This window comes from Arvicola amphibius, unplaced genomic scaffold, assembly GCF_903992535.2.
Source record: "Arvicola amphibius unplaced genomic scaffold, mArvAmp1.2, whole genome shotgun sequence".
Classification (NCBI taxonomy): Eukaryota; Metazoa; Chordata; class Mammalia; order Rodentia; family Cricetidae; genus Arvicola; species Arvicola amphibius.
In genome coordinates, this window is record NW_024582312.1 from 454,096 (window position 1) to 507,103 (window position 53,008).

Sequence of the window (53,008 nt, forward strand, 5' to 3'; positions counted from 1 at the left end):
ATGCCGAGAGAAAGAAGACACCATGTAGCTGCCAGAAAGGAAAGATACAACCTGTCAGGTAGCACCTTGCTGGTAGGCCACAAACTCTATAATAAAATATAAAATAATGGAAATGGGTTAATTCTAGATGTAAGAGCTAGCTAGCAATACACCTAAGTGATTGGCCAAGCATTGATTTAAATAATATACTTTCTGTGTGATTATTTCTGGAGTTTGTGCAGAAGGGAAATGAACAAGCAGCATCTTAAAACATAGGACTTCCAAACAGTCTCAAAAAAGGAAGAAGAAATATCAGAAATGTTTTTGTATTGAATTTCTCATATAATCACTGCATGATTTCCTGCCAAATTGTAATAAATTATGTGATCCATAGTCACTGAAATTTTTAAAAAGCTCCTCAGGAAGAAATAAATTTTCCATTAAAGAAATTCTGGAGGCATCACAGTCCATGACTTCAAACTCTATTACAGAGCTATAGAACTGAAAACAGCTTGGTATTGGCATAAGAACAGAAAGGAAGACCAATGGAACTGAATTGAAGACCCAGATATTAATTCACACACCTTTGAATACCTGATTTTTGACAAAAATTATCAAATGGAAAAAAGCATATTTAACTATTGGTGCTAGCATAACTGGATATCAACATGTAGAAGAATGAAAATTGATCGATCTCTATGACGTGCACAAAGCTCAAGTCCAAATGGATCAAAGACCTCAAAATAAATCAAGCTACACTGAACCTCATAGAAGAGAAAGTGCAAAGTACACTTGAATGCATTGGCACAGGAAACCAATTCCTAAATATAACATCAGCAGCACAAAACTGAGAGAAACAGTTAATAAATGGGACCTCCTGAACTTAAAAGCTTCTGTAAAGCAAAAGACATAGTCAACAAGACAGAACAACAGCCTATAGAATGGGAAAAGATCTTCAACAACCCCACATCAGACACAGGGATGATCTTCAAAATATACAAAGAAATTTAAAAATTGGTCATCAAAAGAACTAATAATACAATAATAAATGGAGTACAGACCTAAATAAAGAACCCTCAACAGAGTAATCTAAAACATCTGAAAGATGCTTAAAGAAATGTTCAACTTCCTTAGTCATCTGAGAAATGCAAATCAAAACAACTCTGAGATTCCATCTCACACCTATAAGAATGGCCAAGATAAAACACACTGATGAAAACTTATGCAGGAGAGGTTGTGGGGTAAAGGAAACACTTCTTTTTCGATGGTGGGAATGCAAGCTGGTACAGCCCCTTTGGATGTCAGTGTGGAGATTTCTCAGAAAATTAGGAAACAGCCTACCTCAAGACCCAGTAATATATCCAAAGTGTGCTCAATCATGACACAAAAACATGTGCTCAACTATGTTCACAGAAGCATTGTTTGTTATAACCAGAATAGAGGAGCATAAGACTCAGATTATGTTCAGTATCCTTGTGTTCCCCTGTGTGTTTCAAAGGTGTGTGTTTGTATTGGAAGAAAATAAATATTTCTACAACCTTTGCAAACAAAACTTGCTACTTAAAATCAAAGTACAAAAAATTTTCTCTCTAAAACATCTCCAAAATATAAACCTCATTTTCACTGTTCTTGTTGATGTCCATCTAAAACCGGTGAAAAACACAAGCCAGCTTCAGAAATGTGGGGGAATGAGCACAACCCAGGGCTGCTGAGGACAGAATCCCTGCTCTTACATTCAATCTCAGCTTGCAATCCCACTACTTTTTACACACGGCCATCCTTAAAACTGAAGAAAGACTTTAGTTCTGGGTTGGCCTGGCTGGATGTCCATCCAGTTCTTTATTCCTAGAAATCTTATATTTGAGTTGCTAATTCTTTCTGAATGATCTTTAGGATGTGATTTTCCATGATGGTGACAGATATTTTCAATGGAGAGGCAGATGTTCAGAGCAGGTTCTGAGGGACTGCAACAGCTATGTATGCTGTCCCACATGGTTGGTAAAATTATGATAGTTTTGGGGCTATTAATTTCAGATGATACTTATCACACATGGTTTGTTCAAATTATTCTAATATTCAGAGAGTTTGACAAAAATATCCCAGAATTTATTATAAGTCTTGTTAACTGATTGGAGTAGTTGTTCATTTAAGTGGGGGTATGATAAGATTCCATTTACACTGTTGATTTTGTTTTAGTTACGTAAGTGAGGCACTGTGTTTCAGCGTCTATATTTGGGTTAAAATTACATTCCTCTAATAATATTGGAATGAAATCACAAATCAATGAACAATCAATTACAGTGAAGTACCAAGTATATCTAAACACACACTTTTCAATTCTCTTCAATGTCAGAGGTGGATAGTTTTCTGTAACATTTAAATACATTAATAATCAGTGTGAACATGAATATTTATTTGATATGATGTTTTAAATTCTACTAATAATTGATATATTTTCTCGCACAAAATATTTTGTCTTTGCAAGACAGTAAATACTGACAACAGAGTTATATACATTCCCTCCACTCACTTGTCACCAGTACATACCCTGCTGTGCATTACACAATTGGTAAAAGAGCAGTAGTGATATGTAGATCCACCAAACACAATATGTATTATTCTGTTGGCATCCCAGCAACTGGTTTGTGTGAACAGACTAGGATGTGTTCCAACATACAGAGAGGAGTGTGTAAACGATCAAAAGTAGAATTACAATTGTTACAGGAAAATGACTGTCATGTGAAACCTACTGAGTTCCAAAGAGCTACTATCATTAAAACCTATTCCTACAACCAGAAAGATAGCCTAGTTGGTAAAGGCTTCATCCACATTCAAAATGACATGAAATACTGCCTCGTACCCTGTCTTATATGACAAAGAAACAAATAAAGGTGTTTTCATAAAAACACAGTATTTCATGATCAGAGAGAGGAATGAACCTCCATCTTCTCTGTCCTTAAGCAGGTAGAAGAAAAGCCAGAGAAAACCAAGTGCTTTTCTCTGCCTGAAATTTTAAAGTTCCAGAGATCAGTTAGGGCTGAGCTCCCCCTGCTGGTCCAGAGGTCCTCTACAGGGAGTTTTGTTTATGGGCTAATGCTGAATTTCCCTCATTGTGCCTCTTGCACAATAATATGTGGCTGTGTCCTCAGTTGTCAGAGAGTTCAACTGCAAGAAGAACTGGTTCTTGGATGTGTCTCTAGTGATGGAGATGTGGCTCTTAAGTGATGGGTTGTAATAAGTACTACCAGCACTATTTATGTACCCAATATACTCCAACTTCTTCTCTGGGGACTGTCTGATCCAGCTCCAGAGGTAACCATTGGTAATGGAGTAACCGGTGACAAAGCAGGTGAGGGACAGTGATTGTGATGGCTTCACCAGGCCAAGTCCTGACTCCTGAAGCTGAATCTGGGACAGAATCCCTTCAGACAAAAAAAGTGAATTCTGTCAATCACATGTTGTCAGAACCCCACATGAACACATGTATGAAGTGGGAACACTCACCAGGAAGGGCTGTCACCAGGTAAAAAAGATCAAACCATTTCATCTTCTAGAATACACCTCCTTTTCTTTAGTAGTCAGCCTCCTGTGAGAGAGATGTGAGCTCTCACAGTACAGGAGGGGATTTAACATAGAGCTAGAAGACACATTTGCATGAGAGAAGTCAGGCTAGACTTTATAAATTGGAGGTGGAGACTACCCTACTTGTTTATTACAATGTGGTCAACAGTGTCTCTGACTTCCTACAGATAAAGTCTGGAATAAGAGATCATGGGTACTACACTTATCATGGTAAACACATCTTGGCATGAACCTGCATCACTTCCTAGCCCACCCTCCCCACCAAATTCTTCTGTTCCTGTATTTTAAGTTCACAACTCAGTGCCAAGTGTCCATTCTCACTACATTTCCTGAATTATTGATTTTTGATTAGTTTGCCCACACTGCTACTAATGGTATTTGATGTTCTCACTCATGAGATGGGATTCTGATGTGTAACAATCTTTGCATACTTTAAATATGCATTATTCTTACTGGTTACTAAAATTCTGAATGTTCTACATCTGGGTAGGAAAGATGGTTCAGAAGAGTAAGCCTAGGAGAATTCTGAGAAGATGAAGGGCAGAGTTACAGAAAGTCACCAGGAGATGCAGAGGAAGAAATACAGGATAAAGGAGAGGTAAAGACAAGAGCTATGTGGCAACATATAGAATCAGAGAAATGTGTTAATATAAATAAAAGCGATTAACAATCCAATGATATGGGCTGAACATTTTTTTTATTAATTCTCAGTTTATGTTATTTGTTTACAGAAAGACTGGGAAAAGAAAAATCTCCTACAGGTTTCAATCTTTCCTACAAAATTTGACCACTGACATATTGCTGTTGTATAGGGACCACACCTAATTTTTATTCCATCCAGATTGTGTAATGTAGAGTAATCACATTCTGAAAAAAGTAGCTGAGAGTTCTGCACACCATTTATTTGATGAAGACATCTTGTACAGTACTGATCGTCCAAGGTCTCTTACTCTCAGAATATTGTCTAGCCTTAGGTCTCTGTGTTTGTTCCCATCTGATGCAGTAGGAAGCTTCTCTGCTCATGGCTGAGCAAGCCACTGATCTTTGCATGTAGCAGAATGTTATAGAGAGTCATTTAAATGTAATGTTATTTTTTAAAAGAATGGTATTTATCTTACTGTAGTTTCCTAGATTATCAATTCTCAGGTTATTGGTCACTCAAGTAGTGTAGAGTATGGGTTCTATTTCTTAGAAAAGCCTTAATGCAAAGCAGAAATTGTTGGTTATTCCAACAAGTTTTGTTCCACCATCGACCTAGCATATAATGCAGGCTGGAAACCATTATAAATCAAAGGACCTCTAATTTATCTTTGTGTTTACATTTCTTCTTTAGAAACTTCTAATGGATTAGGTTTCTAAACTATTTCCTTAATTGGCTTTTACTTTTAGCTGTTTTCCCCCTTATTCCTTTGTTCTCTTTCATTTCTGTCCCACTTTGATCCTCTCTTCCAAACATCCCCCAAGGAATCCACTATTATCTATACTATTTACGTTTCCTAAAGGAGATATATTATCTTGATTCCAATCTCTTAAGGCTTAAAGTTCTTTCCTGTGAATTAGGCTTTCAATTCTGGCCCTGGATAACTCATTCTTTACTGGAGGATTAAGAATGAGAACAGGAAATTGATGGAGTCTGTATCACATAAATGAACATAACATTTCTGTTTAAATATTTGGTATTTTAATTGTATTTTTGTAACTATTCAGAGTTCTGCCACTGAGATCCCAAATAAATACAGAGAGACTCATTCTTATTTGAGAATGTTGGCCTTATTTTTGCTTCTTTCTCTTCATATTTTCTAACATAAATTATTCTGATTCTCTTTACATTTTGCCTCTAGGATTTTTACCTTTCTTTATTCTATATCTTTTTCTTTTCTTCCTTCTCCAGGGCTGATTGTGATTGGCCCATTTGTATCCTCCCCTCTTCCTTTTCTCATTCTTCACTCTCTTTCATAACTTTCTCCATCTACTTATTCTCTTTTTAACAGTGATATTGACTTCTCTTTCCTAATTAGAAATTGACCATTTAGATCTTTAGTAGACCAATCAGGTGATTTAGTCATGGAAAGTATCACAGCTTTACAAAGGTAAACAAATGCAACATAAAAAATACAGCACAGTTAACCCAGGCCCAAAAAGATGAACATAGGATGTACTCATTCATAATTGGTTTCTAGCTATAAATAAAGGACATCGAGCCTATAATTCATGATCCTAGAGAAGCTAAATAAGGTTAATCCAAAGAAAAACATATAGTTATCCTCCTGGATATGGGAAGTAGACAAGATTGCCGGACCAAAAATGGGAACTTGGGGGTGGGGGGTATGGGGGTATGGTGGGATGGAGAGAAAAGTGTGAAGTGGAGGATGAAGAGAGCTTGGGGGAATAGGATGGTTGGGATATAGGAAGGGTGCATATGGGAACAAGGAATTATATATCTTAATTAAGGGAGCCATTCTAGGGTTGGCAGAGACTTGACTCTAGAGGGGTTCCCAGGTGTCCAGGAAGATGCCCCCAGCTAGTTCCTTGGGCAGCTGAGGAGAGGGAACCAGAAATATCTAGATCCTATTGCCATACTCATGAATATCTTGCATATCACCATAGAACCTTCACCTGGCGTTGGATGGAGAAAATGACAGAGCCCCACACTGGAGCACCAGACTGAGCTCCCATGGTCCTGATGAGGAACAAAGGAGGGAGATCATGAGCAAGGAATTCAGGACTGTGAGGGGTGTGTTCACCCATTGAGACGGTGGGACAGAACTAATGGGAGACCACCAAGTCCAGTTGGAATGGGACTGATGGAACAGGCGACCAAACTGGACTCTCTGAATGTGGCTGATGGTTGAGGAGGACTGAGAAACCAAGGACAACGGCGATGGGCTTGGACTCTTCAGCATGGACGGGCTCACTGTGAGACTTACCCTTCATCTGTCAATGGATGAAGATAAGAGACACAGGCCCACATTGCAGCACAGGACTGAGCTCCCAAGGCCCAGATGAAGAGCAGAAAGAGGGAGAACATGAGCAAGAAAGTCAGGACCATGAGGGTTGCATCCACCCATGGAGACAGTGTGACTGATCTAATGGGAGCTCACCAAGGCCAGCTGGACTGGGACTGAATGAGCATGTGATCAAACCGGACTCTCTGAACATGGCTGACAATGGGGGCTGACTGAGAAGATAATAATAATGACACCGGATTTTGATTCTACTGCATGTACTGGCTTATTGGGAGCCTAGTCTGTTTGGATGCACAACTTCCTAGACCTGGATGGAGTGGGGAGTGTCTTGGACTTCCCACAGGGCATGGCACCCTGACTTCTCTTAGGACTGGAGAGGGAGGAGGAGGGGCAGTGGGGGGAGTGGGAGGGAAATGGGAGGATGTGAGGAAGTGGAAATTTTTAATAAATAAATAATCAAATAGTCACCCCCAAAATGCAGCACATCTTTGCAAAATTGAACAAATAATCCCAAAGCATAAATGAATGTAACACATCTCAAACTAATAGTCTATAAGAAGGGGTCATCAAGTACATCTTCAATTTGAAACAGTAAAACAACTGTTTTGTACGAAATATAATTGAATATCCTATATGCTTGTTGAATATTCCATTACAGATCTAACAAGTTTAATGAAAAAGGAGCATGAACCTGAGTGTCTGTACAGATAGAATAAGAAATGGGTTTCAAACACATCTTTATTGTCCACTCATCCATTGCTGGGCCTCTAGGTTTTACCACTTAGCTGCTATGAAGAGGGTGACATTTCACAGAAATGATCTGGTATCTTTGCATTAAAGAATCCTTAGGTGTCTGCCCTGCAGTAATATTGTTAGTTCACATGACAAATATATTTTCAGCTCTTAGGGGAAATTCCAGATGAAATTTTATAGAGACCACAACAATTAACACTCTCTCCAACTATATGATTTCCTTTCTACAATTGATTGCCAATATTTGGTGTCATTTGTTTCCTTATTAAATATCATTTTTACTGGAATAAAATAAAATCTCAGAGCACTTTCCAATTTGGAAATCTCTAATAGAACAATACACTGAAAGCTTTAAAAGTATTTGTTAGTCATTTGGTTAAAATATTTATTTCCCAAATATTTAAACACATTTTATGTGTTTCCATCAGATGATAAACCTATAAAGTTTCTCCCAGCACCACTGCTGTCTGTCTATAGAATGAACTGATTCTTGGTCTGTAAAAGACTTACAAAGAACTCGGTTAGTAGTTCAAACAATCAGGGAAGAACCACTTTTCCATTTTTATATTGAGTTTCAACGTATACCATGCTTGGGATGCTCTGGCTATATTTAGAGTGCATGATCAATTAACAATGCTGCTCAGGATTATCCATTGGAACATTGTGTACTGCTGTGTGATCCCTATGAGGATCATGACATCAAGGAAGAAGAGTCATAAAGATTATAGTGTCTGAGGTTAGGGTTAGCACCTGCCTGTTAATAGATTGCTTTTTTAATATGCAAGATCAGTAAAATTCTGACAGGGTGTGGAACTGGGAAAAGCATTATATTCGTGTCAGTTCCTCTGATTCCTGTCAATAGGCTGCCTCTGACATTCCCTTAACACCATGTGGATAAGCTCTGGGTAATGTAAAAAGTCTGCTATGATTAATTTTTAACTCTATTGACTAAACTTTCATTACATACCTTGAAGCTTATGAGCTGCTCCTTTCAACAAGACAATTGACTGTATGGTAAAATTGGCAAAGAGGATGGGGGTTCTCTGTAGGAGGTAGCTAGCAACACTCATGAGAAATTTCTTATCTTCACACTGCTCTAGCTCCCAAAGCATGAAAATTAATATCCTTGTTCATATAGAGCTATGTGCAGTTAAGGAAAAATGAGTCTATTTACTGTTGTGTCATTAAATACCATGATCAGTTTTATCAAAGGAACATTTGTATGTCTGAGGCTTTAGAGAAAATGTAGAAAATCAAAGCACCAAAACATATGCTAGAAAAGTAACAGTCTTATTAATTTATGTTTGAAGGAACATCTTTTTATAGAGAGATTTCCCTAATTTCAACAGCAAAAAAATGGCATTTTTGTTATTGGTGTTGATATACTTCTAGACATTCACCTGAAATTTCTAGCAACTGTTGAGATTCACATTTTCTGTGTTGACAGTGATATTCTCAAGCAATTTGAGACTTTAAATCATTTTTATTAAGTTTAAATATTCAAAGAAACTAGACCTTCCTTATCTGAAAGTAAAGATTTAAGTATGTCCTCATGAAAGAAAATTGTGTCCTGAGCTACTAAGAAACTGTATCACACATGAGTGTTAAGAAAAGATGGCAAGACTTAGTCCTTCGAGTCTGTACCCCTTGGATAGAATAAAATATCAATTATTGTACTGGGAACATAGTTCAGTTGGTAGAGTATTGCTTTGCATGCCTTAAGACCTGTGTTCTTCCCCACCATGGCATGACAAGTGAGATATTGTAACAGGAGAAGCATAAGTTTGAGCAGTGATTTGTCTGAATGAAACTATGTAAAAAAATAGAGAATAAGGAAGGATTTTTTTTAAACAGAAAATTTACCTAGTAGAAATTTATGATTTTATGTAGAACTATAAGTTTTTTATTTTACATTATTAAACTTTAAAATTGCAAACCTTTTATTGTCTTTGCATAAATTATTAAATAAATTCTTAAGAAATTAAGATTAGAAATACTATATGATTTGACACAGGTTTTATAAGATTTAGTGAATAATAAATGTTTGCATTGAATTGAAGAAACAAATTGAGGCTGAGTCCATTTATCACTGATAAAGAATTTCTGCCCTAAAGTCTTAAGTTTATTGTCAAAAATAGAGGTGCTACTAAATAAAAATAAACAGTATTTGATATTATTCTTTTACCAGTGATAAAGAACCACATAATACAGACCCATGTCAAGCATTTAGGTTGTCCAAAACTGACCTTTCCAACCTACTATATATAACTGCTGTTTCCCATCACAGATGTCCTTCCAGATCTTTTGTGACATTCCTAAAAGTCCAAGTGGGCCTATGCCTTCATGCCATTTCCCTCTGCTCTTGAGTTCATCAAATTTCTCCATAACAGCAAGTTATGTTCTCTGTCACAGTAAAAAAAAACAAGTTATGTTCTCTGTCCACAGTCTTGGACTTTTAAGAGACTTGCCTGAACTGCAGCGCCAGGTAGTTCAGATACTTCATATAACAAAATACACTCTCTTCTTGTTACCTTCTTCTCCACACCACCATGTTGTTGGTAGACTGAAGCACAATTAATAAAATGAAAAAACAAATCAATAAATGAAGCAGAATTAATAAAATTTCAGGAAGAGAAATTGGAGTTCAAGCTGAAGGTCGGAAAAAAAAAAAAAAAAAACAACCAGCCACTGACTCTTACATTGACCTTAGTCCAAAATGGAGATCCTGCCTCCAAGACTCTCAGAATGAGAATGTGTATCAAGAGTTGTTTCCTCCCATCCTATAAGCCTCTCTAAAGCTGGGATTAAAAGCATGTACCACTGTGATTAAAGCATGTACTGCCTGGTTTCTATTACAACTAATATGGCTATTGAGATTAAAGTTACATGTCATTGTGGTTATTTGGATTTATAGTGTGTACTATGATTACCTTGTCTGTGAGGCTGACCAGTGGGGCTCTTTTACTCTCAGATCTTCAGGCAGGCTTTATTTTTTGAAATACAATTGAAATTCCACTCCATTAGACATTGTTTTTGCTTAGCAAATATGTTTCTTTCTCAATATTTTTCTTCCAAGCGTGGCCAGACTGGCTTGTTTTTCAGAATTGTTCCTCCCCACGCCTTCTTTAGCAGGACAGTATTGCTTCATTTACTCCTAGGTTCCAGAGCTATCTATTATCTGGTTCTCTGCCAGCTAATCAGTGTCAGTAATATGTATAACCTCAGAGAGTAGTTCTGAAATGCAACTGGAGATTGATTGGCTATACCAGCCAAAGTTATTCCGCTTACATGGTACCAAAGAAAAAGGATAAACAGCAAACCGGCCACAAACTATTCTGACCTCTAATAATTTCTGTCTGAAAGTCACTAATATATTTTTAACTGTGTTCTGAGAACTTATTCTGTCAGATAAAAGTTCTAACATGCACATTAATAAAGTTCTTGCTCTTATTTGTAGATAAAGACTATTGCAGAGATTCATATTAGATAAACATGCAGAGAAAAGAAGATGCTGTGATGACAATTTACAGTTGCTATATCTTCAAAAAAATCATATACTAAAGTCTCAGGGAAAGTCTTGAAGAAAAGACAGAACTATTGTAAAATTTAGCGAACCAGGATGTAATTATGAGATAGTATTTTCTAGATGGAGCAGGAATGTGGCACCCATGAAATCTTGACAATATTGGAGCCTAAACTAGATACCAATCCATAGGAGGAAACCTCTCTGTTCCTCACCCCTAAATGAAGAGCTACAGTTAATCAATAGCTGTTGAGAGAGGAAGAATCAGGTTTGTTCAGTGGCAAGCTCCCTGATAGGTTGAAAAATGGAAAATGATGGTATGCCCTGACAATGCTGAAGCATGCACGAGTAGCTCATATATGGTGGTTCTGTTGAATTTGTCCATTTCGGGTTTCATTGCCTAAGTTGTTAAGTACAGCTGACCCTTCCTCAAGAGAGGACCAGATCTCATCACAGATGCTGGTGAGCAACCATGTGGTTGCTGGGAATTGAACTCAGGAAATTTGGAAGAGCAGGCAATACCCTAAACCACTCAATTAGACTGCTTTACATGTATGTACATATAACTAGCTATAACTGAGATCAGTATGATATACATAGGCAAAAACACACACACAAAATAAATAAAACAAGATAGAGGGAGGATAGACTGGTAAATGTTAACTAATATTTTAAAAATTCAAGACTTTTATGTGGAGTGAGAGTTGGATATGGAAATTGGTTTAGAAGTATTAGCAAATTTTTATGAATGTTGAATCCAGATATGAAATTGAAGAAATGGTTTTCTATGGTGCAGCTTAGTGCTGATTCTTAAAAAATGCCTGGAATTTGATATCTGCTATTTTAAAACAGCGATATGTATGTTCCATATGCTATGATTTTTCTATAAATAATTCCTAAAATTTGAAGTCGTCTATCAATATTTATTGCTAGTCTGATATTGGATGTGTAAGATGTACCATACCTGTATATCAGGTCAGTGTTTTTAAACTATTTCATGGTAATAAAGGAAACATAACTATGAGTTCCAAAAGGTTAAGAGTATTCTAGACCCTCCACTATAGGGTCCTGATCTGATTAACTTCCATCTAACCAGACCTAACACCTCCCTAGGACATGACAGTCTATACTGATTGGGGTTGAGTCTCAGCATGAAGATTTTTAAAATTAGCTCTATAAGAGACAAGAGTGTCAGGAATTCGTTTTACAATAGAGCAATTCTACATTGAGATAAACTTTCTTCATGGTGACTGAGAGAGACTTTAACTGGATTATTTCTGTCATTGTAACATTCCCAGGGGAGTGTTATAGATTCTAGGAATGAAATGAACTTTTCCATTTCATATCTTGTGTCATTATAGGGGAAGGTACTAACTGCCATAAGAGATGGTCTCCTGAGCCCTGTATGTAATTAAATGAGAGGAGTAAACTCTGACTAGTGTCAGGAAACACCACTGCTGGCCTTTCTGCCCCTGCACCTCAGGATGTATATACTTAGTTTATTTTGGTTTTACTTTTTGCTGCCTTATGGCAAAAATGTTTAGCAATGCTATTGTACATATGGACTTTATGTCATTTGAAATTCACAACATACAATATCTGAATGTGTTTCTCTTTTTTTTTTAGTTTCACAGAACAGGATCTTCAATTGATTAATATCACTCTCATGTAGTGATTGTTTAAAAATGTTTGTAGCAACTTTTATATTCTGTCCACAATCCTGTGTAGGTCAGATGGGCTGTCCTAGGAATCTTGTGTTACTGTGATGTATCAGAGTATGCAAAAAGCACAATTCTGTGAAGGATGGAAGCTTTGGCTCTTATTGATAATGCTAGCTTATTCCTGCAAAAGTCAGCACTATGAATCCTGCATTTTAGTCCTGACTTTGTAGTTTATATTTGAACAGGAGAGTTCTTGATGTTATTGACATGTTATGTTGCACAGAAAGACATTGGGATGTAAATAATAAAAAAAAATTCTGTTCAGTTTTTGGTGCAGAAGAAATTTCCTGAGTGTCATTTGATCTACTGGAAAATACCTGGAAGATAAAGAAGGATAATGATGAACTGTGAGAATAAATTTCAGGAGGAAAATGAAAGCAGTGGCAGGAAAACAGACACTCTGATCTACATTCAACCTGGGGGTGTTCATGTATGTGAGAGGAACCATGTGAGATGGGAAAGAAAATGGCTATTCTAGTTGCAGTTTCTTGCAGTTATACTGTTGTGTAAACTGGCTTTTATTTGAGACAATAAGTAGATAATAATTCATAAACACATAAATACATAAAATAAAACTGTTTATACCAGAGAATCCCAGTGTCCACTGTGTTGCTTTCATTTTTCTTTTTCTTTAATTGTCTTAATCAAAATAGCCAGATTGTGGGCATGTTAACAATTGAAGTATTATTTCTGCTCTGAAAATTCAGTCATTTTATAGCCAATGTATATGTGAATTCTCCTATTAAAAAACAAAATAAATCAAAATTTAAGAAGCATACATTGTGAGAAATATTTGATTTCAGACTTGTCAAAATGAGAGAGCCAAATATCAATAAAAGTACCAAGTTGACCTTGTTGCTTCTGATAACAAAACAATTGTACGTGTATGTATATTTATGTGTGTTTGTGGGACTAGTGCACTGCACAATGATGTCCATTCAATTTCAATCAATATCAATCTAGTCCTTGAGATAAAGACAATCCATTTCAGGAAACAGGGTAATGAGCATACAGGGCTGCTCATAACTTGAACTAGTCTTTTACATTCCCAGTTTGGAATCCTACACTTCTAGACCAATGTTTTCCTACCAAGGGTCCAAAATGTTGTCAAAGTAGGAGACTCCACATGTGAACAAGCCACAGAATTACATGTAGGTACATCTTTATTATTATTATTATTATTATTATTATTATTATTATTATTATTATTATTATTAAATATTTTCACCTCCTTCCCTCCTCCCATTTCTCTGACCCTACCCCTATTCCCCTCCCCCTCCGTCTCCAATCCAAAGAGCAGTCAGAGTTCCCTGCCCTGTGGGAAGTCCAAGGTCCTCCTCCCTCCATCCAGGTATAGAAAGTTGAGGATTCAAACAGACTAGGTTCCCACAAAGTCAGTACACGGAGTAGAATCATAATCCAGTGCCTTTGTCCTTCGCTTCTCAGTCAGCCCTCCATGTCAGCCACATTCAGAGACTCTGGTTTGATCACATGCTCCATCAGTCCCAGTCCAGTTGGCCTTGGTGAGTTCCCATTAGATGGTCCCACCGACACAGTGGATGGGAGCACCCCTCACAGCCCTGACTTCCTTGCTCATGTTCTCCTTCCTTCTGCTCCTCATTTGGACCTTGGGAGCTCAGTCTAGTGCTCCAATGTGAGTCTCTGTCTCTATTTCCATCCATTTCCAGATGAAGGTTCTATGATAATATGCAAGATATTGACCAGAGTGGCTATAGTATAGGGCCAGATCAGGTGTCCTCTCCTCAACTGCTCAAGAAACAGGCTGGGGGCATCTCCTTGGACACCTTGGAACCCTTCCAGAGTCCAGTCTCTTGCCAACCCTCAACTGGCTCCCTTAATTAAGATATAAACTTCCCTGCTCCCATATCCACTCCTCTTTCTCCATCCCAACTGTCCCATTCCCCCAACTCTCCCCATCCTCCCCTTCTCACTTCTCTCTCCCCATCTCCCCTTATCCCCATTCCACTCCCACCACAAAGCTCTCATTTTTTTCCTGGAAATCTTATATACCTCTAATATCCAGGAGGATAACTACATATATTTGGGGGGGAGTACACATTCCTATTTAGCTTCTCTAGGATCATGAATTATAGGCTCAATGTCCTTTATGTATGGTTAGAATCCACTAATGAGTGAGTACGTACCATATTCATCTTTTTGGGTCTGGGTTACCTCACTCAGGATAGTGTTCTCTATTTCCATCCATTTGCATGCAAAATTCAAAATGTCATTGTCTTTTACTGCTGAGTAGTACTATAATGTGCATATATTCCACACTTTCTTTATCCATTCTTCCATTGAGAGGAATCTAGGTTGATTCCAGTTTCTGGCTATTACAAATAATGCTGCTATGAACATAGTAGAACCAATGCTTTTGTAATATGATACGGCATCTCTTGGGTATATTCCCAGGAGTGGTATTGCTGGATCCTTTAACTATTAAACAATAAGAAATTTGATTAATGCCTCCCAAAGCAATTCAGGATTAGAATTAAATATTATATTTAATGATATTTATGGGGAAAGGTAAAATGACTTTCCATAAAACTATGGGGAAAACATCCAATAAAAAAAAGTATGTGGTATACAGGTACATCAAACTGAATTTTGAAAGGGGTTTAGTTTGACCTGATATTTTTGACTTGTATTTTACTAGAGGAATTCATATTATGGTATATTCTCATTTACTCCAAATACAGTTCTAAACTCTTAGCTTTAAAGTATATATTGAAAATATAATATGACGTCAAAGTTTTCTATGCCAGAGTTTGCTGTTTATTAATTTCTCTAAAGCAGAAGCATGTCTAAGATATTAACTGATAAAGATCTTATCAAAGTATGGTGGACTGTATGGGACATCCAGAATCATCTTATCTTCATTCTCTGATGTTCTTTTGAAATGTTGAGAAACACCATGCAGGAATGTGAAGAAACAGCTGAAAATAGACACTCAGAATGATTGTTTCTGTTATTTTATTCAAGCTAATCTTCATTGTCATCTCAACTCCAGGGTTTTGACAGACTCATCACATAGTTGCAACACTGTGTCTTGCACAGTAAGAGATCACAGAGTCCACAGATGTCAGGCTGCTGAGCTCCATGTATGCTTTTCTGGAGGATTTACTTACAAAAAGGGTGGCTTTGTCTTGGAAATTCTGTTCAAAAAGAATACTGCCGTTTCCAATTTGAACTCTTCCAATTGACTTCAAGCTCTGCCCCAGTCACTTATTCACACAGTGCATAAGCTAAAGTATTGCCAGAAGTCTTGCAGGAAAAATTTCCTGAGGTCCCAGGCCTCAAAAGCTCAGCCCCAGATCACTGCAGATGGACCTGGGAGTAGAAACCTGTGGAGAGAAAGGCAGAGTGGATGTCACTTTTAACTGAGTGTGTGGACCCTCTTCAAGTCTGGAACTAGGAAACCACTTCCTTGTAGCTGTTGCCATGAGAAAGAAGATAATCCAACTCCATTCCATGGTGAAGGCATGAGTACTCAGTGACTCTGGAGAAGACACTGATCAAAAGTTGTATGATGTGGACATCTCTGTATTTACCATCATAGACCCACATGTTTTGTATATCCATGAAGCGTGGATATTACTTCTTACATCAGTACCTAGTCCAGATGGGGAAGTAGGAGATAGATGAGACCTGTGTCAGGCAACAGAATGCTGAGGTTCAAATCCTCACCCTGTGTGGGAAGTATATATTCTGGAGACCTGTGCTAACCCTGTGGACATAACACCAAGGCCTAATCTCTTAATTTAAAAATAGAATCACAACTTGAGAAATTTGGGTTTCTTGGTGACAAAACTGATTTACAGGTGATGGTAGTGATGAGAATAATGTGATTGGAAATTCCCCAAACCCCTAAATTAGGAGAATTTCTAATTGTTTTTCATGTATAAGAAGTTAATATTTGCTTTTCCAGAAGGTTTTACCTATTAGTATCTGGTGACTTTTTTTTCTTTTAGACTTTTTTGTTTGCTTTCTATAGAGTGAAAGAAAGATTGTGGAATTTAGTGATAGAAACATGGTAATGTCTAAAAGGAGTTGGGCATGAAATTTGTTCATAATATATTTTTTGAAAAAAGAAATTGTAAATATTCAAAATATAAATAAATCTTAACAAAATAAATGAGAAAACATCGGTGCACTACTTAAAAATGAATTTTTACTGGGTTTGAAAATTTGAGACATCACATATCAATTGTAGCATGTGTTGTTCAGCTAATAGACTTTAAGGAGTGAGTTCACAGGGTCTATGGAATCCCTTCCCTTCCTTATTTCTTTGGTGATTGTTGGCTTCATTGTGCCCTCTGCTGGTCTTAAGCACCCTGCAGATTGGCATGTCACTGAACTTACCAATACACTTTTAATATTCCTATTGTTTTATACACTTATCATTCTAAAAAAAGAGTGTAAAAATTCCAATTGTTAGCAATAAACTTGTCACAGCTTCAGTCTTTCTGTGGCTGCTTCATACTGAACTGGTTAAAATTCAGTACTCACAGACCATTCTCAGGAAACCCTAGCTTGGTAAGTAAATACAGGCGGTTACAAGGATTGTATCAAATGTAGTAATATCATTGCTGAAGAATTACTTTCCCAAATACTAGCCAAAAATCTCATTTCACATTCATTAAACATAGATCATACATTTATCTCCTTTCTTCAATATACCTGGAAAATATCAGGAAGTAATTCCATGCACTCCTGGAATCCAGAGTGTGCCCAACATTCAGGTTCTCTGTGGTCATCATATGTCACTGGCACCGATGTGGGCTGTTCTGTTTCCTGTCATTAGGGAACAGACTGTACATTCCTTAGTTTTCACCTTACACTGTGTTGTTCATTGAGCTGTGTTCGTCTTCTTCTCAGTAATCCCATGTTTTATAGCCTCCTTGTTCTCCAAAATTTAATATAAATCTGAGATCACTATAATACTATCCAGAGAAGGTTCAGGCCTGGACCAGGAGAGTCCCCTTTCTTTTTCCAAATTCCTAAAATGAGTAATTCTTAACACTGGACCTACACCAAACTTCACTTCTCCGCTAATGTTAATCTAACTCAGACATAAAACATTCCAGCTATCCTATATTCAGCAGCAATAAAGAGTTCCACTTCAGCAACCATGCAGGAAATGTTTACAAAAAACACTAGCAAAAAGCAGGAAACTGTGGTAAGGAACTCTATTGCCATATCACCTGGCATGTGCACATTGGACACTCAGGCTTTTCAACAAGATGACAATACAAGAAACACCTCCAATGGAATCAGTATATGGGAAATTGAGTTGAAAAGTAATCTTTAGAAGGATGATAATTTTAAATATGCATTGTGTGAAAATGTTAATTACTTCTACCTTGTTAGAGCATTAACACACTGGAATCTGGAAAGAATAGACAACTTATCTTCCCATCTATCTGTGGTAATAGCAATCATTCATGGAAGATCTGAATTTTCCTCACCATGAGAGGAAGTAAATAGAATGATTTTCAGATTATTTAAATTTCCCAGTAGTTTCCAACTAAAACTATCATGACCAAGTCTTAAAATTATAGACATTGTGGATAAAACATAAAAAGTGATTTTTATGTTCATTTCATCTGAGAATAAGTGACAAATTATTATCTTAGATGTTCCATTTGGAAATAATGATATGCTTGTTAGACATTAAGCAAATAGTAATTGTCATAGAATGTAAGAAAGCAAATGTACTCGATTTCTTGAACAGGAAGGGGAAAACACATATTCTAAAATGTAAACAGACATGTGCTTGTTTATAAGGAATCACATGATAGCAATTCAAAACTGCCTATAATATCAGTGGCACCTGTTGATTACGAGTAGCTTCAGTAGTTCTTAAAGGTCTCTGCTGTTTCTGAGCTCCTGTCTATGAAGGTTTGTGTCTGAGTTCACACTAAAATCTCCTCCTATGTTCCTGGCACAGTAAGACATGACACATGGTTCAGATGTAAGAAAACTTTGCTATAAGAGTAACCCCTACTGAGAATGATCCTGGAGTCGAAATCCCAATTACAAACTGTGTCTGCAAAAGTCCATAGTATGGTACAGCATATTCTAACAGTTCCTTTGTAAAAATTGTATGTGTTTCTGTACAAAATCTATGGGCTGTAAGAAATAATCTATAAACACAGGGAGAGGAAAACAAAATATTTGAAACTTCTAATCCACTTATATTGTGCAATTTACACATATTGTTCTATTGGTACATTTACTACTTACTTGTCAATGTCTTGAGAAGATATACATCTGTTATATTAATATTCTTCTGTTAGTAACAGTATTTGCTTCATCTTTTATTGAAGATCAGTGGAAATTTTCATAAAAGCAAAAAGGAAATGTATTTTCTTTTCCCCAAATTCTTACCCCTGTTCTCTGCTTACTTTTATTTACATAACACTTCTCTGAGACCAGTGTTTAGACATTCCTCACATATGTGCTGACTTATGAAATGTCTGCTGTTGAACTTCTCCTCCGATTTCCCATTCATGGTGGGTACTAACTCTACTTTTTTAAAGAGGTTTATGATAAAGTCATAATATGTTATATACAGGTGGGTGCCTCAAATAGGATATTTATTAACACTCAGCTTATGAACAATACTACTATCAGTTTTACCAGTGCGGCAATGCTTTTAACAGAGAGATTTCATGGAAAAAACTTGGAGAATGGAAATATTTCCTTGTCACTAGAAGCAAGGGAAAACATAAACATAGAAACCTAATTGGAAATGGCTGAAAATATCAAAAATCACAACAACGTGAAACAATGGCTTGAAGCTGTTTATGGGAAGGTAAGAAAAGATGGTTGTTGCAGAATCCAGTTGGAGGTGTGCTCACTCACTGACTTTAATTTTTCACATTATGGATGTTAGAAGACAAATTGAAAGCCATGTGTTCTGCTTTACAACCGAAAATAATGTTAGACAAAAGAATATTAAGCTGAACTTTTACTGAATATAGATTCTATACAATCACAATCAGAATGGCAGTCTTTAAGAAAACAAGTGATTCATTACATTTGATGTCTGCTTATATGGGTCTGGGTTGCCTGAGCAGGATGATCTTTAAGAGTTCTCTCCAGGTGAACCCAAAGAAAAACATATAGTAATCCTCCTGGATATTGGAAGTAGACACAATCTCCGGGCAAAAATTGGGAACTTGAGGGTGGGGCTAGACGGGGCCAAAGGAAGATGGGGAGAGAAAAGTGTGAAGGGGATAATGGGGGGAGCTCAGAGGAATGGGATGCTTGGGATACAGGAAGGGTGGATATGGGAGCAGGGAAGCATATATCTTAATTTAGGGAGCCATCTGAGGGTTGTCAAGAGACTTAACTCTAGAGGGGTTCCTGGGTTTCCAGGGAGACGCCCCCAGCTAGTTCCTTGGGCAGCTGAGGAGAGGGAGCCTGAAAAGGCCAATTCCTATAGCCATACTGATGAATTTCTTACATACCACCATAGAACCTCCACCTGGCGATAGATGAAGAAAATGACTGAGCCCCACATTGGAGCACTGGACTGAGCTCCCAAGGTCCTGATGAGGAGCAGAAGGATTGAGAACATGAGAAAGAAAGTTAGGACCGTGAGGGGTGTGTTCACCCATGGAGACAGTAGGACAGAACTAACGGGAGATCACCAACTCCATTTGGAATGGACTGATGGAACATGAGACCAAACCAGACTCTCTGAATGTGGCCCACGGTGGAGGCTGACTGAGAAGCCAAGGACAAAGGCGCTGGGCTTTGATTCTTCTGCATGGATGGGCTCTGTGGGAGCCTTCTCAGCTTGGTTGATCACCTTCCTGGACCTGGGGGGAGTTGGGAGGACCTTGGTCTTAACATAGAGTAGGGAACCCTGATGGCTCCTTGGCCTGGAGAGGGAGGGAGGGGGAGTAAGGGTAGAGGGGAGGAGAGGGAAGGGGGAGGAGAGGGGAGGAGATGGAAATTTTTAAATATAAAAAAATAACCATAAAAAAGAGTTCTCTCCATTTGTCTGCAAATTTCATGGTTTCTTCTATTTTTCAGCTGAGTAATACTCCATTGTTTGAATATACCACATTTTCTTTATCCATTCTTTGGTTGATGGACATCTAGATTATTTCTAATTTTTGCCTATCTGCTTGTGGGCCTGAATGGGAACACAAATGATCAGGTCAGGGTGAGAAAGAGTACAGAGAAATAAGACTGGAATTTGCAGACAGATAGGGGATGATGTGGAAAGAGTGAAGTGAAAATTTCCTGGAACATATGAGGGTGATGCTAGTGAAGAATCCCAGTAATGGGTGATGTGAAGCCTGAAATTGCCATCTTCTTTATCCAGGCAAGGCTCCCAATAGTTAGATTGGGAAACTATCCTAGTCACAAAATCTCCAACACAGATGTGTCCGGCCTGCAAGTTGTGCTAGGGTATTGGTGATTCAGAGATTGAGGGGGTGACCAAAAAATGACTGGTCTAACTTGAGGCCCAAGCACAAGGAAAAGACCATGCAGAACAATGCCTCAACTGTCAGGAACTGGAAGATGGATGAAACAGAGAATCTATGATCGGATGGAATATGAGTGGGGAAAATGTCAATGAAATGATTTCTAGTGATATCCTTCTATTCTCAAAGATTTGTTTGTAACCCAGTCAACATCACAGAGGCTTTCCCTATTAGCTGATGTGAGCAGATCTAGATAACCACAGCAAAATATTAGGCAAAATTTAGAGAGCCAAGCAGGAGGAAAGATTGTAAGAACCAGTAGTTTCTAGGATTTCAGCAGAACATTGACCATTGTATCAACTTAGTAGAAAGCATAAGGTTCACAGAGACTGAGGTGACATTCATGAAACATACATGGGACTGTGCTAGGTCTTCCACAAACATTCCATGGTTGTTTTTCTTGGGGTTTTTGTGGGACTCCTAACAGAGAAAACAGGAATGTCTCTGACTCTTTTGTCTGCTCTTGGAATCTTTTTTCTCCTACTGCATTGCCTAGTTCAGCCTTGATATGAGGTTTTGTGCCTAGTCTATTGAATCATGTTATACCCTATCTAGTTGATATCACCAGGAGGCCTGTCTTTACTGAAGTGAAAAGGAGTAGTAGAGAATGTGGAAGAAACTGGTAGGAGGGATCTGGGAGAAATGCAGGGAGAGAAAGCTGTAGTTGATATGTATTTTGTGAGAAAATTTAAATATAAAAAAAGAAGAAAACAAATGACAGGTTTTGAAAGTTATACAGAGAAGTGGCATCCTTTCTATAATGTGTATGAGAATGCAAATTGCTCTGTGTACAGACACACACAGATAAAACTAAAATAGAGTCTAAATCATAAATACAGGTTTAACACATGACCTGGTTATTAAGCATTTGTATTTGCACCATTAGACTTTGCTTTGAAGTTAATGTATCACCAAAATATTTTGCTAAGTCATTTTTATTTGAAATACTAATAGAAAAAAATATAGGCTCGTATTAATATGAAAACACAGCATGATAACTCATGAATGTGGATGTAAATTTTCTCAGAATGTTGTAGAAAATTTTATAAATTACATCCTTTAGAATTTATTTACCACAATCCAAAGAGAACCACTTTAGATTTGCTAACATTATTAAACATGGAAATAAATAATGTGATTGAACACCAAGGTGAAATATGTATGTATAATAAAGCAGAACATGTAATTCATAAATTTAATTACTTTCAGTATAAAAACTACAAACCTATTAGGAAGGAAGAGAGAAAATGTATTAATGTATTTTACACTATGGGAAACAGGTGGCTGTTCAAGCTGTGCAAATGTGAGGTCCTGAATTTAGTTCCCCAGAAACTGTGTAAGACTTTGGTAGTGTCTTTTATCTGCAACACTACCACTCCTATTTTGAGATAATAGGAGACTCTTGATATTCATCAGTCACCTAACCTGATTTTTTTATATATATATATATATATATATATATATATATATATATATATATATATAGTGATAGACAATTAGTGACTAGTGACCCTGGTTCAAAGAAGGCAGAAAGTCTTCTAACCTCAACATACAATATATACTGGTAACTAAATTTCCACCCTCACCCCTCTCTCCCCCCTCTATGACTCACACAAACAGAGAGGCACACACAAATGAGTATGACTAAAATACCTTCAGAGAGAAAGGATCACAGGGTATAAAACAACTATAATCATAATGATCAAGAAATACCTAAAAGCATTTGTCTCTTTAATCTAGGACAATATACTATGTCTACTTGAATCAAATAGCCTGATCATCATTCAAAGAACAGAAGAGTAATCCAAAATAAAAAAAAAATTGTTCACAGATGACATGAGTTTGTCACATAGATGACTTGAATTTTTGTACAAAAATGTCATTCACAGATAAAAAATTATTTATTAAAATTACATGTTTTCTGTTGATCACTAGAGGATCAGGGAAGAACAGATTATTTCTTTTCCACAAGAATGAATGTGGGCTTTATGAGATCAGTTTTAGGGTGTAGGGGTTAGCAGACCAAGGGCTCTGGGACAGAAGAATATTTGTTTAGAATGAAAATGTGTATTATAAATTCATTCCTTTGATCCTGCTCTCAGATGGTAGTTCTATTTTGAAAGATTTGGGAGGGGTGACTTTCCTGCAGAAACAGCATCATAAGTGGTAGGCTTTGAGAGTTCATATCCTCATTCAACTTCTCTCTGTCTTATGCTTGAGATCTCTCAGATTTCTGTCCACTATTTGCTACTATGGTTCCTTCATGCTGCTTTGGATTCTATCTCTGAAGTAATGAGGCAAAACAAAATTTCTTTTCTTAAATTGTCTTTGGCCACAGTGTTCTAGGAAAGGAAATGAAAAGTAATAAATCAAAATATACATCTTGTTCAGTCCTCTACACCAGCAGAATTCAGTTATAAATTGCTAGTGATCACAAAGGGACACGACATCAAAACTCAGAGATATCTTCATTCTTACACAAACACGCATACACACACATACACACACACACACATGCAAACACACACAGACTTATTTACAAAATTACTGAGTCAACATACTTAGGGCTAATATTTGTATGTTTATCACCTATCATGGTAATTGTAGTTTGGAGAAAAGTTATCCTTCACTCAACAACAATTATTTGTTTGTAACTTGATGTGGGATTTACCTCTGAATGCTGTGAATATAGTTTATTACCATTGGTTGGTAAGAAAGCTGCTTTTTCCTATGGGAATACAGAGTATAGTCAGATGGGAAATCCAAACACAAATATATAGAGAGAGTAGGTGGTGACAAAGAGACACTATGTAGCTTCCAAAGGAGAAAGACACGAGAATCATACTGGTAAGCCACAGTTCCATGTTTATACATAGATTAATAGAAATGGATAGAAATGGGTTAATTTAAGTTGCAAGAGCTAACTAGGAATATGTCTGGAACATTGGCCAACCTGTGTTCAAATTAATATAGTTTCTCTGTGACAATTTGGGTCTGAGTAGTCAGGAAACCAAAGCAGTTTCTCTGCTTACATGATAGCACCTAATGTTCGGCAATGTTCTTACACATAAAGCCTAAGAAAACTTAAAGAATAGGACTTCTAGACTCCTCTCCAAATGGAGTCAATTGGAGCATATTTGTAGCTACAGTTTTCCAGATAAGCTCTTTTTGCTGGCCACAAGCAGAGGCTTAGCTTCTATAAGAGATAGCTTCCTGATTATTTATGACAGCCCTTTCAGAAAGTCCTACTACAGAGTACTTGAATGAGGTTTGTGAGCAGAGAGCTACAAGTTGCTTTATGGCAACATAGAACTGCTGCATCCCTGGAACTGGGAAAGTGAGCATGGCTCCCAGAGCTGACAGTAAACATAGTTCTACCATGTTGGGTGAGGAAGAGACAAAAAGCAATGCTATAGTGTTATCCTAGTCATGCTGTTTGACATTTTAAAAGTGTTCTTGTACAAAAAAGCATTACATATATAATATAAATGCTAATAAAACCTCAAAATGGATCACAGTGCTGGATAAATGTACATGCATTTAGGACTAAAGGTAATAAAATAAATATTAAAATGTAACTTAACTACCTTAATTTCTAACTGTACTATAAATCTTGTCTTCATATATACAAATAGGCATAGTTATCTTTTCCCTCAAGGGAACTCTTCTTTGCAAAATTTGTAGACAACTATAGAACAACAGATCAAAATGCATATTTGTTAGGCAAACTGCAACTGGTATATGTATAACATAACTTATGCATCATAGGCACAGAAGTTATTGTGGAAGAGGGAATGGAAAGGGGTGTGAGCCAGGGTAACTGATTGTCCTCTCTAATATTATGTCTGTTTTAAGTGTTAGAGAAGATACAATCAAGAAACCTAACTGACAAGGGTCCAGAAACATGACCTAATGCAGAATAAAACCAATGAACATGCTAACATGGAAGAAGGAGAGTTTACTGTGCCTTAACTCTAGTCAAAGGATTATAGGCAATTAAGGAGCCATGAGAAGGAGAAATAGTCTTCAAGTGATAAGAGTACACTAATACATTTTTCAATACTGTACAGTCCTATAAACATACTTACAAGTAACATTATATGGAGTGATGGGAATGGATTTCCATAATTAGGGATGCATACATACATACACATAAAGACACACATGCATTGCAGGGAGACAGAGAAGCATACACATTTACAAGGTAAAGAAAAGTCAAAGAACTTGAATGAGAACAGGAGTCTACAAAGGAATCTTAGTACAGAAGAAAGGAAAGAGGAAAAAGAAGAATATTATGATCACAAAAATATTTACATGTATTTCACAATAGAAACCAAACTCTTTGTTCTTTAGTTTCTTTACTTTCTCATGTAGAAATCAAAATAATAGAAACTCATTGATATGTAGTTCAGCAGGAGAGCAAGTGCCTAGTATGCACAAAACCCTGGATTCATATCCACACAGCATAACAATCCCCAGTTATAATTCTTTCATTACAACTGGAACTCTTGTGGTGACATGTTATGAACTGTTGACCTGGTCTGTCACCAGTTTAATCTGTCCCTTTAAGAACAAGCCCTTTTCAATTGCATGCTTTTAAAAAGATGATATCAATGTAAATTTGATACTAGTTTGTTTATATTAGGGGAAGACAGATGATAATAAATAAGGAGGGTGATAGAAAAGTCTTCATTTCAAAGAATTGTAAATACATACATTGAAACAATTATAGCATATTAAAACTCTTACCATATAATTAACATGTACTAATTAAATATAAGCATATAAATATAAGCATATATCAAATAGTTCTATAAGCTGCAACTCAACTCAAAATAGAAATCCCATATGCACATAATAGTGGTGAGCCCACAGGTATTATACAGTAAATGTATAGCTTACAGATATATTAGTCTGATCCATAGGAGTATGAACACTTCACATTGGTAACCTGTTCAGCAGAGCTGAGAGAACATTTGTCTTTTGGATAAGTTACTGTCAATTCTATAGAAACATTGTGAAATCATGGAATTTCTCCCTTCAAAATGGGATTCATTTCCAAAATATCTCAGCAGTATAACTTACTTCTACAGCAAGGGCAATGAAATGACCTTCCATGTGTCAATACCCCACAATTATCTTTGATTAAAGACAACAGAACTTCAAAGGGATGGGAATTTAGTGCCCTGACTGGTCATGGATGAGTTCAGGGTTCACAGATGTTGAGTAATTTTATCTAATAATTTGGAATGTCAGATATTTCTCTTTGGATGCTAGCCCCTCCTAGCTGGTGTCACCCTTTCCTTTAGCACTGATTTATCAGGTTCTCCCTCATTGTTTTGTGATTGTGAAATGTATATTGATATCATTGTTTTGGCCTGTGTAATTTTTTAAACATGTTTGTAAAAATTAAAAACCTGGTGGAGATTTCCCCTCTTTTCTTTCTCTCTGCTTCATCATCCAAAGGAATAAAGAACATGTAGTGGTAACATATGTGAGATGATTTATTTTGTTTTACACTTAGATCCAATTAACAAGATCTTTGCTTATCATAGACATCTCTTTGCCTGCAGGTGTGCTAAGGCTGGTACTCAAGGCCACTGATATTATGATTTTTGAAGACAGAAGTTCAGATAGGTAATTTTCAAGACTACCTGCCAAAGAAGTAACTTTTGTAAGAAACTGTTCTCAAAGAAACAGTTTTTCCTGGGAGAACATATTTTGAGGTGCCCCTAATCACCTAGTCTACCAGGAGGTCTCCCAGAGAAGGTTATTGCAGAAACCAAGATGCCAGAATCACTTGGTGGTAAGTGAAGAGAAAAAAAGTCCAACCTCTTCAAAATTCCATGGGACAAAGTGAATCTAAAGAGAAAAAAACTTTTTAAGTCATCAGGCATATGCTTAAGATAAAAGGCCTTAAACTTAATTCAAACCAACCTTCTGAATTACTTAAATTTTTGTAAACAGTAAGTCCTTGATTCCCAGACTGTGAGACTTTGGATTCTGAGTCTTTGTAGTCTTTTAGGAAAGATTTTTAAGAATGAACTGTGAAAAATACAAAACAGCAAGTGCCTCCCGTGAGCAGTTCTATGTGGAATATGCTTAAATAAGCTGTGCTAACTGATAAAGATCTTAAATCACCCTTTCAAGTTTTAAATAAATAAAAAGTCGAAGGCCTAATATAGCAGGCATTGGATCTAGATGCTTCTCATATTGACAGTTTGTTCATATTTTTAAATTCTGCTCCTCTAAAGGAGGGAGTAATACAAGTCCAAATGTCCCAGGTTCAACTCAAAATAGAAATCAGAAAATGCCACCTAAACCCTGCCCCTGATGCCAGAGGGGATTTTACTGGAAATGAGATTGTAAACTTCAATAGGGATGGCATTCTCTTAACTGATGCAAGAGCCCCTGCTGCTGCTGGGATAACCCAGACTAATCTGTGAAAAGTTAAAAAAGACCTTGCCTCCCATCCTTAATGGCCATTTCCAAAATTTTTCATATCATTTTAATATATCTGCAAAATTGTTTCTTTACCATACCTTTACAACCCAGCAATTTTCAGCATTTTGCATTTAGTTTACCTCCACCTAGTTTTCCTGTTTTAGCAGTAGCAAAAAACAAACAAAAGGAGCCACACAGATTGAAATGCTGGTTTTCTGGGCCATGCTGCCAGCATGAACTCTCTTTTTCAGGCATTTTGGCTACTGACCATTTACTGGGATTGAGAGAAGACTGCTGCAACTTGCTTAATGGAAGCATGGACTGGCTGTGTGCCTGAGAATGGGGTTGTGGGCATAGCTATCAGAAGCAGCAAACAACTCTGCCATGCTGAGCTGGGTGAAGCAAGCAGAAGGAACCATATATAACCTAGTAATGCTGCAGCTTATGTTTTTAAGAGGCACTTAGCATTTTAAGAAGTTCTCCTGGACAGCAAAGAATTACAGATACACAACAGGACAGATTTAAATATAATAGACCTCTAAATAGGTCACATTGTTAAATAAATGTAAATAGGCTTGGGATAGAGAAGAAAAAGAATACAGATAGTTGTAAGACAGAAATAAACAGATTAAAAGAAGTAAAAAAAGCCAGTTAAAGACAGAAAATTCAAAGAGAATCTCATTATGTATATTACTGTGTTTTTGTTGAAATTTTTGACTATGAAGGAGCTAATTAGCCAGCATACATAATTTAAAAGTATCATGACCTCAGAATTTGAGTCAAAAGATGTGTTGCACTGTAATGAGGTTCTTCTTTTGTTTCTACAGAGGATAAGAACCTATGGAAACAGTCCAGACTAATGTAGTATGATGAACCGAGACCTCCTGAAATGTTGCCTTGAACTCCCCTCAAAAAGTGAAAAATGATAGCTTATTTGAAATGAATATCACACCAATATTCCCAAAAGGTGAAGTAGCTGCTTTTTGGTTGTTTAATGGGTTGTGGGTTGGTTATATATTGTTATTTTCATGGTCAGGAAGAAAGTTCAACAAAGGAGATGAGATTTAGAATTCTTGTTTGGAAAAAAAAAAGATACTGACATAACGGAATAAAAGGGTAGATTGTTGAAACTACCTTTAAAAAGCAACTACTAGTTTAATTGTTTAACATTGGATTTGACTTCTGTATCTTATCTACAAATTTTGTGTAGATAAACATGGGATGTACTCACTCATAATTCGATTCTAGCCATAAATAAAGGACATTCGTGATCCTAGAGAAGCTAATAAGAAGGTGAATTCAAAGAAAGACGTAGAGTTATCCTTCTGGATATTATAAGTAGACAAGATTGAAGGGCAAAAAATGGGAACTTGGGGTTGGGGTGGGATGGGGGTAGAGGGGATGGAGAGAAAAGTGTAAAATATAGGATGTGGAGAGCTTGGGGGAATGGGATGGTTGGGACATAGGAAGGAAGGATGTGGGAACAGGGACATATATATCTTAATTAAGGGAGCCATTCTAGGGTTTGCAAAGACTTGACTCTAGAGGGGTTCCCAGGTGTCCAGGAAGATGCCCCCAGCTAGTTCCTTGGGCAGCTGAGGAGAAGGAGCCAGAAATGTCCAGATCCTATTGCCATACACATGAATATCTTGCATATCACCATAGAACCTTCACCTGGCTATGGATGGAGATAGAGACAGAGTCCCACATTGGAGCACCAGACTGAGCTCCCAAGGTCCTGATGAAGAGCAAAAGGAGGGAGATCATGAGCAAAGAAGTCAGGACTGTGAGGGGTGCATTCACCCATTGAGACGGTGGGACAGAACTAACGGGAGATAACCAAGTCCAGTTGGAATGGGACTGATGGAACATGCTACCAAACCGGACTCTCTGAATGTGGCTGACGGTGGAGGCTGACTGAGAAACCAAGGACAATGGCAATGTGCTTGGACTCTACAGCATGGACGGGCTCTTTGTGAGCCTTGTCAGTTTGGTTGCTCACCTTCCTGGACCTGGGGGGAGTTGCAGGACCTTAGACTTAACATAGTGAAGGGAACCCTGATGGCTCTCTGGCCTAGAGAGGGAGGGAGGAAGGGTATTGGTGGAAGGGAGGGGAGGGAAGGGGGAGAAGGAGGGGAAGAGATGGAAATATTCAATAAAAAATTAGGGAAAAAATAAAACCAATTATAAAGGGAAAAATGAGATTAATTTTATTAGAAAATGCAGTACATACATTTCTACTCTTGTTCACGGTATGCCTACACAACTATACATATACAACTCATTTAATAATATATAGAAACTGTTTGGGATAATAAGGAACTGTATGTTAGTAGTTAATCACCTATTACAATAGAGTTTGTGGTCAAATTAGGTAAGTTTTGGAGGTCAAATAAAGATATATTTTAGAAAGATAGGTCATCTTCCTATATTTCAGTGCTTATAGAATATGACATGAAAGATATTTTAATGATATAGATTTATTGTTTATGATGAGACCTATCTTTTCCTGGTAGCACCAATCTATATCCAAGAAGATGATAGATATTGAATAAACTCCACATAGATATTATATTTTTATGACAAAAATAAGTCATTGGGCAAGAAATTGCTATTTCCTCGACTAATTGGATAAGGAAGACACATACACACAAAACGTGACTGTCAAACACTCTCAAGATGAGGGACAGACCTTCAGTATATCTTGCTTCACAGAAAAGTCTTTTGGCTTTATTAGGATTTAGGTTGAAGCAGGATGACTCAATGATGCCATCAGTATCTATGTGCCTTAGGTGATCATGTCACATGCAAACTTTAATGGCATTCTCTTCTCATTAATGTTCTTTCCTTTCTTGTGCACAGATCAGGGAACATAGAGATTAATTGATTTGGGTTAGTCAGTATTCTCATTGTTATTATTCTACTGAGTGCTGACCTGCAGCCCACAAAAATGTGACATCTATATTAAATGTGAATCTTCCCTTCTCCATAACACCTCTGTGGAAAAACTCACATCCTTTGAGTAAGAGACTTAGGTGATCTCAAATTAGGCAAGCTACTAGGAATGTTAAATCTCACAACTTCAACCCTGTTACAATAGCATCTAATACCTTCAGTTTTGATCAAAAGCAATGGAAAACCGATTTTTACAAAGTAACAGAAAACATTAAAGTAAACAAAAGCTATTTTAATCAGTAGGCATAGTTGTGAATCTGTTTATTCACAGAAAAATCAAATGAAATAATATAACATTAATGAATATACACTCAACTCTTGTGAATGACTGATACTTATCAAATAGGATTGTAAAGTATTTGTAGACATGGACAGATGGCAGAATTATAGATGTTGTTTTGGGAAATAATTTTTTTTTTTTGGTTTTTTTCGAGGCAGGGTCTCCCGGTAGTTTCTAGAGCCTGTCCTGGAACTAGCTCTTGTAGACCAGGCTGGCCTCGAACTCAGAGATCCACCTGCCTCTGCCTCCCGAGTGCTGGGATTAAAGGTGTGTGCCACCACCACCCGGCTATGGGAAATAATTTTATTGAGAGACAAAGGTATAGGAACCAAAGATAATTTCTGCAAGCAAGTCTCTGCACAGAAGAAAGTTCATTATAAGAGTGAAGAATATACAAAACCTTGAGAAAATGTTCTTAATTAATGTTTTATTAAAATATAACTACATCCTTTTCATTCCTTTAACAAATCCAATGTCTCTGTCATCTTTCACTTTAAAACTCATCAGCTCTACCTTCCTAATTGCTGTTATCACTCATGTAGATATATGCATGCATAATCATGTATGCATAAATACAGACATACAGCATAGTCTGTTCAGATTAGTATGTTCATGATTTTGACTCTGCCCTCTGGGCATTGGATATTTTTTAAAGATTACACAGCATAAATATGATTTTGAGTTTATGTACAAATGAACAGGAAACTCAAATAGTTACAATATCAGAAAAATTTACATAAGTAGTTAAACATATTATAGAGAAATTTTTCTGAACAACATTTACACATCCTTAAAAATATATAAATATGACCCAAATTTTTAATCATAATTGAAACATAAAATAAACATAAAAGGAAATGTTCATTACACATCTTACAATAAAACAAGAATATGTCATTGATTTTACTCTATATAAGAATGGTCACATGAAGTCTACATTTGACCAAGCAAAAACAGCATCACCATAAATTTTGCAGTCTCCAGTGGCTATGCGTATTAGAAAGGAACTTGTATCAATGAGATATTTATACCAACTGACACAATCATTACATGATTATTTACAGGAGACAAGATACGATATTTATTTCCTTTAGAAATAAGTATAGATTTGTGGGGTGTAGGAAGCCAAGAGTTTCCCAGAGCAATGGCTGATGAATATGATACAAATAGATAGTATAAGTTATAATGTAGTCAAAAATGCAATATAATAATTATGGAGAAATTAATCATTGTTTATGTTTGAAGGAATTGATAAAGAAATACTGTTATATTACTTTGAGATGAAGAATGTGCTGTCCTATAAGAGAATAGAATTGACCGTAATAAGTTACAGCAAATGCGATAACATAAATAAGTGAAAAGAAATGATGCCTGATTTCTTAGATGAGTTATGAATAGGTGGATATCCTGGAAAGGGGAGCATTGTTCTAAATAGCAGAGGATGAAGAGCAAAGAGGAGGTGATACTGCATGTGTGAAACTCCCAGGTTTACAGTTCAAACAATACAGGGGAGATTTAAATTTCAAAAGTTTTCAATGAAATATATTACATATTTGAACTAGAAATAATGATATGAAACAGCATGTTAATTGGTTTTGCTTACATTTCCATACTGTGTTCATAAATTAAAACAAGATTATAACTTATATATAAGAAATTATTATTTAACAATTAATATTTTAAAACTAAATGTCTGACACAGGTGACAGTGTGGAAAGTCATTGTTGATATCTACTGTATTTTCTCATTTATTAAACTTGAATAGGATACATGAGCATAATTCCTGATGTGTGATATGGGATTCTCTCTGTATGCTGTGAATATATTTTATTACCATTTGTTAATCAACAAGCTGATTTGGCCCTCAGCCAGGCAGAATAAAGCCAGGTGGGAAATCCAAACAGGCCTCCTGGGAGAAAAAAAAAACAGTTAGGGAGGTGCCACCAGAGAAGCAACATGTGTGGTAACAATTCATGTGCCTCACGGTTAAATATAAACTAATAGAAATTGCTTAATTTAAACATAAACCTGGGCAGAACTATACCCAAGTCCTGGGTCAAACAATTATAATTAATATTAAACCTCCGAGTGGTTATTTTAAAGGCATTTGCAGGATTAGGTGGGATAAGAATACTCCAGCTACAAATGGCACCCAACCTGGGGAATGGATCCACATAAGACTTTTAAAAGCTTTCTAAAAATTCTAAGTGCCAAAAAAAGGAGTCACACTGGGGGCCCTAATCTCTCAATGCTGGCCATTTCACATAGATACATGTCCAGACAACTGCTGAGAGATGTAACTAGCATCCAACTGGATGACTGGAAAGCATGGTAGATTCCTTCAGTCTCTTAGACGTAATACTGTAAAGACGATCCCATCATCTGCCCATGGGCTTGAGAGCACAGTCTTAGGCTGAAAAGCATAACATAGCTACAAGATATTCCCTACTGCTTCCTAGAGTTGGGTAAGTAAACATGGCTCCAAGAGCTAGTGGTAAACATAACTCTACCATGTTAGAAATCCAAATGTGTCAGAGTCAACAGTCAAAGTCTCAACTTTTTTCCTAGCCACAGCATCTTAATGTTTTAAAAACTCTTCAGGTAAAATAAAAATGATTACAGATATGCAGTAAGAAAGATACATAAAAATCCTCTAAACAGGTCGCAATGTACTTGATAAATATGCATTCTTGGGAGATAGAGGCTACAGGATAGACAAAGTCATAGATTAAAAATGTAATTTAGGTTGTTTCTAGTTTTGGCTAAAAAAACAATGCTGTTATGAACATAGTTCAGCACATGTCTTTGTGGCATGATTGAGTATTATTTGGATATATATCCAAAGGTTGTATTACTGGCTTTTGAAGAAGACTTTTTCCTAATTTTCTATGAAATCGCCACAGCCACACTGATATTCAAAGGGCTGTACCAGCTTGCATTCCCACCAGCAATGAGGGAGTGTTCTTTTTACCCAATAACCACTCTAGCATAAGTTGTCATCAGTGTTTTTTTTATTGTGGCCATTCTTACAGGTGTAAAATGGAACCTCAGGGTGGAATAATTATACAATGGAATACTACACAGCAGAAAAAAATTACTTCTTGAATTTTGTATGAAAGTTGATGGAGTAAGGAAACATCATTTTGAGTGAGGTAACCCAGAGATAGAAAAACAATTATCACATGTAGCTACAGAGAGACATTTCATTGTGAGGGCTGCAAAGCTAAACCAACATAAAGTCATCTTGACTTCAAAATTTGGGTCTGATGATATGTTGCTTTGGAAAAACATTTATTCTTTTGTTTAAACAGAAAATGAGAAACTGTGGGTTCCTTCGAGGTTAATAGGGTTTGATCAAATTAAAACACGGGAGATGTCTCCATAGGAGCAATAGCCCAGGTGATTTAACATCCAATATGGCTTCAAGGCAACTGACTTAGACATTCAATCCACAAAGACCTGTAGTAATGACCTGCAGGCTGCATTCCCACTGCCTGGCTTTCGGCCGCCTGGCTAGCTTATGCCCCAAAATAACAACACACAAACTATATTCATTTAAGCACTGCCTGGCCCATTAGTTTCAGCCTCTTACTCACATCTTGATTTATCGAATAATCTGTGTAGCACCACAATGTGGTGCCTTACTGGGAAGATTCTAGCGTAAGTCCATCTTGGGCTGGAGCTTCATCGCATCTGACTCAGAGAGGAGAGGCATGGCATCTATCTCACTTAGGAGAGGCATGGCATCTGACTGAACCATCTACCTCACTTCCTTCTTCCTGTTCTGTCTATTCCACCCACCTAAGGGCTGGCCCATTAAATGGGCCAAGGCAGTTTCTTTATTAATGAATGAAATCAACACAAACAGAAGACTCTCCCATTTCATTTCCCTTTTTTCTCTTTAAACAAAAAGAAGCCTTTAACTTTAACATAGCAAAACTACATGTAACAAAACATTTATCAAGTAAGAATTACAGTTACAGTATTTATATCTATTTTATCTTTTATCATAACAAAGGAAAACAACTATAACTATCTATCAACTATCCTTCAACTCCATCAAATACTCCAGAAGGATATAATATTACCTAAGTAAATGAGAAGTAAGCAACTTACAAAATTCGAGAAATCACAGAGACATCTTACTACCTGGACAGTCACCCAAAGTTCTTTGGTAACGTTGGGGCATCCATCTTCGGCCTACAGGCCCATAGTTTCCAGCAGACATTTCCATAATGTGGGAAATTTCAAAGGCAGTTCAGTCAATATCTGCTGTGTCCATTAGAATGTCTCGCAGACTCTTTCATGAATCAGGAACACCAAAAGATCATCTCACCTTTAAGCAAGTTCAGCAGTCTTCTTTCTGTGGGTTCTTTGTGTCCAGTTTATGCCAACAGTCTAGGCAAGAGCAGTTTCTTGCCCAAATGGCTATGAAACTCCATAAGGATACTCTTCGATTCACATCTTCTTCTTGAAGTAGATTTGTGCTGCCAGGAGCAGACATGTCTCACTGTAATGAACAGTCCTAAGTTATTAAAACAATTAAAATGCCATATTCTGTAGTCTTTGGAAGATATGAAGAATGCCTATCTAACTGAAATATATCTTTATGTATCTAGAAAATCTAACAGCATGACTATAAGCTTGACTATTATCAATGATTATTCATTAACAACCTATATTTCCTAATTATACATTACATTTTTAAATGAACTACTCAATCACAATACCTTAATCAAAATCAGAAATATATATACATATAACAAAATTGACCTTAAATTTCTAAAGCAAAATCCATATCAATGCAAATTATTCATATCTATATCATGTCCCCTTTTAAATGTAAAAGAACATTTATAAACTATATTTGGGAATGTGGGTGCAGTTATTTCTCTCCAAACTGCTTCCTGCTGAATGGGGACACTGTTAATCAGATCTTTCATGGTGTAACCTGTGTGCCAGGTTCATTTCTGTCATCAGTTGAGTGAAGTATTGTTTTGAGGGTGTTCACAGCAACCTTTCAGGAGGGTGTGGTCTATCATACCATATTGGGATAGAAGCAATCCACACGGTCTAATTTTCTGTAAAAACAAAAGAAGAAACTCCTTTCCAAAGCATCGTGTCCTTAGATCCAAATTTTAAAGTCAAGGTATTTTCAAAATAGCTATGTTGGATTTATTTAGCAGCATTTATAAACAAATATCTTTTAGCAAATGTTGCTCCTTCCTCAGCATTCAAAGAATTCAAAGAGAGCATAATAGCATACAGTATCAAGATTCTCTGTGTATTTTCCATCTTTGTGCGGCTTTATTTTAACCTCTATTTCTTTTATTTTTACTTTTTCTTTTTGAGACAGGTTCTCTGTAGATCTTTGTCCTGGAATAACTCTGCAGACCAGGCTGTCCTTGAACTCTCAGAGATCCCTCTGTTTCTGCCTCCCAAGTGCAGGGATTAAAGGTGTGTGCTACAACATCTTGAAGTCACAGATGTCAATCTACCTCTGCCTTCCAAGTGCTGGGATTAAAGGTGTGTACCACTACATCCAACTATTCCCTTTTTGTCTCCTTTACTTTTAAGAACTTTCACCTTTAGCCTGCATATATTTTAACACATAGTAAACCATTTAGATATTTTCTTCTACTTTGAATCTTTCTTTTACTGTAGATCTCTTTTTTTGTGACCACAAGAGTCTTTAATTTACAAAACAATATCAGTAGGACTAAAGCCGTGACTTTGGCAGCTGGATCCAGCCCATGGAAGAGGTACCCGCTGTAGCCATTTTTATTACCACAACTCTATCACATTTCGAGGTCTCTACCAGCAAGCAAGATGCAACCGTGTCAAACAACAATCAAAAGCTGCATAGTCAGGACCACCTGCTTGAAAGAGTCAGAGCTTGCCCTGGCAGGATGGCCCAGAAAGTCAGCATTTTTTAAACAGCAAAACTTTTTTCCTGCTGTGGCTAAAAACTGAAAAACATGCGTTTAGCTTTTCATCAACATTGTTTAAGTGTTTCGTGGCAGGACCTCTTAAAAGAGCTGTAGGGTTTTGCAGCTACAGCTGAGTCAGGAAGCCTCTCTTAGATGAGAGTGCTTGCTTGTCTCTAGCAAGCAGAGCAGACCCGAGAAATTGCTGCCACCAAGAAGCCATGCTTTACTCTATTCTTTCCCAAGCTTTCTCAAGCTTTTTTGTGGATTCAGTTATCCACGTGGGCGCCATTCTGTAGTAATGAGCTGCGGGCTATGTTCCCACTGCCCAGCATTCGGCCGCCTGGCTAGCTCATGCCCCAAAATAACAACACACAAACTGTTTTTATTTAAACACTGCCTGGACCATTAGTTTCAGCCTCTTACTCACATCTTGATTAACCCATATTGAATAATCTGTGTAGCACCACAATGTGGTGCCTTACCGGGAAGATTCTAGCATATGTCCATCTTGGGCTGGAGCTTCATCGCATCTGACTCAGAGAGAAGAGGCATGGCATCTATCTCGCTTACGAGAGGTGTGGCATCTGACTGAGCCATCTACCTCACTTCCTTCTTCCTGTTCTGTCTATTCCACCCACCTAAGGGCTGGCCCATTAAATGGGCCAAGGCAGTTTCTTTATTAACGAATGAAATCAACACAAACAGAAGACTCTCCCACATCACAGACCACTACATCAAATATTCAGCCATAATTCTATATTTTCTTAGAATCAGTGTAAGACTACCAGTACCTCCAATAAAGATAAAATATAGAAAACTACATTTCCTTCAAAAGAAAACTACACCAAATTTCCAATATACTATTTAGAAAGGTTTGTTTTTATTTGAATGAGGTTGGTTATAAATGGTGAGTTGTTATAGTCAATCTCCTTCTAAAGAAAAACAGTGACTGTAATGTAAAATGTTAAAAATGTAGATTATTAAATCTATTTTAATCCAAAACCAACTATTGATCTCAAAATACTTTACAATAGTATACATTTTGTTTGTTTGATACAAATTTATGACCAATTTTTATACTATATGTATATTTCTGCTCTAGTTTATGGTATTGTGTTTATGCAGCTCATTTAAAATACAATATATAGTGTAGAAACACAAATCAATAGTCATTTATAATAGTGAAACATAGAGACATATTAATTTATCTAACTATACAAAGATTTGTTTTATAAGGATAGGAAATCTTAAAACACTTCAAAGGTATACAGAATATATCTTTAAAAAATTTAGTAACTGAAATTCTTTGGACTTGAAACTTCTGATTCTGGCAGCAACAATTACTTCAAGAGCATAATGGACATCAAAGAAGCCCCTTATGGAGTTTGCTTCAATATGTTTAGACTAGCCATTTGGGCAAGAATCTTTTGTTGCCTGGACAGCTTTACAAAATTTTGTATAATCTGGAATGCAGGACCCATAAAACAATGACTGTGGAACTTGCCAAAAGAAGGTGAGACTCTACTTCAATGATCGTGCTTCATTACATAATACTGTATCCTTCAGGGATCTTTGATGTAGTTGAAGACTAGATATTTGTAATTATAGTTTTCCCTATTTAGCAAAAATAATGAATAAGATATGAAATTTTAGACTCATAAAAATAGGATGGATGATAAAATATTTTAATTTTGTCAAATACAAATGTACTAAATATTTTAACTGTAATCCTTGCTATTTAATAACTATTTTGGTGTATGTAGTTTTACAATAATGAAGTTAAAATCTTCCTTTTTGATTAGACAGAAAAGGGAAATCATTTGGGATGTCTTTCTGTATGCTACGAATATGTTTTTTTATAGAGGCTAAAAGAGAAGGGGACTGTTCTCAGGGACAGCAAGACATGAGAAATAATAACTGAATATAGGTAGGTTGAGAAAGGTGATCCTGAGAAGAACAGTCATCTTCTTTCCCATCCTCTATATTTCTCATGCATGATGCCCACACTCTAGTCCCTTCATTGGATATGTATGTTTGAATAAGAAAGCCTCACATAGACTCATATGTTTAAATATTAAAGTCTCACTTTGAGAAAATGTTCAGGAAAGATTAGGGGGTATGATCTTGGAAGAGAAAGTGTGTCATTTTATTCCAAAGACTCATGCTATTTCAGATACTTCTGCTTTCTGTTTGTAGATTGAACTTGGAACCCTCAGCTGCTGCTACATCCACCAAGCCTTGACCCAGTCATAATCCACTCCAATATTCTGAAACTGTAAGCATAATAAATATGTTCATATTATGTTGCCTTCATCATGTTGTATAATCATAGCAATAGAAAAATAACCATGACAGATATCCTTTGCATTTTTCACAGTATGGTGAAGATTTCTATGGATCTAAGAAAAATGAACTTGCTCTGCCAGTGATGAGATTTTACCTTAAAGACCTAATGTGATCTATGGCAGATTCACATAACAAAGGCAAATTTTGTGTTTTTGATTTTCTAGGTAGGTAGATCTAACTTCTCATGAAGTTTTCTTAACGGGATCTATTTATACAAATTTCTATTATGTATTGAGATGAACTAAAAGCACACATGGGTCTCATTTGAACCTGAGTGTACCATCCTCAAAATAGAAGAGAGGAAATTCCAAATATGTTAGGGTTTTTTAATCTAATGATCATGGTTCCATCTTACTTTTGGTTTTCCTTCAATTATTCATGGGGCAAAATAAAAAAAAATATGATCTAACTTCTTCCTAAAATTTGATAATACTCAGAAATGTCCATGTACTTTCTTCTCTTGAAATTTCAATGACTAATGTATGTTACTTTGTGTCCCCATAGTTGTCAGTTTACACTTTGTTCATGGGAGACTGTGCCTCATATGATAAAATAGCACAAGAAGAAAATACAATGTGTTGAGGAAATTGGATCCCTTCAGAAAGTACATGTGGAGAGTATTCCAGAGAAAGTGTAAAAAAAAAATGCAAGTCAAACACCTGAAAGGAATGCTTAATCTGTCTGCATAAATTCCTGGGATGAACCTGTATTCTGTGAGTTTTGCACCCCCTGGTGGCCCTGAGTGGCCTAACAGTGAGGTTTATGTCTAAGTTGACACTGAAGTCCCATCACTGTGTATCTAGCACAGTAATAAGTGGCTGTGTCCTCAGATCTCACACTGCTCATTTGCAGGTACAGAGTGTTCTTGGCATTGTCTCTGGAGATGGTGAATCGATCTTTCACAGATGGTGCATAGTTTATAGTACTGCTGTCTTTATTAATATCTCCAACCCACTCCAGCCCCTTCCCTGGAGCTTGGCGAACCCAGTTCATCCAGTAATCACTGAAAGTGAATCCAGAGGCTACACAGGATAGTCTCAGGGATCCCCCAGGCTTCACCAGGCCTCCTCCAGACTCCACAAGCTGCACCTCAGACTGGACACCTGCAAACACAGAGAATGTTAGTAAATTGCCACAGAATCTCTATCTTTTATATATCTTGCTCATGTTCACTAACACACTCAACATCTCTTCATAAATTACCTTTTAATAAAACAACAAGGAAAACCCAAATCAGTACCAAATCCATTGTGTGTTTTGTTTTCAGTGCTGATCACTGAATGGAAAGAGCTGGGCATCCAGGACTGATTCCTTTGTCTGAGCTTCAGGGTCAGGGTTTTTATGAGCACAGATGGGCCTTATTTGCATGTCTTCCTGCTATATAGGTTCTGTTGTTGGAGCTAAGAGAAAGCATGTTCTAATATGTTTGTAAATGTTCTGGGTAAGTCTATCAGTAAAGACTCTAGAATTCTGATAACAAAAGTGGACTTTAGTGTGTAAATTTGTAATAAAATATGTAAATTTAATACAAGAATAAATAAAAAATATCATCTACCATGAGCAAGGAGGACTCATTCCAGAAAAGTAAAGTTTCTACATATGTAAATTTACAAATGTAATCTATAACACAATCAGACGAAAAGACAAAATCCATATGATCATATCCTAGGACTGAAAAATGAGTTTAGCAAAATCTAATACTTCTTCATGATAAATGCCCTGATACTCTAGCGACACAAGGAATATACTTCACCAAAATAAATGAAATACACTGGAAGCTCTCAACAAATATCAACTGAAATTTAAAGAATTTCTAATCATTTCCTCCAAAATCAGTGACAAGTCAAGGTTATCCACTCTCTATATTCCAATTCAAAATAGTACTTGGAATCTTATCTCAAACATTAAGATTACTAAGGAGATAAAGTGAACAAAATTAAACATGGAAGAACTCAATGTATCTATCCTTGTAGATGATATGATTGAATATACAAGTGACCATAAAATGCCCTCTGAAAACTTTTACAACTAAGAAATATGATTAGTAAATATTGGGACATGATATAAATGCACAAAATTCAGTGACCTTTCTATATACATATGATAATGAAATTGAGACAAAACTCTCCAAGGAAACAATACATTCACAAGAGCCTCATTAATAGATTGTGGTAACTCTAACCAAGTATAATATTTGTTCGATAAGTCTGGGCTGCGACCCTGGGCTGCCTGGAATCCCTGATTCTGTGCCCTGACATACCATCTGAACTGGCCATCCACCCAAAGGGGTCAGACTCTGGCCTCCAGGCAGGTCTGAGGATTCCTGCGGAGGGGTGCGGGCTCCTTCAGATTGTGCTGCCAGGTTCGCTGTGTGGTATTCCATCCTGCCCTGCCCCCACCTTGGCCCTTTTATCTGGGCTTCGACCCTGGGCTGCCTGGAATCCCTGATCGTGTGCCCTGACATTCCATCTGAACTGGTGAGTGAATGCGGACCCTGGGGCAACCTGCCCTGGAAGAGAGCACAGACCCCCTACCCCCACTTCCCTCTGCAGGCTTGTGTCGGTTTCTCCCGTCCCTGTGTCTCCCAAGCTTTCCCTAGTGTTCTCAGGTGTCCTGCTCCTGTTCTAAGGCCATTCACCCAAAGGGGTCAGACTCTGGCCTCCAGGCAGGTCTGAGGATTCCTGCGGAGGGGTGCGGGCTCCTTCAGATTGTGCTGCCAGGTTCGCTGTGTGGAATTCCATCCCGCCCTGCCCCCACCTTGGCCCTTTTGTCTGGGCTGCGACCCTGGGCTGCCTGGAATCCCTGATCGTGTGCCCTGACATTCCGTCTGAACTGGTGAGTGAATGCGGACCCTGGGGCAACCTGCCCTGGAAGAGAGCACAGACCCCCTACCCCCACTTCCCTCTGCAGGCTTGTGTCGGTTTCTCCCGTCCCTGTGTCTCCCAAGCTTTCCCTAGTGTTCTCAGGTGTCCTGCTCCTGTTCTAAGGCCATCCACCCAAAGGGGTCAGACTCTGGCCTCCAGGCAGGTCTCAGGATTCCTGCGGAGGGGTGCGGGCTCCTTCAGATTGTGCTGCCAGGTTCGCTGTGTGGTATTCCATCCCGCCCTGCCCCAACCTTGGCCCTTTTGTCTGGGCTGCGACCCTGGGCTGCCTGGAATCCCTGATCGTGTGCCCTGACATTCCGTCTGAACTGGTGAGTGAATGCGGACCCTGGGGCAACCTGCCCTGGAAGAGAGCACAGACCCCCTACCCCCACTTCCCTCTGCAGGCTTGTGTCGGTTTCTCCCGTCCCTGTGTCTCCCAAGCTTTCCCTAGTGTTCTCAGGTGTCCTGCTCCTGTTCTAAGGCCATCCACCCAAAGGGGTCAGACTCTGGCCTCCAGGCAGGTCTGAGGATTCCTGCGGAGGGGTGCGGGCTCCTTCAGATTGTGCTGCCAGGTTCGCTGTGTGGTATTCCACCAGTTCAGTTCCACATGAACTGGTGTCCTGCTCCTGTTCTAAGGCCATCCACCCAGAGGAGTCAGACTCTGGCCTCCAGGCAGGTCTGAGGATTCCTGCAAGGGAGTGTGGGCTTCTTCAGATTGTGACACAAGGAAGAGGTCCTCCTCTGGCACTGGGGAGATCCAACCAGTTTCAGTCACAGCAAAGATTGGTCTAGGACATCAAATGCCTCCGTGCTCCTTTTGAAGGAAAAGAAGGGCAGGCGCCAATGCAGGAGCTCCTCCAACAACATGAAAGGCAACATGACATCACCACAAGCGAGACATCCCGAAACAACAAGAATTGAACACCCTACCCCAGAAGATATAGAAGAAACCGACCTTAAACAGTACTTTATGAAAATAATAGAGGACCTTAAACAGGAGGTAAAAAACTGCCATAAAGAAATGGAGATGACAAACAAAAAGGTAGACGAAATAAATAAATCTCTCAAAGATACCCAAGAAAAACAAGAAAAACAAGAAAAAACAATCAAACAGGCAAGGGAAACAGTACAAGACCTGATAAATGAAATGGAGGTATTGAAGAAAACACAATCTGAGGGATGACTAGAAATGGAAACTCTGAGTAAACGAACAGAAACTTCAGAGACAAGTATTTCCAACCGAATACAAGAGATGGAAGAAAGAATCTCGGACTCTGAAGATACTATAGAAGAAATAAACTCACAGATTAAAGGACTAAACAAATCTAACAAATTCTTAACACAAAACATTCAGGAAATCTGGGACACCATGAAAAGACCAAACCTAAGAATAATTGGGGTAGAAGAAGGAGAAGAATTACAACTCAAAGGCCCAGAAAACATATTCAACAAAATTATAGAAGAAAACTTCCCCAACCTAAAGAAGGATGTTCCTATGAAGGTACAAGAAGCCTACAGAACACCAAATAGACTGGATCAAAAGAAAGCATCCCCACGCCATATAATAATCAAAACACAAAACATACAGAATAAAGAACAGATACTAAGAACTGCAAAGGGAAAAGGTCAAGTAACATATAAAGGGAAACCTATCAGAATTACACCTGATTTCTCAATGGAAACCATGAAAGCCAGAAGAGCTTGGATAGATGTGCTACAGACACTAAGGGAACATGGATGCAAGCCTAGACTATTATACCCAGCAAAGCTTGCATTCACCATTGATGGAGAAAACAAGATATTCCAGGACAAAAACAGATTTAAACAATATGCAGCCACAAATCCAGCCTTGCAGAAAGTAATAGAAGGAAAATCACAAACCAAGGAGTCCAACAACACCCACAATAACTCAGGCATCTAGCGACCCTTCACCAGCACAACTAGAAGAAGGGAAACACACAAACTCTACTACTAAAAATGACTGAAGTTAACAACCACTGGTCATTAATATCACTTAATATCAATGGACTCAATTCACCTATAAAAGGGCACAGGCTAAGAGACTGGATACGAAAACAGAATCCAACATTTTGCTGTTTACAAGAAACACACCTCAACCACAAAGACAGACACCTACTCAGAGTAAAGGGTTGGGAAAAGGTTTATCAAGCAAATGGCCCTAAGTAACAAGCGGGTGTGGCCATACTAATTTCCAACAAAGTTGACTTCAAACTAAAATCAATCAGAAGAGATGGAAAGGGACACTTTATACTCATAACAGGAAAAATCCATCAGAATGAAGTCTCAATCCTGAATATCTATGCCCCTAATATAAAAGCTCCCACTTATGTAAAAGAAACACTTCTAGAACTCAAGGCAGCCATCAAACCACACACACAAATAGTTGGAGACTTCAACACTCCTCTCTCACCAATGGACAGGTCAATCAGACAGAAACCTAACAGAGAATTGAAAGACTTAATGGAGGTAATGAACCAAATGGACTTAACAGACATCTATAGAACATTCCACCCAAATAGGAAAGAATATACTTTCTTCTCAGCAGCTCATGGAACCTTTTCGAAAATTGATATATACTTGGTAACAAAGCAAACTTCCACAGTTACAAAAAAATATTAGTAACCACCTGTGTCTTATCGGATCACCATGGATTAAAATTAGAATTCAATAACAATGCTACCCCCAGAAAGCCCACAAACTCATGGAAACTGAACAGTCAACTACTGACCCACACCTGGGTCAAGGAAGAAATAAAGAAAGAAATTAAAGTCTTTCTTGAATTTAATGAAAACAAAGACACAACATACTCAAACCTATGGGACACAATGAAAGCAGTGCTAAGAGGAAAGTTCATAGCACTAAGTGCCCACTTAAAGAAAACGGAGAAAGCACTTATTGGTGACTTAACAGCACACCTGAAAGCTCTGGAAAAAAAAAAAGAAGCAGACTCACCTAGGAGAAGTAGAAGACTGGAAATAATCAAACTGAGGGCAGAAATCAACAAAATAGAAACACAGAAAACAATCCAAAAAAATCAATGAAACAAGAAGCTGGTTCTTGGAGAAAATCAACAAGATTGACAAACCCTTAGCCAAACTAATCAAACGGCAGAGGGAGAACACGCAAATTATTAAGATCAGAAATGAAAAGGGGGACATAACCACAGACACAGAGGAAATTCAGAGAATCTTTAGATCTTACTACAAAAGCCTGTATGCCACAAAATTGGAAAAAGTAAAAGAAATGGACACTTTTTTAGAAAAATACCATATACCAAAGTTAAACTAGGACCAGGTAAATGCTCTAAATCGTCCTGTCAGTCGCGAAGAATTAGAAACTGTTATCAGAAACCTCCCTACCAAAAAGAGCCCAGGACCAGATGGTTTCAATGCGGAATTCTACCAGAACTTCCAAGAAGACCTAATACCTATACTCCTTAAGGTATTTCATAATATAGAAACACAAGAGTCACTGCCAAATTCCTTCTATGAAGCTACAGTTACCCTGATACCTAAACCACACAAAGACTCAACAAAGAGAGAGAATTAGAGGCCAATCTCACTCATGAACATTGACGCAAAAATTCTCAATAAAATACTGGCAAACCGATTCCAAGAACACATTAGAAAAATTATCCATTACGATCAAGTAGGCTTCATCCCAGAGATGCAGGGCTGGTTCAACATATGAAAATCTATCAATGTAATCCATCATATAAATAAACTAAAGGATAAAAACCATATGGTCATCTCATCAGATGCTGAAAAAGCATTTGACAAAATTCAGCACCCTTTTATGATAAAGGTCTTGGAGAGATTAGGGATACAAGGGTCATTCCTAAATATAATAAAAACTATTTACAGCAAGCTGACAGCTAACATCAAATTAAACGGAGAGAAAGTCAAGGCTATCCCACTAAATTCAGGAACACGACAAGGCTGTCCACTCTCTCCTTATCTCTTCAATATAGTGCTTGAAGTTCTAGCAATAGTAATAAGACAACATAAGGGAATCAAGGGGATTCAATTTGAAAAGGAAGAAGTTAAACTTTCATTATTTGCAGATGATATGATAGTATACATAAGCGACCCCAAAAACTCCACCAAAGAACTCCTACAGCTGATAAACTCCTTCAGTAATGTGACAGGTTACAAGATTAACTTCAAAAAATCAGTCGCCCTCCTATACACAAAGGATAAGGAAGCAGAGAGGGAAATCAGAGAAGTATCACCTTTCACAATAGCCACAAATAGCATAAGATATCTGGGAGTATCTCTAACCAAGGAAGTGAAGGATTTATTTGACAAGAACTTTAAGTCTTTGAAGAAAGAAATTGAACAGGATACCAGAAAATGGAAGGATCTCCCCTGCTCGTGGATTGGGAGGATCAACATAGTAAAAATGGCAATTCTTAGTAAAAAATAAAAAAAGCTATCTATAGATTCAATGCAATCCCAATCAAGGTCCCATTAAAATTCTTCACAGAGATTGAGAGGACAATAATCAACTTTATATGGAAAAACAAGAAACCCAGGATAGCCAAAAAAATCTTATACAATAAATGTTCTTCTGGAGGCATTGCCATCCCTGACTTCAAACTCTATTACAAAGCTACAGTATTGAAAACAGCTTGGTATTGGCATAAAAACAGAGAAGTTGACCAATGGAATCGTATATAGAAGACCTGGATCTTAAACCACAAACCTATGAACACCTGATTTTTGATAAAGGAGCCAGAAGTACACAATGGAAGATAGAGGGCATCTTCAACAAATGGTGCTGGCATAACTGGATGTCAACCTGTAGAAGAATGAAAGTAGATCCATATCTATCACCATGCACAAAACTCAAGTCCAAATGGATTAAAGACCTCAATATTAATCTGAACACATTGAGCTTGATAGAGGAGAAAGTGGGAAGTACTCTACAACAAATGGGCACAGGGAACCGTTTCCTACACATAACCCCAGCTGCACAGACTTTAAGGGCAACATTGAATAAATGGGACCTCCTGAAGTTGAGCAGCTTCTGTAAAGCAAAGGACATTGTCACTAAGACACAAAGGCAGCCTACTGACTGGGAAAAGATCTTCACCAACCCTGCAACTGACAAAGGTCTGATCTCTAAAATATATAAGGAATTCAAGAGACTAGACGGTAAAATGCCAATTAACCCAATTAAAAAATGGGGCGCTGAACTGAACAGAGAATTCTCAACAGAAGAAGTTCAAATGGCCAAAAGACACTTAAGGTCATGCTCAACCTCCCTAGCTATCAGGGAAATGCAAATCAAAACAACTTTGACATATCATCTTACACCTGTCAGATTGGCTAAAATCCAAAACACCAATAATAACCTTTGCTGGAGAGGTTGTGGGGTAAGGGGTACACTCATCCATTGCTGGTGGGAATGCACACTTGTACAACCACTTTGGAAAGCAGTGTGGCGGTTTCTCAGGAAATTCGGGATCAACCTACCCCAGGACCCAGCAATTCCACTATTGGGAATCTATCCAAGAGATGCCCAATCATACAACAAAAGCATATGCTCATCTATGTTCATAGCAGCATTATTTGTAATAGCCAGATCCTGGAAACAACCTAGATGCCCTTCAGTGGAAGAATGGATGAAGAAACTGTGGAATATATACATGCTAGAATACTACTCAGCGGTAAAAAACAATGACATCTTGAATTTTGCAGGCAAATGGATGGAAATAGAAAACACTATTCTGAGTGAGGTAACCCAGACCCAAAAAGATGAACATGGGATGTACTCACTCATAATCGGTTTCTAGCCATAATTAAAGGACATCGAGCCTATAAATTTGGGATCCTTGAGAAGATAATAAGAAGGTGAACTCCCAAAAAAAGATATAGTAATCCTCCTGGATATTGGAAGTAGACACGATTGCCAGGCAAAATTGGGAACTTGAGGGTTGGGCGAGACTGGGCCAAGGGAAGATGGGGAGAGAAATGTGTGAAGGGGAGAACGGGGGGAGCTCGGAGGAATGGGGTGCTTGGGATATAGGAAGGGTGGATATGGGAGCAGGGAAGCATATATCTTAATTTAAGGAGCTACCTGAGGGTTGTCAAGAGACTTGACCCTAGAGGGGTTCCCAGGTTTCCAGGGAGACGCCCCCAGTTAGTTCCTTGGGCAGCTGAGGAGAGGGAGCCTGAAAAGGCCAGTTTCTATAGCCATACTGGTGAATTTCTTACATATCACCATAGAACCTCCACCTGACGATAGATGAAGAAAATGACAGAGCCCCACATTGGAGCACCAGACTGAGCTCCCAAGGTCCTGATGAGGAGCAGAAGGAGAGAGAACATGAGAAAGAAAGCCAGGACCGTGTGGGAATCTCCAGCTGGCGACAGATGGGGAAGGTGACTGAGCCCCACATTGGAGCACTGGACTGAGCTCCCAAGGTCCTGATGAGGAGCAGAAGGAGCGAGAACATGAGGGAGAAAGTCAGGAACGTGAGGGGTGCGTTCACTCATGGAGATGGTGGGACAGAACTAATGGGAGATCACCAACTCCAGTTGGAATGGGACTGATGGATCATGCGACCAAACCCGTCTCTCTGAATGTGGCCAACAGCCGGGGCTGACTGAGAAGCAAAGGACAATGGCGCTGGGCTCTGATTCTTCTGCATGGACGGGCTCTGTGGGAGCCTTCTCAGCTTGGTCGATCACCTTCCTGGACCTGGGGGGAGTTGGGAGGACCTTGGTCTTAGCATAGAGTAGGGAACCCTGATGGCTCCTTGGCCTTGAGAGGAAGGGAGGGGAGGTATGGGTGGAGGGGAAGGGAGGGAAGGGGGAGAAGGAGGGGAGGGAAGGGGGAGGAGGAGCGGAGGGAGGGGGGAGGAGGAGGGAAGGAGATGGAAATTTAAAAAAAAAATAAACCATGAGAAAAAAAATATTTGTTCGATAAAAACTTTAAAATACTAAACAATAAAATTGAAAAAAAACTAATAGAGATGGAAATATCACCCAAACACATGAATTAATAGGATTAATAAAGCTAAAATTTTCATTTTATAAATAGCATCCTAGAGATTCAATACAAGCTTCAGAAAAATTCCACCACATATATTCATAATTGAAATGATAATGTTCAGATTTATATGAAATCATCAATAACAAAAATTCAGGAAGTTAAAATAATCCTAAGTAATATAATACCTGTTGAAGGTATTACCATTCCTTACATCAAATAATACTGTAGAGCTGTAGTAATAAAAATAGCATGGTCTTGGCATAAAACTGGAATGTTGATCAATGGAAAAAAATAGAAGTTCATTACTTACGTCCAAACACCTATGAATACTTGACATTTTTAGAAAGAAACCAGAAGTCCAACTAGAAATAAAAGGCATCATCTTCAACAAATGAAGCTGGCCAAATTGTTTGGATGCATATAGAAGGATGTAGAAAAATATATATTACACACATAAACACACACTTGCACACACACACACACACACACACACACACACACACACATATAGATCAGGTTACAAAATGGAAAATAATTTTTACCAACTTCTCATTTATTATGAGGATAATTTCTTGAATATCTAAAAAACCCACAAAAACAGGGTATCAAGAACACAAACAAATCAATTAAAATAGGATAGATTCAAAGTGAGAAGTCTCAAAAAGGTTAAGAAGGATGTAGGAAAGGCAAGTCAAATATGTTTGAGACTTAAATATACACTATACAGAATGTCATAGGTCAATAAAGCAAATAACTGCTCATTATTGGGTCAAGTAGAGTAAGAAACACTTATAGGTTAGAATACAAATTTGTACCGTCATTATAGAATTCATAGTAGAGGTTCCTCTGGAGTTCAAGGAGATCTACCTTAAGTTTCAGCTTATTCATATATGTAGAAGATTTTGCAACCTAAGATGAAGACACTTACTCAAACATATTTATTTCTGCCTAGATGTCCTTCAATAAATGGATGGATAAAGAAAATACGGTTCGTTAACACAGTAGAATATTAGTCAGATGTTTAAATTTCATAGTCAGAAAATTTGAAGGCAGAGGACTGGATCTAGGGAAAAAGTCCTACTGAGTGAGGTAACCCAGACCCCAAAAGACAAACATGGTATACATGCAATTACATGAGTATAGTTGCTCTTGAGGTATAGTAAATGTTTTATTCCACACAACCATATATGTTAGGCTTGAATTATGGACTAGGCAGTCAGGTTAAATCTATTTAGGAACAGAATGGAATGCAGAGTTATGGATTGGGATGTTGTACAATGGACTAGGATCAAAGTAGGGGTAGAAGAGGGGAGAATAGAGGGTTTATGGGTATGGGAAAGAAAATCTAAAGTTCAATTGGAAGTTCATATGGAAAACAATGAAATAGAAGCTGCCTAAATTGCATACATATAAGAAGGCAATCTAAACAGAATTCCATATAACAGGGTAGATGAAGATGTAGGTGGATATCTCTCATAATCAAATGAGGCCTCCAAATCTAAGAATAGGTTATATTTATTTGGATTATTGGCCAAGCAAGTCCCACACAACACCCAAACAACCAAGTCTACTGCTAAATATATTACTTGGTGTCCACATAGGTAAGGTCATATTGATGAAGGCAATTTTTATACAAATCATTGAAAATGGCTAACTTTGGGTTCACCTTCTTATTTAGCGTCTCTAGGATCATGAATTATAGGCTCATTATCCTTTGTTTATAGCTAGATTTTACTTATGAGTGAGCACATACCATATTCATCATTTTGGGTCTTAGTTATCTCACTCAGTAAAGTGTTTTCTATTTCCATCCATTTACATGCAAAATTCAAGGTGTCATTGTTTTTTATCACTGAGTAGAACTCTAAAGTGTATCTGTGCCACACCTTCTTTATCCATTATTCTATTGAGGGGCACCTAGGTTGTTTCCAGGTTCTGGATATTTCCTATATTTATCTTCCTGGATATTGGAAATAGACAAGATTGCAGGGCAAAAGTTGGGAGCATGGGGTGGGGAGAAAGGGGAAAGGGAGCTGGGGAGAGAGAAGGGAGAAGGGGAGCATGGGGAGAGCCTGGGTAAATGGGATGGTTGAGATGGAGGAAGGGTGGATATGGGAGCAGGGAAGAAGATAAATTAACTAAGGAAGCCATTTTAGGATTGGCAAGGGACTTGGCTCTAGAGGGGTTGCCAGCTGTCCAAAGAGATTTCCCCAGCTAGTTTCTTGGGCAGCAGAGGAGAGGGTGCCTGAACTGGCCTTATCTCATTGCCACACTGATGAAAATCTTGCATATCACTATAGAACTTTCATCTGGCAATGGATGAAGATAGAGACAGAGGCACCGGACTGAGCTCCCAAGGTCCAGATAAAAAACAGAAGGAGGGAGAACATGTGCAAGGAAGTCAGGACCACGAGGGGTGTGTCCACCCAGGGAGACAGTGGGACTGATCTAATGGTAGCGCACCAAGGCCAGCTGAACTGGGATTGAACGAGCATGTGATCAAACTGGACTCTCTGAATGTGGCTGACAGTGAGGACTAATTGAGAAGCCAATGATAATGGCACTGGGTTTTGATTCTACTGCATGTACTGGGTTTTGGGGAGCCTAGTCTGTTTGGATGCACATCTTCCTAGCCCTGGATTTATGGGGGTAGGGATTTGGACTTCCTACAGTTCAGGGCACCCTGAGTTCTCTTAGGACTGGAGAGGGAGGTGGATGAGGAGTGGGGGGAGTGGGCGGGAAATGTGAGGAGGTAGAATTTTTATTAAATAAATAAATTCAAAAAAATGGATAACTTGAGCTGTTGCCTACCTAGAGTCTTCAGCCCTACTGATTAGTAGTCATAGGAACTAGAAGGTGTTATGCACGCTACCAGAGTAGAAAGATAAATTCCACTCCAGCTATTACCGTTCCATATACCTGCATGAAGTAGGTCTTAGCATAATACTGGCACAAAACTTCAGGGACTAACCAACCAATGTCTGATTGCCTTTAGGGATCACCCTATAAGATAAAAAAGCATCTATGACACTGCTCTTATGGCCAAGAATATGAGATGAGATAGATTAGGGTCCTATGGCAAAGTCAAATATTAGTATTATTTTTAAGTATCATAGCAAAAAATTATTCCTAATGACATTCTACAATATTCATAGAGCAGTGGGTTAGCTTAGCCATTATCAGATATATTTCCTCCTTCATAAGATAACTATAAATACAGAAATCCATTGCCAGAGAATATGCAGAGTGTGATACACAATGGAATAGTCAATCCTAAATGGAACTCTGTAGAACAGGTGAAAGACAGAATGCAAGAATGTAAAGAGGAGTAAGAGAACACCAGGGAATCTGTGCAGTAGTTGTGCCTGCCTTTAATCCAAGTACTTGGGAGCCAGAAGTAGGCAGGTCTCTGTGATATCTAGATCTATAGAGCCTGATGTATAGAGCATGTTGCAGGAATATTCCAGGACAGCCAAGGTTACACTGAGAAACCATGTCTCAAAAGAGAGAGAACACCAGGAAAACAAGGATTTTTTTTGCTAAAAATATCAATCGAAATGAACAACTAGTGAATCAGATGGAATGCAGGATAGGAGCATGGTTTTATCAGCTGCACATAATACAAGGGCTAAAATCCAGATTTACATGACATTGCATAAATTAAATGTCAGAGAAATATAAGTGCCAATTAGCACACAGATAAATGACATAAAAAAGAAATAGAGATGGTCAATAAATATTTTTAACATAACCTTCACCTGTTGATAGATGGAGATAGAGACAGAGCCCTGCATTGGAGCACCGGACTGAGCTCCCAAAGTTCTGATGAGGAGCGGATGGAGAGAGATCATGAGAAAGAAAGTCAGAACCAGGAGGGACGCGTTCACCCACTGAGACGGCAGGACAGAACTAATGGGAGACCACCAAGTCCACTTGGAATGGGACTGATGGAACATGCGACCAAATCGGACACTCTGAGGGTGGCTGATGGTGGAGGCTGACCAAGGAGCCAAGGACAATGGCGATGGGCTTGGTCTCTACGACATGGACGGGCTCTGTGTGAGCCTTGTCAGTTCGGTTGCTCACCTTCCTGGACCTGGGGGGAGTTGGGAGGACCTTG

The 53,008-nt window shown here is 38.0% G+C and overlaps 1 protein-coding gene across 1 annotated transcript; it reads right to left on the reverse strand.

Annotated features, from left to right (window-relative positions):
* Positions 1–3,069: 3,069 nt before the first annotated feature.
* LOC119805784 lies at positions 3,070–40,309 on the reverse strand. The gene is made up of 3 exons (XM_042054403.1): positions 40,208–40,309; positions 39,757–40,107; positions 3,070–3,401 (listed from the first exon to the last, which is right to left on the reverse strand). Exons 1-3 carry the CDS (start codon positions 40,251–40,253, stop codon positions 3,070–3,072), a joined length of 729 nt encoding a protein of 242 aa, XP_041910337.1. The 5' UTR covers positions 40,254–40,309.
* Between the last annotated feature and the right edge of the window lie 12,699 nt (positions 40,310–53,008).

Coding starts and splice junctions, on each gene's coding strand:
- LOC119805784 (XM_042054403.1), bottom strand. CDS start 40,253: ATGGATTTGGTACTGATTTGGGTTTTCCTTGTTGTTTTATTAAAAG. Junction 40,108..40,207: donor CCTTGTTGTTTTATTAAAAG/GTAATTTATGAA, acceptor CTGTGTTTGCAG/GTGTCCAGTCTGAGGTGCAG. Junction 3,402..39,756: donor ACTTAGACATAAACCTCACT/GTTAGGCCACTC, acceptor TTTTGTCTGAAG/GGATTCTGTCCCAGATTCAG.